We start from the raw sequence: 56,430 nt of genomic DNA on the forward strand, positions 1-56,430 counted from the left end.
TCCGGCACAGGCAGGAGACAGCCTGAACGATACCCTACCCCCTTCACAGGGATGCCACTCCAGGTTACTCCTTGAGGCTCACAGAGTCCTTGCCACAACAGACTCTTGGTAACTTAATTGGGAATAAACATCATGAAACTTTGTAATCTTAGCAAAATAAAGGACTGATTGTGCACATATAATCCTTTAGACATAAAACGCCTATCACATCTGGGACTAAGCCTGGATCCAGCCACACCTAAACTCCCCTCTGAGAAGGAGTTTAGAACACAAGTGGGACCTTTCTGAGCCACAAGACTCAACAGGAGTTGAATCTTGTTAAATGACCGTTACATTGACTATTAAACTTTGATGATTTGCAGTTTTCTATTACTAAATATATTGCTACTTAACTCTAACGAGTGAGCTGTATCCCATAATAATACCTTAAACACAGCTTTTTGGACTTCATTTATTGCTGTATTATCTTGGTTAGTAGTACACTCAAGAAAAAGAACAGGTAAATACAATTATTAAACTAACCTATCAGCTATCCAATTGCAAATAAACTCAAAGAGGATGAAACAAACAACCAGAAATTAAAGACCCCAGAAAGCACATTCACCTCAGCACAAACTGCTACAGATTTGTCAAGTTTGTCAACATCCCACAGAATTTTGATTCCAGTTACAACACTAAGGTGTGATTAGCTCTGTGGTTTTAAGCGGCTGCTCTGGTACAAAATCATACAATCGTTTAGCTTGGAAAGGCCTTTAAGATCCTCAAGTCCAGCTGTTAAAGCAACATGGCCAAGATCACCACTAAACCATGTCCATCAGCACCACATCTACACGTATTTCAAATACCCCCAAGGATGGCAACTCCACCACTTCCCTGGACAGCCTGTTCCAGTGCTTAATAAACCTTTCAGAGAATGATTATTCCCTAATATCCAATCTAAACCTCTCCTTTTCAGGCAGTTGTACAGAGAGATGGGTGTCAGAATGTATGGCAGAATTAACACAGTACTGTTATGCTAGTAGTATCTGAAGTCATTATTTCTAAGAAAAAAAGAGACATTTACTTAGCAAGTCAACAATACTTAGAATTACAGAATCATAGAATGGTTTGGGTTGGAAGGAACCTTAATGACCATCTAGTTCCAAAGCCCTACTTTGGACCGGGACACCTTCTACCAGGTTGCTCAAAGCTCCATCCAACCTGGTCTTGAACACTTTCAGGTAGGGGGCATCCACAACTTTTCTGGGTAGCCTGTTCCAGTGTCTCACCACCTTCACAGTAAAAAATTTCTTCCTAACATCTAACTCAAATCTACCCTCTTTCACTTTGAAAACATTACCCCTCATCCCATCCTACATTAATCAACATTTCCTACTAAATTTAGGTTAACTATATGTTAATCAAAGATCAAAACAACGTTTGAGGCTACCAGAAAGTTTTGCGGAAATTCCGTCTTGCACAAATATTTGCAAAGTCCTCTGTGAACTCACCTAGTTCAGTATCTTCAGCTTTCCAGTCCAGTGTTAGGGTACAGGCACTCGCCAAGCAATCAGCTCGACAGCCTTGCTTTCCAGAGCTCAGCTTCTCCACACTTCATTTCCACACTTCTCCACACTTCAGCATTTCCACTGACCCTCACTTGTCTTGGCTCAAATCGATCTTAAACTCTCTTCTCAAATCACTAATGATACCAACAAAGAGGAGGCAAAAAATAACGCAGTAGCAATAAGCCTTAACACAGCATTCGTGGTCTCAGTTAATATAGCATGTCTTTCATTCTAGACTGTTTGCAACATACACAATACTATCAGCTGGCAACCTCCTTGCCAGAAAATTATTAAGAGGTCATCCACATTTGAGACTGTGTTTCAATGCTGTATAGACATCAGTTAGTGAGGAGAAGCCATAGAAAAAGTTACAGGACGCAGAATGAAATAACAGGATTTTGCCGCACTTTAGTAATCATCCTAGCAGCTTCAGAAGGTAATGCTGGCAGCCTCTGAGGTAGTTAGAGCAGAAGCATCACCTACATAAATTTAGGGCTATATGAGCACGGATTTGCTCAGAAAAAAAAAAAAAAAATCCAAATAAAATTGGATTGTTGTTCTTGTAAGAAATATTACTACGTATAACATATCTTCACAAAGAAAAAAAAAAGCTATGGCCTGATTTTAGTTTAATAAATGTACATAACTGTTAATTTAATTAACATGTATTTTCTTCACGTCATTTTATGAATAGCTCTGGAAGGTGAAACAAGACTACTGAATCTTAATTAAAAATAAAAATAAAAATGAACTGCAGCAGCATAATCAGTACAAATTACATTATTTAAATTAGCAAAATTTAATTAAAGGGATTCACATTAAATTTAATCTCTTTGGATTCAAAGCTTTTCCAATTCAAACTGGTTTGTAACAGTTTTATAATCAGCACAGCACTCAGTCAATAAAATTTCATATCACTATAAATTAGCCATTATGTGCTAGACACATTATTTTTATAAAACAAAATACTGACTATGTCATATGTTGTAGTTTAGCAACAAAGCCAGAGGAAGAAAAATCCACTTCACTCTCCAGGCTGATTCTCTACAAATGCACTACACTATCACTCTCCATTTGATTAAGGTGACCCATGTTCCACAATGCAACTAATGGTTCTGCTGAAGTTATCACCTCCCTCCTCCTGCAAGACAAGCACTTGGTGAGCACTCAGCAGAAGAGCTGTCTTGCAGGAAACATGAATCTGCCTGCAAAAAAAATATATAGCATTTCTCATAAAAGTTGCAGAGCCAAAAATAGGCAGTAAAATCCTTTCTGAAATTAATTTTAAAATTGCATCATTTCTAGAGATGCTAGATTATGCTAGCTGTCAACAGAACCTGAATGTGCTCAGCACCTTCTAAAAATCAGAAATTAATGTTTACTTAGTTGTAGAAGCATGTGAAAATACAATTCTGCCAAAGAAATCCCCCCTCTCCACCCCAAAGGAAAAAAAAAAAAAAAAAAAAAAAAAAAAAAAAAAAAAAAAACCAAACTTCTTGCATTATAAAGTTAGTGTTCAATTTATCCAGGTCAAAAATTCTAAAAGACCACAAGATTTTCTCATATTTCTTTCCTTAATCTACCCTGCGCAAAGACATGAAATTCTAACACATGACATTTTTTTAAAATCTTCTTCATCTTAAAAAAAAACCTCTAAATAAATTCTAATTGTACCTCAAGTGAAAAAAAAAGACCTCATAATCCATCATTATCAGATTCAATAGCTTTAACACTTATAATATCAAGGGGCAGATTCTAAGACAGACTAGATCTGCAAGATCAAGCAACTAATAAAAACATTTGTCAACGCCGCAAAAGGAAAGAGGGACACGCCCTTCTGAAATAGTGCAAGGATATTTTGGGCATAACCACAACAGTACCACATAAGATTTTACTCTTTTCCAGGCAGAAGACCCTATGACAAGATACAAAAAGTGAAGATTTAAGAAGAGACTGAGACAATCTTAAGAGTGTCCATAATGTGATTCTATTATGGTAAGCAAAGATAAAATAATACACATCTCATAACTCTCCACTGCAATACATAGGAAATGCCCTCCCAGGTTCTAACATGTACCAACAGTTCAAAAAGAAATTAATTATAATGTCTAAATGTGTGCCTTTGGGCGTTTCTGCTATGTTACTAACCTTCAGAAACAAATATTGAAATTATTTTATTAATTAAAAAAAAAAAAGATATATACATACACGGATGCACTACACTGCCAACGGGGCTAACTTGTTAAAAGTTCACAGATCTGTTTTCCTCATGCAACACATGGTATAGTGCTGTATTTCAGAAGCAAAAATTCTACAATACATAGTGGTAAAGATTTGAAAACTTCACTCAGATTCCTCCATTCAGTGATCTGGCCATCAGAAACTGCTAAATACTAGTAATGAGCTTCCATCTTTTTATTCTTACAGATCCTGTTTTTGTTGGAATCACAACAAAGTGAGGGATAGTGCAGAAATACAGCAAATCAAACCATCTACCTGTTCTGCTGCTAACAGTGCACTTGGCATGAGCAAAGATGCTTCAGTGAAATCCTCTAAGTTACAGATTGTACATCACTTCTTTATTCAGATTTACTGATCAGTGCTGACTCTGCCTTATCACTGTGTAAGCATGGAGGGCAGGAGAAAGAAAAAAACGATAATTTCACAAAAAGACACTAGTACTCTATACACACTTTTACAAGATGCCCTCAACTATGTTTTTTTACAAGTTGTTCAGGAATTAGAGATCAGGAACAGAAAAACTATGAAACTGTCCTGTTTTCAAAACACTCACCACTCAGCTGAGTCATATATGAGGAGATGCTGACAACTGGCTATTCGAGATAACTGTGCATGAAATATTTTTACACTAACATGCTACATTTCATTATTTTAAAACGTATGATAGAGACTTTGAAAACAGTTATAAACAAACCAATGATTTTGAAAAGAAAACTAGTCGGAAAATAATTCAATTAGGAAGGTTTTGAAGCAGTTTATAGATTTCAAATAGTAGTAAGTAAACCACATAAAAATTTTAACAAATCTTGTAAAAAACATTATGGGAAGGAAAGCCCTGTGAGCATACCTGTGCTCAGAGTCCCTAAACCCCTAGGTACAAATATCAAACCTGCAGGATTTTATACAATTCCATCTGAAAACTAACTGGCTTGTCCAGAACTCACTGTTACCTGCATTGCCCACAGCAAGAGAAGAACTTCTACAGTGTCAAGAACATTTTATACAAGCAACAGTAACACAACTCTCTTCTTGTTTCCTAAAACTGGAGGATACTGTGGAAATAGCATTTTCAATTAGGGAAGGCAGCATGTGAAGGAGAAAGTAACAGCTCCAGAGCAACAAAAATCTTAAATAAACCAATTAAAAGATGTTTAAGTGGACTGGACTTTACAATTACAGTTTTGGTGTGATTGCACCAGCTCACCTGAAAGCCAACAGCGTCAGGGTGTGGCAATTACAGAATAGCTTCTGAAAAGTTACATATACAGAGATCAGCAAACAAATTAAAGATAATTTTATCTATTTCCAATTAGAGAGGCATACAAATTGCATATAAATAGCATACACTGCCAGCAGCACTTTTTTCTAAAAAACAGTAGAAATTTCCAAGTAATTAATTGACCAGAGCAGCTACTTCAGCCTAATCAAGGACAGTTAAGTGCAGAATCATGCGAATTCATCCAACAACCCATCTCCCCAAGATACAAACTTGATTTATCTTTTCAGCCAGCAGTACAAAAGCGTCAGGTCCTGAAGTCAAATTTGGAAACACTTTGATCAGTGGAGATAGCTGCATGCAGATTATAACAAGGAATAGAGGGTGTAGACCTGTGGGGACCACTTAGTCATGAATAGCAATAAAAGTATACAAGGACCTATATCCAACTACTGCTTCATTAAAGCGCCAGCAACTACATTTTATTTAATCATGCAGAATACAGAACTCTACTAACAACACTGGAGAACGTGATTGACAAATTAGTTCCTCTCTTCTTATCAAACTCAATGAAAACTTGATTTTAAACATATTTGCTACAGCCTTAGAGAAGGATCTGAAGAATTTTCCACTCCAGCTCTGGACAAAACCAACAGAGGTGCATTTTAAAGGTAGAATCACGCCAAATTATCACTGCACTTCTGCACTAAAAAGACATCAAAAAATCTGGTTATTGTACTGACGTCCATTCTAAAACCTAAAAACCTTGTTCTTTTACTGTATTTAAAAAAAAAAAAAAACTTCTAATTTTGTAACGACTAAAGTATTTAACTTCCATCAACCTACTTCTTTTTGTTTAGGGTATTAAACAACACTTGGGATCACTCCTCCGCAACCTATGTATGTATTTTCTTCACTGTTCTTTCTTTCTCCATTTCACAGGTCCTTATGCATCTTTTCCAGAAGTACTCTGCCTCTGTTTTGGGTAGAGGATTGTCTGAAACTGAGCTGAAGATACTTGCAATCTTATAGTTTTAGTCATACCAAGTAGCTTAACATTTTATCATTGTTAGCAGCTTCTCCATCTTAAGTGGAGGGTATATGTCCTACCTCAAAATCTGAAATTTTGCCAAAACAATTTAACTGAGTTAGAATAAAAGTCTAAAAAAAAAAAAATAAAAAAAATCCTGTGTCACTTTTTTCAGGAAACTATGTGAACATGCCAGCTGTCAGTTAAACCAGCATCACAGCAAAGTTTGCTCAGACTGTAAAGGCCTGTATGCCATCAGGTAAAATGAAAATGCTTTTGTTCTTACTCCCTGTACAGTCTAGCATGTGATGTTCTAGACTATGTGTGACAATGCCATAAAGCCAACTAAGGAAGACTGTTAAGTACGATTTTTCTTCACATTAGTCTGTGCTCTGCAGAAAAGCCTGAGAAGATTGTGGTTAAGCAGCACTTGCTGGGCTCCATGCACTCTACCTCAGTTACCCATTTATGTCATCCAGTCTTTTTCATATTATTTCTTTGCAGCTATATTCCATGAAGGGTGTTCCAATTTCAAGACTTCTATTTTTTTACTGTTCATTATTGTTTGTCATCTTGGTGTCACAACTGCTAAAAATGTAACCAACCATTTACTTTTAGAATCACACAAAGTTTTTTCCAGCCCAACATTTGTCATAATGTTGTTGCTATTTCTTTAACAGCTTCTTTCATGACAAATGCATTTTAATAATTCTATTTCCTCCAAGGAACTTGCTTTATAACCACAGATAAAATAGGTAGTTCTACAACACAGGCTTGAAGTCAGGTATCTCTGTTTGCATCAGTGTCTTTCTCAATGATTTTCTAGTAATGCTTATACTTTGCCTCACTGAAGTAAACAACAGTCTACTTCTATAAAATACAGTAAATCTGAGAGCCATCCCTTATTCTTTTGTCCGCTTTGAAAACACTCTTCCTCCTGCACCCAGCAAGCTCTAGCACATTACTTCTTTACCCTTCTCTTATCACCTCTTTGCCATTATACTCGCATCTTAGAAAGAAGTGGAGATGAATGGGATTTGCTCATCCCAACCTCATGAAGTTCAACAAGGCCAAGTGCAAGGTCCTGCACCTGGGTCAGGGCAACCACACACACAAATACAGGCTGGACTGAGGGCAGTCCTCAGGAGAAAGACTTAGGGCTGCTGAGTGATGAAAAGCTCAATGTGAGCCAACAATGTGTGAGTACAGCCCAGGAAGACAACCTTGTCCTGGGCTACACCAAAAGAAGCACGGCCGGCAGGTTGAGGGAGGTGATTCTCCGCCACTAGTGCACTCTCATGAGACCCACCTGGAGTACCGTGTCTAGCTCTGGAGCCCCCAGTACAAAAACACATGGAACTGTTGGAGCAGGTCCAGAGGAGGGCCACAAAGACGAACAGAGGACTGGAATACCTATCCTACAAAGACTGATGAGAGAGTGAAGGGTTGTTCAGCCTGGAGAGGAGAAGCCTCTGGGAAGACCTTATCCTGACCTTCCAGTTTCTGAAGGGGACCACAAGATATGTGGGGAGAGACTTTCTGCAATGGCTTTTAGTGGCAGGATGAGAAGTATGGGTTCAAACTGGAAGAGGGTAGATTTAGATTAGATGTAAGGAAGAAGTCCTTTGCTGTGAGGGTGGTGAGATACTGGAGCAGGTTGCTCATATATCCTCTACCTATATCACAGATTTATCCCCAAAGTTCTCATAATAATGCATCAAAATACTCAGACATCTCTTTCTTTCTTACATATTGTAATTGCTCTCAACACTTTTTGAAAAGGCTGCCAAAACTAGCATTTACTATCCTGTATTAAGGTATGCAGTAGAAGCAACTGAAATAATTGAATAGGTTGGAAAATCCAGACATAAGCACAATGACACCAAGATAAAACAAGTTATTAATTTTCATTCAGATATTTGCTAGGTAGTTCATATTAGACTTCTCTCTAGCAGCAGACACTTTTCTGGCCCCCCCAGAGCAGTGCATCTTTTTATATACGGATACATAGCTACATATTCACAACAGAAACTTCAGGTGAAAAATTCTCCCCACAGTCCCAAGCATGTGAGATGTTCCATGGCAAAGGTAAGATGAGGTGATTTTGTTGTTAAGATCTAAAACTTAATTGATCTGAAAAGACTGCTGAATATGACATCATACCACATACAGAAAACAGAGAGTATTAGCTGAAGTTATTTGGTTATGTTACATTGTGTATAAGCCTACAAAAAATGAAGTAACCTGACTCACTCCAAGAATGTATGCAAGATTTTGTAAAGAACCGTGCAGAAGTGTGCGTTATCTAAAACACTGATACATGTTCTTCTTCAGTGTTAATACTGTAACTGAGTTAAGAGATGACTATACACATCCTTGGAGAAAGACTACACTTTCAAGGTGATTGATTCTACCTATTCTCCCATCAACTTGGAAGAGCTCAGTGCTTCAGGCAGAAATACAAACCTTAAAAACTGAATATAGCCACCCTAGCACTGAGGTCTTAATTCAATATTTTTTACTATAAAATATTGCAATAAATTATTTGAAGTTATACTTCAAATACCTTCTTTTTGTAATGCATAGCAATATGTTCTGTTGTGGATTTTATCTAAAATCAAACAAGTACAAGTTATACAGTTAATTTAAGATCCTTTTCAAGTTTAAGCCTTAAGACTTTAACTAGTAGCATATAAACAAGTCCTAATCACTCAAGTAGCAAGCACAGTCAGGACACTAAACCTGCAGCTGAGGCATCTTCTCATGTTCAGCTCTTGTTCCACGTATCTGCTAGGCTACATAAGCTATTTGTGCTGTTAAGTAACACCTACACTTTATTTGCCCTGGTGTAGTTATCTCAGAATTCTTCTTCATTCATACAAGCCTTCTCTACTACTCAGACTAAGTCAAGGATTTTGAATTGTGTCTTTATATTTAGTGTTTTCTTTCAGATTAAGGAAGTAAGCAAGCCATGTGTGTTTCAAATCTATGACACTGCTATTCAACCCTCCTTCTTCATTTTTATATAATATCCCACAGGCTTTCAGAAAAAGAGAGAAAACTGCAAGTACATGCTTATCTCCACAGTATGTTTTGTCTGAGTACCAGCTGCAGGAATGATTCACCTCCAGTAGATGTGAATCCTATGGAAGATCCCAGTAGAAGACACATAGGTTAACTGAGTGAAAAATCACCTTCATACAAATCTTTAACTCTAAATATAGAAGACATGGAAAAAAAAAAAAGGTGAAAAAAAATCAAACCAAACCACACACACACACAAAAAAAAAATAAAATAAAAACACCTACCCAACAACAAACCCACAGCACATACAGGAGACCAGCAACAACCACATAGAAGAACACCAGCAAAATGGTTTCAAGTATCCTTTCAATTGCCTGGGCGTACACTGACACCTGAATCACTTTCTGGTATTTGTGACATCTGCCTGAGCTCTAAATATTACACTGGATTTGTGGAGATTGGTACTGTTCTGTCTAGACACAGCAAGGCAAAATTATCTTAAGCTATCTCAAACAGCACTGAATACCTGTGTTTTAACAGCCAATTCAAGCCCCAAAAGTCTATTTTGTGACTGTCAGACTTCCTAGTTCAAATTCTTCTTTCTTAAAAAAACTGGAATGAAAGCAATCTCTCTTCAGAGGCCCTGACACTAATACAGGGACAGAGTGACAACAGTTTTGCAACAGTAAATCAAGGACAATTATAATCTGCATTCTGATGAAAAGTAAGGAAAGTCAAACTATTGATTTATTCAACATTTCATATAAATTATATTCTGAAAAGGCAAGTTTACTGTAACTTATTGACTTTTTTCTATGGAAAAAATATCCATCTTGTTTGGTGAAAGCTACTATAAAACAAAAACTTCTAAACATCCACCAAGTATGCCAGCTCGGTACATTTATTTGGTAAACAGAACTTCATCACTCAGAAGAAAGAAAAATCAAAGGAAAATCAGATTCCATCATTTCTGCTCACTCAGAGTTGCCAGAATGTACTCCAAAATTTTAAATCTTACTTTATGGAATTATCCTCTGCTTATTCAAAACTGCATTTTAAAAAAAAAATAATCCAACAGTAGTGTTGGTTTGATATTTATTTAATAAAACAGTAGAGCTTGCGTGAGAGCACTGTGACAGAAATACAATGGCATAGCCCTAGTCACATGTACTGTAGCATCACACAAAAAAAAGTTAGGCTAGGTACAGAGGGAAAAGATTAAAGAGAATCCAAACTGAAATTCTGAATCACAGAATACACCAGTTGTAGTTAATGTAGTACTTGCACACAGCAAAGCACAGACTGTGAAAACAAACCCACAATTATATTAAGTTTCAGATTATGAATGTACAACCACTTGCTCTACCAAAATGGGAAAGTACAAAAAACAGTACAACATAATTCTCTACTGCATTCATGGGTAAAAATCCTGTGATGATGAGTATCCCTTTCTAATCCTAAAACCATTACAATTCTAAATTCAAGATGTCACAGTCCTAGCAATCTAGAAGTGTGCAAGAAACTGCCCACAGGGAGTCTGACAATCTCCCCATTAGAGCTATAGATTTTAGAGTGGGAAATTTTAATACCTGCTGTTCTCAGGAAACGTCGAATTTGTGATGCAAGAACCAAAGACAGGCAGCAGATAATGGCAGTAAGATGCGCAAAAATAAAAGGTAATGAACAGATTGAGGTAAAAGAAATAAACCAACAAACAAAAAAATCAAACAGATCATTCCATGACAACTATAAAGCGGTAACTGGCATTATGATTATCAAATGATATGTCAAACTGCAGAATGCACAGGATATGCTCTGTTTCAGGATCGGAAATGGAAAGCATGTCTGGTTCCTGAAACCATCTAAGATTTCATTAGCAGACAAGTCAACAATATAGAGTGGTTAATTATGATTTCCAGCAAGTGAAAACATTTATTCATACAACTTGAATGTCACTGATATCATTGCAGACTGCTATCAAAAGTACCCACATGAAGTGTTTAAAAGAAAAAGTTCTTTGACAGCAGTACCTAGTTCAAATTAATAAAATAAGCTGAAAGAAGAAACACTCATGAGCTGATCCACAGATATTTCATACATCAGTACTATAACACTGCTGTAGGGGTAGCAAGACACTTTCTAAGCCTAAACCTTTATATCGTTCACCTACACTATGAAACGTAATCATAAAAATACAACTGAGTAGAATTTTTATTTTTGTTTCAAAACAGACAACTAGTATTTTATTGTACAAAAGCAATCTGAATATAATCCACATTGAAAAAATTATTACCTCAATAAATTATGAGCAGTGGAAAAGTGGTTTTATGTGGTAAGTATAATTTTTTTCCCTGATAAAATTATCTAAGTCATACATATTGTCTCTCAATATATATTTTGTAATAAATGTATTGTTTGTATAGCATGAACTAGACATGGTTATCCTCAAGACAATGACTGTCTTTCACCCAAACAAATAAGGATACTAAATAACTTTTCTTCCCTTTGAAACAGTCATAACTGCTTGAGGCTGCTGCAGCACAAAAAAATCTTCACAAAGGTCTCAAAACAGTCAAGCTGAAAATCTAAGCCAAAGTTTCATTTAACAGCCTGTCAGTTTTTTGATGTGAAGCTAATGAATGCAGTGGCAAACAAATCCATCAAACCTAACATCAAAACAACTGCACTTCATCCCACCAAAGGAAAAAATACAACCTGCAGGCCAGCACTTTGATCTAACCTATCCTCAGAAAACATGTTGCTAAGCAGCTGCTGCTGAAGAATGCATGAGTAATTACTGACTTAATTTCACAAAAGAGAGTAATAATAGTTAAGTAGCCCAAGTAAAAGTAGAAAAGGTTGGTAGACTTCTCTACTCAGGTTCTACATATCAGCTAAACAACAGAAAGCTTTCCAGCACCAACATCTGAAAACAAATCACGTTTTTAAAAAGCTGCAATACAAAAGAATCATTATAATGACTATCAAAATCACCTAGTGTGACTCTACTCCTGATAGAAGGCAGTAAAATTTACATACAGTTGTACTGAGTGAAAGTCACCAAGTCGTGCCACAAAACAGACAGAGTGAGCAACGAGAGCAGTATTTGGAAATGCCAATGCCTTCTCTGAGAGCTTTTGAAAGTGTGGGTATCTTTTGAAAATGGTTACAGAGAGTTGAGAGACCCTGATACAAGGATTTAGAAAAACACCAGACAGGGAAATGTGAGAAGTTAAACAGGAACAAGGAAAACAGAAGGAAAGAACCTAACATAATCACTACTGCATAAAGAAAAACTACTGAACCCTGACCAAACCTGCTCACATCAACAACTTCCTGGACACTTCCCAGAGACGACCTGCATCCCAACCCAGTTCTCCTGTTCCGTGAACTGCCTTCTCCCAGGAAACTCAAGTGGGACCATGCAGTCCAGAAGCTCTACACAAGGACAAAGGATGTGCTTTTTACGTGGATTCCTTGTGATTAGGAACTGATTTGCCAACATCTAAGTTTTTCAAACATTTAGAATACAGCACCAAGGGGAAAAAGGCATTCCAAGAAAGCAAAAAAAAAAAAAAATTGCCTGCACAGAAAAGCACAGCACCTTACTCAAAATATTAGTTTCCAGTTCTCAGCATCAAATTGCAGCATAAAGTTTATTAATCCTATCCACCAGAGCTAAAATTTGGACAGATGAAAATCATGACTGAGAACCCCAGTTTTGTCACCTGCAAAGACATAAAAGAATAATGTGTAAATGTTTCTATTCACCACTCCAAATAACTAAATATCACCCTTTGTTCAGCACACAAGTGCTGTTCAGCACACACACTCAGCACAAATCAAAGTAGATACCTACAAAATACACAAGCTGTTATTGGTTCATCTGTTTTACCAATAGAACCAAAATGCACTGGAGTGAGGAAACTCAAAATGCACTTCATAAAGCTACACATTTCCATCCTGTTCAAATTAACATAGCTCTGTTAGGAAAGCAACAAATTCACAGCAGCTGGAAGAAATAGCCTATCTACCCCTATTTTTTACCATTCACTTTTGTCCTGGTTTGGGTTAGAATAGAACAAGTTCTGTCCAGTGATTTTACTTTTCAGCTAATGCTCCTCTATCTGCACTTGCTGAAGTCAGTGGCAGTCTGCTCCTAGCAGTGATAATGCTCCATGTTTAGAGTTACACCAAGGATTGGTGTGCACATCAAGGTCACAGCGAAATCCTGTGCTACACACTGGCGGGAAAAGAAAGTAAAAGGCCACACCTGCAGGGAGGAGCAGACAGGACAGGTGACCCTAAACTGACCAGTGGGGTGTTCCAGCCCATATCCCTCATATTCAGTATAAAGCTGAAGGATCACAAGGATCAGGCCTCTTTTCTCTTTTGCTGCTCCTGCAGTGGCCGGCATCCAAGGAGGACTTCATCCATTCTGCCTTTGATTCTGAGCCCTGTGTTCCTGAACTGAGTTCCAGAATCCATCCCCTGTACCCAGTTGCCCTCTGCTGCGGAGTCCAGCCTGGGAGTTTTTCCCAGGGCCTGCTCCACAGCCTCGGGGGTGACAGTGACATATTGCCATCAGGGGGGAGTTGAGTTCCACACTGGTTTTGTATATCTTTGCATATATTCCATTTCATTATCATTAGTAGTAGTAGTAGTATTTCCATTAAAGCTGTTTCACTTTTCTGATCAGCAAGTGTCTCTCCCTTATTCCCTTTCTCTTCCCCTTTGAGGCAGGGGGAGAGGGTTTAACAGAGAGCATCTGTTATAGGTCTGGGGGCCCTCACCCTAAACCATGCCAACTTTTTTTCAAAAATAAACAGTTTTCAACAAATTGAAGTTATAGGGTGATGACGAAGATTATCTAAAGCTTAGGGTGCCTCTCCTCCCCACAGAACAAAATAAACACAACTGAATTAACTGTAAGCTGAGCACAGGCTACCTTTGATTCTCTAAGTCTCACCATTACCGTGCATCCCCCAATGCCCCTCTGCACAGCAGCCTGTGCCAAGCACTTTCAGGACAGCACGGCTGCTTTGTTCCTTTCACCAGTGCTCCTATTTCTCTTCCCTTGTGTTCTCGTCAGTGGGAGAATATAGACAATACTACACTGCTTCTCTCCTGGAGTTGGGGGACTTTCAGTATATCTATTATTTCTCCATTTTGTGCCCTTTTTTTTTATATATATCTGCTTTTTATTTCTGCTTAATTCTGTCCAACTTCTTTCCAAAAGTGAGAACACAGCTCAAACTAGCAGCTGAGCTGTAGGAAACAACACACCAGAAGTGACACCTGGTATTATTTTTCATACATCATCCCTCGAATGTAAGTCTTACACAAAGTCTAGAAAACAAGCTGGAGGACAGAACCCTGCTCCCTACTACAGGTAGTTAGTGTACACATAGTGAAACCAAGAACACAAGTTTAGCATTTTTAAAGACAAAAAATAATTTTGGATTTTGCATCCAAAATCACTGCTTCAGCAAAGTTTCCAATACCAGGAATCTGAACACTCTCAGACCTAACACTTGTAATTGGTTTCACAGAATCTTTAACACCATCTCATTTCATGCATGAAAGCAGTATCGTCACATAGTCTAAATATTTACTACAACTCTAATGATAATCTTTGCCTGATTTTTTTTCCCCAAAATTAATGAGGAATGAATATTGACTGTATTTCAGGATTATTTTTTTTTCCAGAGACAGAAATCCAGATGTAAGCAATTAGAAACTCTTCTGCAAAAATAAAAGTTCTCCTGTAGGAAGACAAATAATCAGTCACCAGTAACATAGCCCACACTTTCAAAAAGGGAAAAAGGAAGACCCAGGAAACTACAGGCCAGTCAGGCTCAACTCTGTGCCCAGCAAGACCATGAAGCACATCCTCCTGAAAGCTCTGTTAAGGCTGGTGGAAAATGAAGAGGTAACTGGTGGCAACCAACCTGACTTCACCAAGGGAAATCGTGCCTGACAAATTTGGTGCCCTTTTACAATGGAGTTACAGCATTGGTGGGTAAGGGAAGGGCAACCAACATCATCTACCTGGACTTGTGCAAGATGTTCAACACTGTCCCACATGACATCCTCCTCTGTAAATTGGAGACACAAGGATCTGATGCACGGATCACTCGATGGATAAGGAATAGGCTGGATGGCCACACACTTAAAGAGTTGCAGTCAATGGCTAGATGTCCAAGTAAAGACCAGTGACAAGTGGTGCTCCTCAGGGATCAGTACTGGGACCGGTGTTGTTTAACATCTTTGTCAGTAGCACAAACAGTGGAATTGAGTGCACCCTCAGAAAGTTTGTGGACAACACCAAACTGCGTGGACTGGTTGAGACGCTGGAGGTAAGGGATGGAGGCCATGTGCAAGGTCCTGCACCTGGGTCAGGGCAACCCCAAGCACAAATACAGGCTGCACAGAGTATGGATTGAGGGCAGTCCTCAGGAGAAAGACTGGATGATGAAAAGCTCAATGTGAACCAACAATGTATGAGTGCAGACAAGAAAGACAACCTTGTCCTGGGCTGCATCAAAAGACATGTGACCAGCAGGTTGAGGAAGGTGATTCTGGCCCTCTACTCGTGACACCCGTGTCCAGTTCTGGACCCCTCCAACACAAGAGGCATATGGACCTGTTGGAGTGTCTCCAGAGCAGGGCCACAATGACTATCATATCCTACAAAGACTGCTATGAGAGTTGGGGTTGTTCAGACTGAAGAGGAGAAGGCTCTGGGGAGACCTTATTCTGACCTTCCACTATCTGAAAGCGACCTACAAAAAAGCTGGGGAGGGACTTTCTATGAGGGCTTGTAGTGATAGGATGAGAAGTAGGGGTTCAAACTGGAAGAGGGTAGAATTAGAATAGATGTAAAGAAGAAGTCCTATTCTGTGAGGGTGGTGAGACACTCGAACAGGGTGCCCAGGGAAGTTGTTGATGCTCCGTGACTGGAGCTGTTCAAGACCAGGTTGGATGGGACATTGAGCAACCTGGTGTAGTCAGAGGTGTCTCTGCCCATGGCAGGAGTCTTGTAGCTAGATGATCTTTAAGGTCTCCCCAGTGCCACATGATTCTATGACATTAAGTTAATGGTACAATAACTGAGAGGCACAATGGAGGCATAAAAAATTTAATAGTATGTACTGGGTCAGCTGCACATCAAATGGCAGACCTGTTCTTAAAACATAAGAAATATGAAGCCTGTATACTGAAAGATGTAGCTGCATGTACCACTACCTCAGCTTTGTTACATCCAAAGATAAAGTTTGCCATTCTTGAGGTTCAGATGAATCTGTTTTAGAGCTGCAGCATATTCCTATCTTTTAAAATCCAGCCTAGACTTACCTTCCACAAGTATACTCATACGTACCCATGCCCATAAGCATCTCAACTTTGTTTCACCATACTGTCTATAAAAATTCCAAGCTATCAAACACACACATTTGTTTTAAGTAACTTTACAGTCAACACCTTACCTGCTGGCTATTAAAAACAGAACTTTCCCATTAAAGGTAAACACTAGCCTGAACATGTTAGATACATACTGATGTTAACAATGCTTTCACTACTGTTAGTGTATGCATACACAGCACATGGAAACAAAAATAATCATAAACTTTTCCCCTCTGAAGCATATTCCACTTAATGAATAATCAATAGTGCCTAGAATCAAAAATTTCCACTATTTGAGAACTTTCTCATGACGGTCTTCCAATCCCAAGTATTTAATCGGAGTTCACTGTCATTATGAAAGTGTTAAACCTGCACATCTCGTTTTGCCCGTTGTTCTACATCATCTTATTACCTTATATATTAAGCAAATTATTTTATCAATAACCAAAAAGTAAATTCAGAAAATGCCTCGGACTTAAAGCCTTTTTGGGAGCTTACTAAACAAAGCCCCTATGACCTATAATTCTGAGAAAGAAATCACAGAATATTGAAAAACAAACTTTTGCTGAACAAACTGCACACTTTCTTGATTTTGTGTATTTACTCACAAGGAAAGAAGAAAATAAATATGCCACATAACAAAATTTCAGTCTAAATATTTCCAGTAAAACACATCTCATTTTAAAACATGAAAACACCTACTGGGAGTTAGCAGTTCGTTTATTACCTTCTTCTACAAGATATCTGATGTCATTAAAGATGGGAAAAGTTGAATTTGTTTCTTTAAACCTTGTTTAACTTTAATTATTTATGTTTGTTTCCAGATATCAAAATACCTACCTTAAATAAAGTGCTTTCACAAACAGCAGAGCTTAGAGGACATTTAAGAGCAGGTCAGTTGTCTTCACATATACTAACCTCAGTATATGCAGCTTAAACTTCAAAATATCCATAAACAGAACTAGTTTTGAAGAACAATGTCTGTTAAACTGCAAACAAAACTTTCTACTGAGAGGAATACACTTTGCTGGAAGTATAACAACCGTTACAAAAAGAACAACTTTAAATAAAATTTCAATGTACCACCTGATCTAATGGTTTTGCCTTTCTTATCAGCTTCCATAGATTCTCACAAAGAAATAACGACACAAAAGATTCCCTTACAAATCAATTTTGTGCAATATGACTTACCAACTTTGCTGCTTTTCCATAATCAATCCATCGGACGGTGGCAAAATTTGTTGACTCTGCACAGTTAAAACCATGGTTAAATCCTGCATGGTATCCATAAGGGAAAGTGATCATAAATTCTCCAGCCTCTTGTGTAACCTATAGTGTACAAACCAAAAAAAAAAAAAAAAAAAAAAAAAAAAAAAAAAAAAAAAAAAAAAAAAAATGGAAGTGAATCATCTGATAAAAGCAGTTCTGCTCCTGAAGCAGTTAAAACTATATTTGGCTTTGCAATTATCTAAAAAGAATTTATTTTCACACAGTTAGGATTTAATGCAAGCAGAAACAGTATACTTGAGACAATACTGTTTACTATAAAATACATAGATACTTGTATTACTTTCCAACTTCAGAAAGTAGTTTAAAAACAGCTCATCTTGGAACAGAGGTTCACTGGTAAGAATATTTGGAAGTGCATGGAGCTAGAAAAGACAGCGCAAAGAACATATCCACCTTCCTGACTGAGAGAAAGCAGAGAGAGGCTGGACAAAAATACATACAATTATTACCCCTAAATACCAGTACAAATTATTGGTTGAATAAATTATTCCATTCACCATCCTGAAGATGTTTCTCAAGAATGGCACCAGAACTTTTCTGGGAAAGACTGAAGGGAAATATTCTCACCCTTCTCTCCCATACACACACACTCCAAAAAACATGATTTCAAGACCTGTGACTGAGGGCCTGATTTGTCTTTCAGGTTATTACTATTGATAATCAAGAACAAAGTAGGAGAAACTCTAAGTTAAGAAGACTTAGCACTTAAAGAAAACAATGTTGTTCATCCCAAAGGAATACACTGGGGACATCTGGATCCCCTGAGGCAGTATCTTTAAATCACTTTGGATAGGAAAGGAGGAAAATTAATTAGTGGCATCTGCTCAGAACAAATTCTTTGCTCTCAGAGCTGTGGTGGTGTGCTAACCACACCCCCTGCTTAAGTCAGCCACCAGCGGTGGTCATGGTGGCTGCATCCAGCTCAAGTTGGACTTTTGGGAGACAGATGGCAACACAGTAACCAAGGGCTGTCTCATACAGTTACACAGATGTCCCACTGGTATGCCAATATCACTGTAAGTCAATCATCTTAAGCCATAAATAGTGGACAGCCTAGGGCCCAGTGAGCTCTCCTGCACAGGCAGGAGACAGCCCGAATGATACCCTACCCCCTTCACAGGGATACCACTCCAGGTTACTCCTCGAGGCTCACAGAGTCCTTGCCACAACAGATGCTTGGTAACTAAACTGGAAATAAACATCATAAAACTATGTAACCTTAGCAAAATAATATAAAGGACTGATTGTGCACATATAATCCTTTAGACATAAAATGTTGACCAAATCTGGGACTAAGCCCAGATCCAGCTGCAACTAAACTCCCCTCTGAGGAGGAGTTTAGAACACAAGTGGGACCTTTCTGAGCCTCATTACTCAACAGGAAGGTCTCTCTGATGGTTTTGTCTGACCCTGTCCTCTATGCAGTAAATAACCAAGTGTTCCTGGCCATTGAATCTTGTTAAACCACTGTTGCATGCACCACAGAGCTTTGTTAAATCACAGGTGTAGATCAATAAAGTATACTGCCGCTTCTCTCTTGCAAGTTAAGTACATCACCCTATTTCTGCCACAACAGCTACTAACACCACGGAGATTCTTGCACGGGAAATGCCATGCAGAGAACATCTCAAAGTCCTAAACACCTCTAAAACACCTCTTTAGACATGACATTAAAAGAAGTTTTCACCTGCCCCATCCTTCCCCTCTTTCTCTTTAAACACAATTTTAAGTGAGCAGAATGGACTCTGGTACTATTTATTCACAACAAGGATTCCAAATACATAATGGACAAGGCGATTCTCAAAGAGGAAAATGTTGACTATTAAGCTCTTACATTTCTCTAGAGAATAAGCAAGGCTAGTTCCAAAAAACTGGTCTTCTCTTTTTTAAGCACAGTGAAAAGCAATTAAGAGAAAAGTGCACTGTGGTGACTGACTCACCAAGAAATTGTGGCTAGCAGAATAGATAGATAGATAGGTTTGAAAGCAATAAACACAATCCACCACTGCCATAGCAGTTCTGTTCTGTATAGACAAATCCTAGAAGCCATAAAAAAGAGATAAGATATAAAAGGCTTCTAGAGTAAACCACAGAAATAAAGTGCAGTAAGGTAAACAAACTACTGGCCAGGATCCTCTTTCAAGAGAGAAATCTCGTCTAGCTATACTTGGATAGACTGCTGCCCTCCTCTGGGCATCGAGAAAAGGAGAGAGCACACTTCTTAACTCACTAATATTCTCTCCACTCAGAGATAGCTTTAATCTCCTGAAGTCAAACCACCAAAGACTGTAACAAGTCACGCTAGTCAGGGACTAGAAATAGCACACTGTCTTCCGAACTGATAAGAGTTAATCAATAAACTCGAAGATTCAAACTTAAACAGTTAAAAGACTTTCCCCATACTCTGATATGCTTTTTCACATGAAACACACATCAGATGACAGGCTCAATAAAAAGCAAGCAGATATATTTAAACGAAGCAAATAATCTGAGCAATGACTGATGACTGTTCAACAAGATGCATTTGATGATTACAGGAAAATAAGGAGAATTCTAGAGATTAAATAGGCTGTTTTCATTGTGCAGCAACGGTTTGCATAAGCAATACAGGAATGAAAATTGGAAAGACAAACATGACTCTTTTTATAGAAATACACTTATGATTTGAAATTTAAAAAAAGGAAGTTAGATTTTAAATGATCAACAAAATTAAAACTCGCATCCCCAAACATTTTTCTTATCAACATGTCATGTCTTAAATCCCAGCTTTTTGCTGGCATAGTTGTCTTGCATTAAGTTCCTGCTTTTAGAATCCTCCCTTTCTTATCCTTCAAAATCCTCATTGTATAGTTTCAAGACTTCTTTGTGTACCTTTTTTTTTCTCAATGCAAGAATAAATACACGAGAAGGGCAGTTTAAGATATATATTTCTGATTTCATTATGGGACGAAGAAAAGCGATGAAAACAAGAAAACTACTCCTAGCTAGCAAAACTAAAAAATAAAATTGGATCTTACATTTTGCATTTGCACTTTGCAAGGTTAATTTTTTGCGTTCATATTTAGTATCTACATGCAAATTCACAGAGGTGCATATATTGTAACTGCTACTGTAGCACTCCAACAATCACTGTGGGCATGTTTAAGAAAGATTATTCTCAATGCTAACAATTACAAAATTTATCTCAATACACCCTCCCACTGCTGACAGTTTAGCAGGTGTTCTATTGCAGCAAGCAGCAGTTCAGCTGCCACCTGGTAGGCGTAGGCTGACTTATCAGCATTCAGCACATTTCCACTTTTATCACTTTGAGCCATGAGACATCACAGCCTGGTTCTCTCTATTCACTTTCTCACTGAATCCCATTAATTACAATTACGCTTGGGTACAGTCTGCTTCCTCCCAAGACTAGGTGACAGAATAAAACTTAAATATTTAACTATTTCTAGCACCTTTTTAATAGCAGAATACAAGAATAATCAAGACATTGATATAAGGACATCAACTTCCCTACCCACCTCAAATGTGTGGTACCAAAACCAAATATGTTGACATTCTGCAATATGCCACTTTAAACACTAACCACTGAAAATTATGCTGCTCAGTGTAATATTCTGTAAATCCAAAACTATAAATCTATTTATAAAACCTTACAGTTTGGAAGGTTTCATCTGACACTTCATTATAAAGCATGAGGCTATGAAGGGAATCGGTACTCACCAATATATTACAAAAATTGAACTCAGAAACTACATTTCCATGTGATAATATATCACTCAGAAAACAAACTACCTTTTAGATGAGTAATTTATTCAAAAAAGGTTGCTTTCCAAGGCAGGAAGTATCATTATAAACACCTGCTTTTCTTCAATTTTTTACACAGGTTGATATATGCATGAAAAGTGAGGTCATATTCCGAAAGGCAAAGAACAAATCAGTGGCTTCACTCCACCCAGACTGCAAACAGTGTTGATAAGACAGGAATGTTTCAGTTACTGCTCAGCAGAGCTTTGCACAGCATCAAGGCATTTTCCATTTCTTACATCATCCTGATACCGAGCAGACTGGGGGTGCACAAAAAGTTGAGAGGGGACATGGCAGGGACAGCTGACCCCCACTGACCAAAGGGATATCCCAGACCACATGTCATGTTCAGCAATAAAACCTGGTGGAAGAAGGGGGGCTGACATTTGTCTTCCCAAGTCACCACTGCACGTGATGGAGCCCTGTGTTCCTGGAGATAGCTGAACACCTCCCTGACGACAGCAGGTAGTGAATTAATTCCTTGTTTTGCTTTGCTTGCATGCACAGCTGTTGCTTTACCTGCTAAACTGTCTTTATCTCAACCCACAGGTTTTCTCACTTTTACCTTTCCAATTCTCTCCCCATTCCACCAGGGTGAGTAAGCAATGAGCTGTTTGCTGCTTAGCTGCCTACTGGGGTTAAACCACGACAATACGATACACAAAAACATTCACTTAAATATTATTTCTATGGGCTACGTTTAATACTGTCACAGAAATATCAGCTAGAACAAACAGAAATCACTGAACTATTCTATATTCTAGGCCAAGGAACTTGATGAGCTATGTTTGCATACACAGGTCCACATTGTATCAATCAATAACCACCACATACACCAGAAGAGAAACCACAATAATAAACAAGGAGTGTGGGGAAGACAGTCTACAGGCTATATTGCAAAAAAAAGAGTGAGAAAAAGTATACATTGCCTGGTATTTCCAAACACCTTAAAATAGTTAGCAGTGGAAAATCAAGAATCACAACCCTTTACTGATCAAAAGGCTTTTGAAAACTCAGTATAACATAAACAGATGTTCAGGTAAGGGATCTTCTGAATTAGGCTCCACTGTTTTGAGTAGGCTTCCACAGCTCTTGAGTTTATAACTTTAGAATTCTGAAAATTCTAAAAGCAATGCAGTAGAAACATTTTTATTAGCTGGCACCTATAGGAAGTTCAGAGTGGAAAACAGTAAGGCAGAAAATCTTGTAGGGAATGAGAAGAAATTGAATACTTCAGATGTTTTTGAAAGTAGTTATGTATTAAATCCATCCAAAAAGACAGGCAGTTTTCTTCTCACTTTCTGTTTATATAATGTTCTTATCAAATGTCCAGTCTGCCACTACCTAGCAGCGTAAAATAATCATTCACTCTTTTTCTAGTATGTTGCAGTTCTTAAAACACATTTTAAATTAAGTAGCATTTTTTTGGTTCAATTACACTTGAAATTTTTAGATAAAACTTACAAAGTTAAATTTAATTGCATCAGAAAAACAATACACAGACAAAGAAATTACACATTTATTTTAAAATATTAGGTATGCAACTTTAATATAGGTAGCTAGGAAGTGTTTCAGTCAACAGATAATCACATGCAAGCTTGGAAGGAAATAAAATAGAAATTAAAAAATATTGCTAATGTCTTAAAAATCACGGAAACTTTTAGAATAAAGATTATGATGGCTACAAGTGTTTTCTGCTAGAAAATTCCAACCTAGTCCTAATATTACAAGCATTTGTTTTCATCTTTTCATGGTGTTTCTGCCTAAAAAAAAAAAATAAAACAATAATTTCGCCTCACCTTTACTATAAACAGTCCTTATAGTAAACACAAGTTAATTCAATGCATGAATGCTCAGATTAAAAATGTTTAATTTACCTTGTCGAAAGGAATTCCATACTTTTTCAGTATTGATGGAGAAATCAGAGTCATCTTGTGGCGAAGAAAAGCATCACATCCTTGAGAGCTACTTGGGAAGAACCCTAATAGGGCAAGATATGCAAAATTGGGTTATTTTTTGATTTTAACAAGTAGGAATTTTTTGCAGTATTTTACAATATATACTAGCACCTAAACTTGGTTTAGAATTTTTTATCCTGTCATTGCTATGTTCTGAGCTATTTGTATAAAAATAAAAGCACCTCCTAAGTTTTTCAAGTGATTTTCAGAGGGAGGATTTGCAGAGGTTTGGCACCAATTTCTTTATTGAAGAAGTAAACTTAACTTAGAATAAATGCAGACCTGTAAACTTAGGTGTACTTTCTTACACCTTCCAGAAATATTTCACTGGGTTTTTTTTTGTTTATGTTAACATTTGTTCTGCACAGATGCAAATCAGCTGTATTATATAAACTTAGAAAGATCCCACAAGGACTAGGTTTACCTAGCATTTCTAGGCCATCTATACAGTAAACACAACTTTCTATCTAGAAAAGACAAGAAAGTATGGTTACTTTCTCAGAACTATCTGTTACAACTAAAAACAGGTGGGTTTTTTTTTCCTCTTGTCTTGATTTCTATGAACATGCCTTCATATCTTTCAACATTCATGATTATTTATGCACCACTCCACACCCTGTGCCTACTTCCTTAATTACATAATCCAGTCTATAAGAACATGGATTTGAATGAATGAGAGGCAAAGTGAAAGATTAAAAACTATGTTTCAGTGTTATCAAACTCCAGGATCAGATGCTCTAACCAGGATGTGAACAGCACCTCAGCTGCAGTTCAAAAGAGCTACCCAATCCTTCCTTTGCTTACATGAAAACACCGTGTTCTTTTCCCTTCAGCCTCACTGCAGTGAGAAGCTACTATGCTAAAGGAAAAATGACAGAAGATGAGAAGGAGAAGGAGGTGGTAAATTTCCAGAACATTGCTAGTTCAGTCCTTCCTAATCTCCTTTCAGACTCTCTTCTAGAAAAAAAGTAACACTCTCAAGAACTGAAACACAATTCCTAGAAACAATAAAACAAAGGAAACAAAAGGCATAGTAATCAACAAAATCAAGAAGCTCCAGAAAATGTCAGATTGAAAACTAGAAGGAATGGAATGAAAGCTATCCAACTACCCACTACTTTCTCCAAATACTTGCTCTCAATTCCTTTTCCACTTGCATACAGACCTATTACTTGCTCTGAGATGAACACAAGTTTTGTTGGAGCCAAGTGGAAAAAAATTTTGACTGTTATAATGCAACATCACAGAAGTCTCACAAAGTTACAGCACTAACATCAACAGAACTAGGTTGACAAAGAGGAACAATTTAATTTACTAATTAATCAGCAAATATGAGATAATCTTTATTATTCTAAAAATAATAATTGTTATTTATCTTTACAGTCTCTTTAGTGTTTATACCAGAGCATTAGCAAGAATCACCATGAGATGTACTTTGAGTAACTGCAATCCATACATTTATCAGTCCTGGTTTATATGTACTATTACTGTATCAAGTATATAGCATTTGAAAGTAATCCCATTCTGTGAAGTTCAACTTTACTTATTTATTTTGCTTCCTTCTGCAGAGTATGTTTTTCAGCGTTACCGAGACTCCTTAACATCAACAGTTTGCTCCATTGCATGTCATTTAATGTCATATGATTTCAGAGATTCCACAAAGACTGCCAGGCTACTGCTAAAAAAATTTTATTAAAGACTAATTGTTTTCAAAATTTCTTCATTTTCAGAATACATAAATGGGATATAAAGGAATTCACTATCTCTAACAGTTCCATATGAAAAATACAGAGCAAATAAGAAATAAGAAATTAAGAAACAAGTGCCGGCTCCTTGACTTGAACTTTAAAAATAAGTTCTCACTGCTAAGTATATAGTTTCATCATAGCCCCTCTTCAGACATACAAGAGCAAAAGATGAATTCAGAGTTTTTGAACCAGTGCAGTGTGAGCTAGCCTGACCTTACTGTAAAAAAAAGAAAAAAAGTCTATGATAATGGCATTGGGTAGAAAAGGATCTCCAGAATTTCTTTCATTTGCATTATAAACCTAGGTAAAATTCATTTGACAAGAAAATCCAAATATAAAGCCATTTAAAAATTATGACTTTTTTTTCTGGGTACAAGGAAAACATACTCTGTTACACAGAACTACCAAAGAAACATGGGCAGAAATTAAACTGAAGCAAACAGTATTAAAACAAAACAAAAAAGTATATTTTACAAATTATCTTGCATAGCAACTTGATACTGGAAAAGATACAATGCCAGCTCTTCATGATGAAAAGGTCTCCTTAATGATGATATTAATAATGATTCAGGAAAAATACTTCTGATTCATTTGTGCATAAAATTATATTTTATGCCTGAATAACACAAAGGATCTTTCAGAGAGATACAGCTTGATAGATTACCTAGGACTATCCAAGGTGTAAATATTTATCCATAGTGAATATATTAACCAAGAACACCACTCATTTATTCTCCAAACTGAATTGCAAGTGTTTTGCTGGAAAAGCCTGGTAACTATAAGAAAGTAATAAGATGGAGTCACCCAGGAAAAAAACACAGGGGAAAAAAAAAAATGAAAACTACTACGCAAATGATATAAAAACAGTTTAGTGGACACAAAGTTAGCCACAGGACAGCTAAGTAGCAAAACAGCTTTCTGTCATCTCTTTACCATGTTTGCACAAGTTGTTGTATCCCTCTCATGTAAATGTTAGTTTGTGATTCAAAGGACTTTAATTCTTGAAGCAACATGTTTATTATTCAATTATATATCCTTTAAAAATCACTTTCAATCAATTAACCATCTAAATATTTTCCATTACTTGAGAAAAAAAATCACAGCTTTTGCCATAATATACAGCCTTCTCTGTTATGTCAGATTTAATTTCTTCTTGCTGGTGACTCTTCTATTCATGTCCATTAACCACACTACAATTCCAAAACAAATTTAAGTTAACCACATTATAATTTTTATAATCTTTGTATACTCTTTTCCAGTACACTCCCCAGTCTGGGAGAACAATTTTTTTTCTTACTTCTCAGATACAAGGTTCAGAAGCACTTAATCAGTGAAGGTGTAATGCACACTTGTGCTGATCAATGCAATAGATATGCTAAGATGCCCTGAGATCACATTTTATTCAGATTTGGAATTCTTTCTTTTTTCTCCTCATAAACAAGCACAGAATTCTGTACACTATTTTGGAATTGCAAATAATGTTATGTTTCAAAAAGTGGTACTTGGTAGGTAGCTTTACTATTCGCATTTGGCTTCATTGACTAAAAGATAGTGAAAAGAAACTAGCCCACAACTACTGGGCTCCAGAGGAAAAAAAAAAAAAAAATTTTGGCACAATTAATGCCTATAACATAACAGTAATATTTATAACTTGTAATCTACATCTTATGATTTTGAGGAAATCTCAGTCCTGAGCAGTATAATAATAGAAATATACTGGAATATAATGTGAAAAAAAGTTATTGAAAGTGATACTAGAGACTGAGGAAATAACAGGTATGAAAGCTAGAAAAACTCTTCATTTCTAAAACCAGGGAGAGCTCGACTGAGTTGTTTTCCCTGAGAAAACAAATTTTGTACCAGATTCTTCTACTATAACATTCTTAATTATCTCATTACATGATCATAAGAGGCAAACGATGGGCAGACATCAAAAACACCAAGCTCCAAGAGATCACAAATAGTTGTGACAACTCCCATCAGAAAGCAAGCTTGTTGCTGAATTCCAAGAGAGCCACAAACAACACAGAAGAGCAGAGCACAACCTCCTCAAGAGCCATTAAGAGAAATCTACAGAAGAACATTTGCTGTGGTTACAGAGCCCTCACAGTGAAATCAAATTGCTGTCTACACATTCTGTACTACTACAAAAATATCTTTTGACTGTGTCAAACTCTACTCTTGGACACACTTAAATCTTCCAGTCTCACTCATCTCATTTTCCCAAAAGCACTCCTCTCCAATGAACAAGGGAAGAAAGGAAGGTAACATTTCCTCATTACAAGACTCTGGTTATCAGAAGGTCTTTTGTTCTGCTCAGACTACAGGTGAATTCACACAAGCTTTTTGTTCAGTAAAGAAAATCCCTGTGAGAGAATTGGTTAGCAGATGTAAGAAGTATCTAATAGCACTATTGAATAGAATAGAGACCTGCATTTAGAAACGTCACAAGACCCTTACAAATATATTAAATGTGGGGAAATTCAAGGCACACCTGCAACATGTCAGAACCATTCTCAAATGCCAAACTGATGTTAAAATCACCAATTTACAGGATTATCAATCAATCCTGGATATTCAATGAAATCCCTCAACCAAAAGAAAAAATACCAAACTCTAAAATGTAACTTTCATTCAAGTTCTGTAGTATATTCATGCTTTTATGAGACAGATGAAATCTTAATTTAATCTGGTAACACTAATCCATTAATTCTAAATCAGTTCTGCAAAAGCAGGTATTTTGTGGGAATTTGCATGCAACTCTAGTTTCTTGGATGGTCTCTTGAGACACATCAGACTTCTTCCACGTCTCTTCTCACTATCTACATTTAGCCATCTGTATCCTGCTTATCATCTTGAAGATTATTACACAGAACACAAACTGACAATTCAAAACAATTACTTCAAAGGAGCCAATAAGCAATAATCAAAGATCAGGCTAAAACATAATTAGGTTGCTAATCTATTTACATCCATGAGAAAAAGACCATCCAGTTGAAAATTCTCCAGTCCATAATTTTAAAAAAAAAAAAAAATGGGACATTGCCAAGACTTAGAGCAGAATTAGAACAATCTACAAGGTATGTGGCTTAATACTTGGTAGTCAAAAGGCTGGGGTATGAGGATATAAACTGCAGGTCAGGTGCATTTATGCACCTAACTGGAAGTCCCACTCAGGCTTTTTAAAAACCCTACCCTACATCAAGTTTCATGAAGTTTTTACTTCTTATACTTCTTTTACGTAGCAGGCAATGACTTCTGCATGAAATAAACTATTTCTGCATTAAATAGTACATGCAGGTCTATTTCTGCATGAAATAAACTAATATCATACATCATAAAAAGCTTTTTAGATCAACCCTACAAACTTCAAATGTATTAAATTTTAGTTTCTTCTTTAACAGAATTGAGCATCACATACAGATGTTATCTCCACTCTAAATCAGATCTGCAATTAAATGATCTGTTAAAGTATCTTGAAAATCCTTTAAACTATAATTTCTGATTTGCCACTCTGCTTCTATTCTCTTTATTTTCTAACCCACTTTGTGAAACAAAAAATCATTAATAGTATGGTATTACAGATTAACATAAAAACAAGTATAAAACTGCAGTTAAAAGGTCACTTAATATTTTTATTACATTTATGTCTACATAAAATTGGAAAAAAAAACCTACATAAATGAGAAAGCAGCTGAAGGGCAAAATGAAACTGTTTTCTTTATTAGATGCAAGTCTAATGTCTTTCAGATAAAGTATCTGTAGGTGCCACAGTCAATCAAGATTTCAATGGAAAGCAAAAACGAAAGCATTCATGTACAAAAGGTATGTGTGGTAATTGTGATGTGCAGACAAGATAATGGAAAATATTCTAGCCTTCCTTTAATTTTATGTATCAACTGCTGCCTTGACTAAGGCAACCTGTCACATTAATGCATTATTTTATTATTTTAATTATTTAGGAGCATTTGACTAATTCAGTAAGCACCTGGTCATCAGAGATAACCTTCTGGAAAAAACTAATTTATTTTTTCCTTCAGATGTTACACTCATGAAAAAGCATAATTTAAAATATTTTCTTGCAGCCATTCAGCTAACTTTACACTTTCACCTTTTTAAGATACTTTACTGTAAAACAGACTGGCAGGCAGCAGTTGCAAAGTAAATCACAGATGTATTAACCTGCACAGCATGGAAACAATCAGAAATGGTAGTTAAAAAATAAAAAAAAAAAATAGCCATAAAGACCATCCTTTTCTCATCTACATTCCATTCTCAGCTATTAGCTGGACAGAAAGTACCATGAAAACAATCTATTCATGGAGAAACATCATAGAAGACATTAAAGTCTTTTTTCCTAAAAACTTAGCAAATGTCAGAGAGGGTTGTCTGTGAAACTAACTCATCTATCTTACATTGCTCCTACAATAAAAAAAAACTCTGTTCAAGTATATGGCTTTTCTATATATTTACTTTTGTCCAGTTTTGACTGAATATAATGGAATAAACAACTATTTGAAAGTCTGTCTTCACTGTTCAGTATCTGATTCTATGTTTTATTTGCCATTTACTATTAAAAACACCATTCTGAAATAAAAATAATTGTTTCAATCACACTAATAATTCATCAAGGAAAGTAGTTTTCCATTCACCACACAGATCTTTATCATCTGTACTAACGTATCGTTAGCAGAAGTACCAGACATCTTCCAGGGTGTCCCCCCTCAGCCTCCGTTTGTCCAGGTTAAACAACCCCAGCTGCCTCAGCTGCTCCTCATAAAACTTGTGCTCTAGAACCTTCACCACCTCTGGACATGCTCCAGCACCTCAAGGTCCTTCTTGTAGAGAGAGAGGCACAAAATTTAACCCAGCATTCCAGGTGATGAATCATCAGTGTCAAGTACAGGGGAGTGATCACTTCCCTAGTCTGGCTGGCCACACGATTTCTGATATGAGCCACAATGCTGCTGGCCACCTTGGCACACTGCTGGCACATATTCATCCGGATGTTGACCAACATGCCCAGGTCCATTTCAGCCAGGCAGCTTTCCAACCACGCTTCCCCAAGCCTGCAGTGCTGCATGGAACTGTTGTGACCCAAGTGCAGAACTTAGCACCCAGCTTTGTTGAATCTCTTCTCACTGGCCTTGGCCCATCCACCCAGTCTGCCCAAACTCCTCTGTAGAACCTCCCTACCTTCAAACAGATGAACAGACTCACCTAACCTGGTGTCACTCACTTAACCGCAGACTTACTGAGGGTGCCCTCAAACCCTCATCCAGAGCAAATGTGAAAAGTGGATATATAGGGAAGTGTTTAAATACAGCATGAAATCTTTGCATCCTCCAAGCCCATCTAGTACCAACAAGTTGCTGCTCCAAGACTTCCAATGCTAGATGCAGTTCCTATGCTATTCTTAGCAGATTTCTTTGCCAGGGTTGTCCATTCTCCCCTTAAATCCATGGAAAATTTTACAACCCACCACCATCAATGAGAAGTTCATACTGAGAAAGGAACCATCTTCTGTTTGTTTTGAACCAGATAACCTTCATTCAGAGTCCCTAGCTGCACTGGAAGATCCAGTGAAAATCACTCTCTAATTACCTTTTGCATGCCAGTCATCACAGGTCTTTATCATACCCCTTTACCTTATTTGACTTTCTTTCAGACTGAAAAGTGAGAACTTAGTAACAATTATTAAAATGAAAAGGCAAATTTGTCACCAGTCCTAGTGCACCTTTCTGAACCTTTTCCAGTTCTCTACTCCTTTTACTGCCTGCTCATTTCCTGTAAATCTTAGAACTAATAACTGAATGATCCCATCATAAGTCAGTGTCACTTGCCCAGTCTACAATATGCATCAATTTGTTTACCAGTGAAAACTCAAAGCGTCAAGGTATGCATATGAAGAGTTCCATACTTTACAAGTCGGAAAAATTAGCTGGAAAGCAAGAAATGGAGTGACAACTTTCTCAACTGAAATGTATAGCAAACTTTAGGAACAGTAAATGTAATCATCCAGGTTGAAATCTTTCTGAGAAGTGTTTTTAAGACTCCATGTTCACAGGTATTTACTTTCAAACCTCAGTGATCCACGCCATCTTACTGTTCTTTGCAATAGTTTAAAAATAGCTCAAAAACATAGTCATGTACCTACATGCACATAAAGTGCATATGAAAAGAAAACATACAAAAAAACTCAGAATCTGGTCCCAATACACAGTATCTAATTATTTCAGCAGCACTCCTCATATAACATGGTCAATGGCAGGCTATAAAATTTGAGCTGGCAGGCCAAGAAACGTGCCTAATTATCCCTGTGTTCATAAATTACACTCAATCTAGAAAAAAAAAAAAAAAAAGAGGAATTTTCCAATAGAATAGATATTTTTAGCTTTAGATCTCAACCTCACAACAGCATCTTCTATTCCTTTTTCAACAGATGTTCCTCTTACATCTGGAGGACAAAAGCCAGTACATGCTTTGGTTTAAGTGGATTTATGTGGCTGACCACTGGAGAGCAGGCTGCTCTGAAATAAGATTTAGCATTAGTTCATTTTGTTTGCTTCCCCCTTTCCAGAGGTACTAACCAGGTGTCCAGCCCCTACCCAGCCATTAACTTGCCAAAAAATTCTGGAGACTCTGCCATCCTCAGTATTTCTATTTTTGTATCAAATTTAGCTAAATTAAGATTCAAAAGTTACCGACGAAAAGAAGCTATGACAAGAAATTGCAAGGGCACAGAAGAGACAAAGATACTACCAATGAAAATCCAATGAACAACAAAATATTAAGCCTTATTTTCATGAACTTCACCACACTAAAAATGCCAGTAAAAAATAAAGTTCTAAGAGGAAAAAAAACAATAGATTACACTGTTACTTAAGAATTCACCAGAGTACCAGAAAATGTTCCTTGTTTGCAGTCCTATCTTAGACAGATAAAAGTCACACAACATTAAGTAATGAAACACAGTAGTTGAGTCAAGGATGTTTCTCACTTTGTTAGAGGTTTGTCCTTCAAACATCTTACATATGGAAATACTCAAAATATTACCTTGAGCTAGTCTTTCAAGTCGTTTCCCATGCTCCGGAGGAACAGCATACCTAAAGTTCACAGAAAGAAAAGAATGAAATGTTTGAAGTTGTAATTACTACAAAACCTACGATTCATGTATGACAAATACCTATAAAATACAGAAATTAAAAATATTAGACTGGAAAATTCTAGAAGAAAAATATTCCAACTTTTGAGGGAAAAAAAATACAGGTTTTTTTTCTGAGGAAAAAAACTCTAGCTTATTTCTGTTTAAACAAGAATTTTCTATTCACTATTTAAAATCATGCATACTGACACTATTTGATGTGATTACACCATTCCATTTTAAAAACAAACATACTTTCATTTTCCAAATGAAACAAAAACACATAAATTTAACTTACATTACAGCTTAATTTCTTTTAATTTTACCGTTCTTCACAAAACACAAGAGTTCAACAGAAAAACATAAGCATTAAACATTCATATTTTTTCCTATAGCCAACACTGTGGAATAAAAGGGTTACTTGTCTCCATAAAATCATTAAAATTAGAATTTTAAAATTCTTTAAGAAATACACTTTCTTTAAATGAAAGAATTGTACATATTTTAGAATCACCCTGTTCTCACAATAAAATATTTTTTAACTTCCATATACTATCTGCAACAAGTCAGTAACAATATAAAGGAACTAGAATTAGCCTTATGTTATTTTTCATGTTTATTACAGCCAAGAAAACTGAATACAATTGAAGATTACTAAAAAACTCTAACAGCACTCTGCTTTTCTGAACACTTCCTTGTTCACATATTTACTGCTCTTCATCAATATACTGTATGCATTCATTATTTTGCTTTATTATTCACTTTAACTGCTTCAATATGTGATATAGTAGGCTCTCATTTCAGTTTAATATTGCAACAGCATTGGGTTGATTCTTCTCTATAAAACATATGATTCAGAAAAGGAGAATATGCAGAGTCAGCTGTACCATGTAGTCCAAATCCACATTTTCAACGATAAGTAAACATATCACTTTTTTCTTCTACTACCTGTGAACACAATTTCACTCATCTGCCCCGACATCTCACTCAGAAAAACAAGTGAAGGACCCTAGGCCCCTCATTTGCTCATGAAATAAAAACACCTCTCTCTCAAGCTCTCATTTGCTGTACTACAAATGAAACTGCTGCATAGAAGGAAGACCCTTCCACAACACAAGTGAGTGTTCTAAACTGAACTGTAACAAAACCCACACCTACTGACAGCCAACTCCAAATGGTATTAAACAGAGACTTCCAGCATGATTCTGCTCAGTGTTCATAGCGTTAAGCAGAATTTCACAATCTTAGAAAAATTAATTTTGTTTCTCTCTATTTCTAGTTCCAAAGTATTTGTGCCTGTTCTCCACTCCATATTAAACATGCATCAGCATATACATAGTAAACTAAACTGTATGTTTGCATTCTTTCACACCCCAACAGAGACAAATGTCATGTATAGCATTATATACTGTACTGTATGCCATTAAACATACAACTCTATTAAGTAAAACATGAACAGATAGTGTTTGTGTCTAACAAGAAACTCAACCTACAGACTTTCCTTTGCTTTACCTTGCTCTAACTGGATTGGTGTTCCTCCTAAAAAGTCATTCTTCCAAAAGTATGTTACTACCTTGCCACAGTACTATGCAGCCACGTTTCCATTTGTGCATATAAACAAGTATGCCCTTCCCACTATTACAAAAATGCAAAACTGCACAACTAAGCTCTCAGTATGTGTCTTGCAAAAATAAGAAGGGGGGTAATTTAACTGGGCTATATCTATTTATTTAGTTAATCTAAAATTACCAATCCATAATTCATTCAATATAAGTTGGTGCTTTCATCATTGTGTTGATTTGGGGTCTCTGATAACATCTACTCCTCAATCCTTTATTTCTTCCCACTGTTGCCATTGCTCTTTCCTCCCAGTTAAGAAAAGGATCCATGAGAAGAGACCGTCTTTGCAGTATCAGACATTAGAAGCCCCAAAGTCACTGTCCAGGCACTTCAGGGTTGGTTCCTAGTACAACTCATTAGAAAACTGAGCTTTTCTTCACACATATGCACATATCTGGGATACCGGTAAAATTAACGCGATGTGAAACTTCTTGGACCTTTGGCATACTCCACAGAACATTGAACAAAAAACTCCCAAACTCAGATCACTAAGAAAAAAAAAGCATTCACTTTTAGTCTCAACAGTTAGCCCATATGAGAACTTCAGCAGTATTAACAACTTTTAGAGAAGTATTTTTCATCGTCTTCTGTGCAGCTTCCTTTTAGCTACACTAGCAAACAGCCACTAACGTTTGTTTGACTTCCCACATGCTAAGGCCAAATCCAGCCCTCTTTAAAAGTCAATGCAATGGACATTAACTGTGAAATCACTAAGAGGCAAAGAGAATGTTTCTTGGATAATAAGCAAGGAAGCAGATTAAAAGGGAAATGCTGATGCTAAATACATTTTAATTTTATTAGTTCAGGAAGATACACTTGTTAAAAATTGTAAGAAGAGAGATGAAACATGAAGAGTCGCTGCTGATTGCTAGAGTCATACTACTAGAGACAGAAAAATTACAGCGCATACCTTTCTTGAGTATTGTTCAAAAAGATCTTCCTAAACGTATATCACAGATTCATAGAACAATTTGGGTTGGAAAGGACCTTGAAGATCATCCAGTTCCAAGCCCCCTGCCATAAGCAGGGACACCCCCCACTAGATGAAGTTGCACATGGTCCCATCCAACCTGGATCCTGAACACTTCCAGCGATGGAGTGTCCAGAACTCCCCTGGGCAACCTGTTCTGGTATCTCACCACCTTCACAGTAAAATAATTCACTAGATCAATTCAGCAAATCAAGGGTACTAGCAACAAGATAACTACAAATAAATAATAAATATTTAATCTAAGCTATTTTTTCTGAAACATTTACATATATACTTTTTCAAATTAATTCTTCTACATGATTTCTCAATGTACTTTAAAAAAGTTACCAACTTCTCTGCCTTACATTTTTTTTTTAAATAGAATCTCAGTCTTAGGTAATAATATCCAGTGTTTATTCATTAACTAGCTGCAATGTAAGCTCTTTGTTCTGCCTACATTCTTCAAATCCCCAGCAGAGGCAACAACAGACAGTAGTCTAGTATCTGTCATCACTCAGTCCTATCCTTAGGTCAGAAAACATGGTTGGTGACAATTAAGGTAGCTGACTTTATGAAATCAAAAAACCATATTACAGTAATTTGGCTGAAAACTGCAATTCACGACCTGCTTGATTTTAGTAACTACTTTGGTTACTATTTATTTTATACTCAGATACAAAACCTGAATAATCTTTGAGTTACTGCTAACTTTAGAGTTTCTGTTCTACCAGAATGAATTTTTCAAAAACTGCTAGTCCATGACAATAAAATACAAGTATTCACCTTGTATGGCAAAGGAACAGAAACCAGCACATGTGGAAAAAAAAATATTTTACTCAAGCTTAGTTCTATTGGGAATGTTTGGATGTTGCCCAGGGCTGCACCCACTTAACAACACACCTACAAAAACACTTCCTCTCTTTTTATTTTCTATTTAAGCTGAAAATGGCATCTTTAGTACAACTCTCTCCTGTGAGTTTAATTACTGGAACTAAACAAATGCACTTGTATAGAACTAAAACGTTTTCACATTATCATGAATGTTGAATGACAATAACCTATTGAAAACCACTACTACTTTTCTAATGGATGATATTAACTGAATCCAAACGTCAACAGTTTACCGTTTAAGCTTTTCAAACTCTTTGTAACTTCAAGTTAAAAAAAACACTGCCTTGGTTTTGAGATACCGATGTAAAGAATATTTATCTAGAAATATTAAGTCCAGCATAACATTAAGTATTACAGCTATGATTTCTGAAAGCATCATACATAATACTACTAGAGACAGAAAAAATATTTCAGCTAAAAATACAGCAATGCTATTTTGCACGTGCATCTGAAGTAGTTATTTATCTTCTATCCACTGCATAAACCTGATGTGTACCTTTGATTATCTCTATTCTGGCTTTAATTTAACAAAGAAACATAGCTGTATGCTGGCCATCACAAAACCTTAGCCAACATTCTTATTAATGCAGTTTTAAGCCGCATTGCTTCAGAGTTTCAGAAGTTTTCAATATGACCTATATAAACAACTAAAATTAAAGTGTTCTTAAACCATCATCATCCATTCTAATTCTAGAAAATGTTTCTATCAACAAGCTTGTTCCAACATAAAAACCCTGCTTTTAGAAAAGATTCAAGATGGAAATTAAATCCAACACCTCACTTGGGGAAACTGTGTTAGAAAGAGGAAAAAAGGATAAGTTGTCTTTACTGGCTGCAAAGAATGCCAAAAATCATAAATACCTGCAACAAGCTCTGTGAATTGCAGTTGTCATTGTGTAACAACCAAGGATATCCCAAAAGAATGAGTCACGTGCTTTTATTTTAGTCTGTACGTTACCACAGAAAATGAATTTTACTTTAACGGCAAAAAAAGCAGTGGAGTTAAATGATAATAGATACATATGTATATAAAGAACTCAGAAACGTTTTTCGTTTTCCAAGGATGCTTTAATATCACTCCCAAGACAGAAAATGCAAGTTCTAACACCATCGCAGAGCAACGTCTATGGGATAGCAAGCCCCGAGTTTCCAAGGACAGAAAACAAAGCCTATGTTTGTAAAAAAAAAAAATTAAAAAGTAGTAGCAGGTTAGCTAGTAAAATAGACTTCCTATGAGTCAGTACAAAATTCTGTGGGTCAGCACAAAATTGTATGACCTGTTAGCCATATTCTTACTTTCACAGCTGACCTGCCTTGCATTCCTCAAATATCCAGGATGAAAAAAAAAAAAAAAATAAAAGGACATCAAATACCATTTGACTAGGCCACAACATAGATAAGTAAAGCAGCTCATGAAGTTAAACAGATGCTTTATTAGAGCTGCAAAGCATTTAAATTAATTAATAAATTTAATAAACTTTAAATCTTAATAAAATTAAAATAAATTCAAAGCTATGAATGAATGTAAACCCAGTCATTGAGCTTGTACACTAAAATGTATTAAAAGAACAAAAAAATACAGTTTTAAAACAACTTCACTAGAATAATCAAAAGGAGCATAAAAATTTAGTCAGACTTCTTAGATTTTTATAGTGATCCTTCTATCTATGCCTCAGGAAATAATTATACAAATCCGTGCCACATTAGTAACATTGTTCTAGACATCAGAGAACAGTTACATTTTGTACTACAGAATCATTACTGCAGTAGCTCTACTGAAACTACAAAGCTGAAATAGGAAGCAGTCCGCTCCTTCCATCACAAAAAAACATCAAAACCCACCAATGAGCAGACAAGTTCGTTCACGAGACTGCTTGTGAGCTTTTGAAAACTTTTTAACTTAGACATTGCAGAGTTACAAAATATATGATCACATATCTCATACACTTATAGCTTATACAAAAACTGGTAAGTTTATTTCAATACCTAAATGGCTTCTATCAACTGCAGCAGCACAAAACCTTGTGCAAAAGTAACAGCCCAAGAACTTCCAATCAAACAGAAAAACAGATTCTTCTTGATCTTCAAAGTGAGAGTTGAAAGTTATTTATCAGAGTATTGCTTTCTTTTTTGCTGCACCTATTTGGTTAATGGGGAGAGAGGTCCTCTTTTTCTCTAATCCTGTATTTCCAAAGGTTTTATATTTCTCAGAATGCAGAATAAGAAAAACATTGGCTAAAAACATGTAAGTAGGTAGAAACTAAGAAGAACTAGGAGCAAGCACAAATGGTTATAAACAAAATGCAAACAACTTTGCTCACAGGTTTGGAATTCTGCAGAAAAGTAAAGACTTGATTCAGAACTGGTATTCAAGTCACCCCCTACATTAGCAAAGTAACTCTGAGCACCATCTTCTTTCAAATTAGTATCACTGAAATGACAGAAAAGTTTAGGCTGAAAGGGACCTGAACGTCACCTAGTCTAATTTCCTAATCAACTTATGGCTAACTTCAAAGTTAGATCAGTTTGCACATGCAACACTCCATCATGATTTGAAAATTTCCAAAGATGAAGACTCAGCAGCCTCCCCCAGGCAGCCTGTAACAATGTCACTGTGCATTATTTCTACCAAACTGAAATGTCCCTTGTTTTAAGTTGTGATTATTGCTACCTCTCCTTTCTTATGTCAGTGCAACTCTGAGAAGAGTTTGGCTCCATCTTCTCTACAATCTTCTTGTACCACAGATTACAACCCTGGACCATGCATTAGAACATAAAACTCTTACTGAAAAATTTGCAATTCAACAACTATACACAACTAACAATCAGCTCATAAAATGTTTGTTTGCCCAAATAATTAATTATTTGCTCTTAAGGACCGCAAAAAACCTCTCCCCTTTCTGTCTACAGACATCCTACATTTTGCCTAAGAATCCTCTTATGCTAATCCATACTGCTAATTCTCATAAGAATAGAAAAGTCAGGTGCTCAGTTAAGTAGTATGTTTTACAAGCAGGGCAACTTTCCCAACAGTATTACTCAAAGTATGAACATAAAAACACATCAAAAACAAAGAATCATTGTTTTACTGTGCAAAATACCTAACCAAGCAAGATGGTCATCAGCCAAGCAGTTGCTTGTATTCAACCAATTATTCTAATCTCAGTCACAAGAAACAGAATATGAAACACTGAGCTTCATTCTTCCTAAACCAGGTACATGGCAATATAATGGATAACATCATCAGCTGCAAGCTAATTCAGTGTGATGCTAAATACTTCTTCCTATTCCTCTATCAGTTATGGCATGTAGTCCCTCCTTCTATTTCATGGGAATTGGTCAGAGGCTGATCTTCCTTTGCTAGAATTCAAACTAGAATTTGCTAGAATTCAAACTAATTCTCTGAAGCCCATGTTTTTGACAGGGGAACAACAGCTGATGATTTTTACTGCCAATAAGTATGTTAAAGATTGCAAAGATTGCAAACCTAGAATGTCGTTACTACTAAACTTAAAACATCATTTTTTTCAGAATGAACCTAATTCATTGGTTTTGAAGTTGATAATAGGCACTTTGCAAACTCTACATTATACCAAAATAATGCTGTCTACTCAATTCAACTCTGGGCTCAGAATCTCATGCCACTTTCTATAAGCAACACCAATCTGCTCTGTCTATTTAGGGGATTAATATTTATTGTATATAAACAAGATTAATAAACTTTTAACATATAAACATATTGAAATCTCTTAAATTAATTCAGGAAAGTAATATGTTTGCTGTCTCGAGTTGGGAAATTTCAAGGTCCATTACAACCTAAAAAATTTCCCTACTTAATCTTATTTCAAGGAACAAAATCCTCTTCCACAGGAAAAAAAATAAACGTCTGCTATTCTTCTAGTACTCAGCAATTTGTCCCACCTGATGGAGAACATTTTGGTTTCAAGCACAATGGTAACTCTTTCAGGCTGCTGACAAACAACTATACTCTTTGATTATAGCTAACTTTTTTACGGTCAGAATCCCTGCTCTGATTACAGTCACCTCTGCGACTCCTAATATTCTTATTTCTAACTTCCCTGATAATTTTCAGCAGAAGTGTGGCTAAGCCTCTGCTCTTCTAATTTGAGTGTAACTGTCTCCTCACCTCTCACTGAGTTTTTATATATTACTCCATTTTTCTGTATTAGAGTTTTCACTTCACTCATTTTCTGTATCTGTTATTATAATATTCTTCAAGAAGATTTACATTATCTTAACACTTTAAAAAATTTCTATCAAAACCACTTTTTTCATCAGTCAGTTAAACAGCTCAAAGAGTAGCCACTGTTTTCAGATACTTAATAAACTCAGAATTATTTACTGAAATGTAGATAACTTATTCAGATTTTTTTTATTTATAATGTGAATGGAAGCATTATCTATATTTTACTCACAGATCTAGTACACATACTAAGAATCTAACAATTGTACTATTAACAAAAATCTGATTTATGCTGGGCATTCATTTCCATGAGCAGTTCAATACTTCAAGAACATGACAATATTTTTTAAATTATTACACACACACAAAAAAAAAAAAAATTCTTTACTCAGGGCCTATACCCCTGAAATAATAATTACAACAGAAAAAAAACTTAAACTGTAGAGTGAAGAAATTTTTAACACTAATCAGCAATTCACAGATACCGTTACAAAACATATCAAGAACAAACTGAATTAATACATTGAATCATCAATCACACTAATGGTTCTTCTTGGTTAAAAGACGTCTTTTCTAAGAAACTGATGTAAAATTGGGTATCATCTTCAAGGTATCATCACCCTCAGAAAAAAATGTAAAGGAAAAATTGCAGTAAAAGTACTGCCTGATAGCAAGTAATTATAATAGACACTACTCCCCTTTCCAGCAAATCTTTCCTCACCATACCCCCCTCACTTCTCCTTTCATATTGTTCTGTTTAAGAGCTTTCAAGTTTTCTTATTCCTTCTCCTTCAAATTATTTCCTCTCTTTAGCACTTTGTTGCAAGCAAAAAATAATCCTTAAAGCAACGTATGTATTACAAATAAACAAACAGCTAGTCCCCGTTTTACAAGTGGTTATCAGACAATTTTCCCCTGTGTTCCATGTGAGCCAGTCAATGGGGGAATTAGTATATATAATATAAAACTATAAACTTGTTTTTGCATACCTGTTGGAAACAAAAATGCACAAAGTGTAAGAACTTAAACTATTCTTAAACACTGGGAAAAGCTTCAAATTCCATAAAAGACAGTCATAGCAGTGAGTTTCAGCTGATGCCTACAAGTTCCTATCACAGCTCCCAGGTGGGAGTGGCTGTCTTCCCACCATTTAGAGAAAATACACTGCCTATCATGCTACTTACTCAGTACAGTATTTTTCAGTTCTCCATAAGACCAATGTGGCTGTCTTGAAGAACTACTTGCAAACCCAGTAAATTCAAAAAACATGTATTACTACTGTACTTGCCAGGGTATCTGGTTTCACTATGGAAGCACTTGACAACTCAAATTTAAGAGCACACAAGAACTTTGCTACCTGTATCCTAGGATTCAAATCATCCTCCAGTTTTTTTTTAAGAAAATATTATACTAGTATCACATTAACCTAAGACATATATTACTAATACAGGAACAGCGTTAGGAAGTGTGGGTTAGATGAAGGGACTGTGGGAGAGATTGAGAACTTCCTAAACAACGGAGCTCGAGGGTTTGGATCAATGGAACAGAGTCCAAACGGAGGCCTATTGTCTTTTGTAGGCACATAAAAAGACCCACAGTGTTTTATGGAATTACTAGCCACTAAAAGTTTTCATCAAAGTTTGGATGACTAAAAACTGCCAGAACTAATCTAAGCATAAGGTATCTTCTCTATAAATTTCTCATTATTTTATGTTCTCTTCCAGGTATTTTGAAAACAAAAAATAAGATACTATGATCAAAAGGAAAGCATTTTCCCATATACTTTAAGATATACGTATGACACAATCAGTGTGCATAACATTAAACCTACTTTAAAGCTGCTCAAAATTCTAAAATTATGGATATTTAGGAACAACCTTTAACATTGAATCTTATCTTATATTTGGCCTACAGAACTAACAGTAGAGAGAATGTAACTCTGATTCAAAAAAGCAATTAAATGGACGTTTAATACGAAACACATTATTTAGTCCCAAAGGACAACTGAACTGAAATTAATTTCAAAGACGCCTTACAGGAGTCTTGGAGCTCAGATAGTCTTGGAGTTCACAACTTGTTAAATTTCTCATATGGAACCATTACAATCTTCTCCTGTTGACCTCAAATAATCCTTATGTACCTACTAGCCTTCTCCTTGAAAATTGAAGAATGCATTACTATGATGTGCTTTTTGTCGCAAATCTCACATATTTCACAGCATTTGCAGCTTAAAAAAAACAAAAATACCATCTCAGCTTTTCAGTAAAGTTTATCACTGTGAAGCAATCGTACCCCATCTGTTTCGCTTAGTCAGCTGAAACAAACAGTAAAAGAAAATCATCTTTGATAAAAATGTAAACTTGCCATGACTTGGGCTCCCCAAAATGGAGATAATTAATACTGTAGAGATCCATGTCTTCAGTGTGCCAAGCAAATGTTGTTTTCCACATGCCAAAATATAGATATGGTGTATTTACACCCTCAATAGAAATGCCACAGTCTTCTTCTACAACATCCAATATTGTATTAAGATGGGCAATATTCCACTCCTCAACACCCTGAAAAAAATAATGAATGTATTAATAAATTTCCAAAGTAATGCAATTTTATACAATAGCTTCACTCAAAAGACACACCTCATCTAGTCCTTCTGAAGACTCTATATTACTTAGTACAAATTTATAAGCACTTTAGAAGACAGTTAAAAGAATTCTCCTTTGGGTAATCTTAGTAAGATTTACATCACGTTCAGAGTGCAGAACATAAGGAAGTTTAGATCTCCTTAATACTTAATACATTGTGGATTACAACACTATACACAATAGAAATAATAGCTGCAGACAAAATCTTCGATGAGTTGACAGCTGGAAGCTAAACATGCCCTTAACCATGACCTGCTCTGTACCCCCTCTCAGCAGCCTCTGTACAGCTGTGGTAATCTTACTCAATCCTGGGGAATGAATTGACAGCAGACTCCAGTCCTGATGCAACTGATTAAGACAAAGAAAAGTGGTCAGACTGAGCAGTTGAAAAGGTGGTGAAGTAAGAATGTAGGTTAAAGCAAGAAGTAATGAACACTTAATACTCTCAGTTTTCACCCTCTTATGTTTTGATATTTTATGTCTGGCATGTTACATATTTAGCAACTAGAACTGATACACAAGATGCTAACCTCTACATGAAGTTCAGTTTTCTCATTGAAAAACTTCTGGCTGCCTGCTATGACTACTCTACACAGTAAGAAAACCTGTAACTTATCTGGGACTTCTACGAAGGAGTAAGTGACTTTTACGGAATGAGTTCATTTCAGGCAGCAACTTTTGTTCTTTTTTTTAAAATGGAAGCTTTGGCTTCGATGCATCTGTGTGACAAAGACACTTGAAATTTAAAAATTATAAATAAATAAATAGAATGACCAAAATAAAAAACTAAGCACCAATATAAACTAAAATGGTGATATTAAAATCTGCACCTTTCAAATCTAAAAATCATAATCATTAGCAAGGTAGTAGAGCTGTAAAATATAAAATTTGTTCCAAGAAACTATTTTGACTAATTATTCTTCCAATTAACTTAGAGATTTATTTTTTTTTAAATCACATCAGTTTATCTTTGTTCACAAATTGTGCAGTCCAGTTGGAGAAACAAACTAATACAGCAAAATAAGAGGAATGACTCAACCACATAGGCACAGACACACTTAGAGGGTTAGAAGACAACAATAAGCACACCATATAAAAATCAACTGTTAATCTAGGCACTATACTCTTTCTGGCAGTTGCCAAAAGCAGAAGAGAAACAGTCTAAGCAAAGCAATACTTCCCCAGAATACTCTACCAGCCTGTAGCAATTTGCAGATTGAAGGATTGTCCAGAAAGAGCTGCTGTCCTTCTACCTAACAGTGCGCCACGGGCTTTTTACCAGTTTGTTCAGCCAGTCACCTTCTTTAATCCATGTAAGTTTTTAGCAATCAGAACACTTTGAAATATTACTCTTTTCTTACTAAGAATTAAGTGATAGTTATGAAAATAAACTGGGTTTGGGGTTTTGGTGGGTTTGTTTTGGTTTGTTTGGGGATTTTTCTGGGTTTTTTTTGTGGTTGTTTTTTGTTGCATTTTGTTTTCGTTGTTTTTTTTTTTTTTTTTAACACCATATCTCATCTTTTCACCTTCTATTACATCAAGACACAACTAGTCACCAAGCAAATAGCTAGTCATTTGTCCATAAAACAAAAGCAAATCCTCCCATGGAGAACAATCCTAGCAGAAAAAGCTTGCTTCAAAATACCAAATACACAATCCACAACCTCTATACTTCAGATGCAAGAGCTGTTTCCATTTCTTACCGACTATTTTGTACAAGTAGTCTTTGCTCAAAAGGAAATGTTCACTGAAACTGACTAAAAGACTAAAATCACACTGATTAATTTTAGCTCTTCCTACATTCCAAAACACTAAGTAAAATGCTTACCTGAAATTTTAAGTAAAATATCTATTCTGTTTTGTCAATAGTTATATAAATGTTTTTAAACTTTACTATTGCAATGCACACCACAAACATCACAGAAGCTGTAAAAGAGCAGTTTCACAGGTCACTACATCACAATACTACTCCAAATTAAAGAATACCTTAGCAGGTTATGCTATATTTGATAACCGTCATTAGAACACAAGTACACATATTACTTGACCGTCAAATGTAGCTGACAGTTTCTTCCAAATACAAAAGAACCTTTTAGACATTATAATCTGTTTATGTCAGGAAAATATCAACCATTTATTCTGCTCAGGATACCACAACAATATCAGGATATTATAAAAATTTCCAGGGAATGTGTAAAGAAAGTATTCCCAACTAATCCTAATACATAGAGAATATATTTATCCTATAACCTATATAGGATGTATCTACATAGAACACATACAAAGTATGTACCTACATAGTATACATCCAGGATATACAAATAAATATCCTATTTATATATCCTATATCCTAATTTATCCAACTTACCTAGTTTACCATTCTTATGGCAAATTCTTTAAAGAATACCTGTCATCTTTGACAAATGTGTTACACAATCCGGATCAGGAAAATATTATTTTTCCTTCTTTACTATAACATAGAAATACAGGCTTGAAACATCTTACCATCTATAGTCATTGCTATGCACATTAGACTTACCTTGTATTCCTTCAAAAAAATACTGTAAGGTACATAGTAGCTTATATAGAAGATCACTATTCCAGTCTTCACTAAATTTATAGAAGAATCAAGCTTACTGTAAATTACTATCAAGAGTTCTTGACTAACAGCCTTTGAAACAACTTTTATTGCAATGTGGAGATGAAATGGGACAGTTGACAAGCAGATCTCAAATACCTAAACACCTTCACAGTTTAGAAGGAGCTGACCCATTCTTTCCTCAAAAACATATAGAAAAATGTAGTTTCCAGTATATTGGTAAAAAAATGAAGCTCAAGATTTTAAGCAGAGATCTCTTTGCAGATAAGAATAAAATAGGCTCCAAATGTTTTATTCATTTCCTTTTTTAGAGTACTTAAAGTGATATACTATTCTTTGCACTTTACTATGAAAATGTAATTTAATTTATTATCAATCAAATCAGAGTAGGATAATGAGAAAAAAACTAAATCTTAAAACACTTTCCCCCTGCCTCTCCATTCTTTGCAGGCTTAGCTTTACTCCCAAATTCTCTACCACCTTCCCCACAGCAGTCCAGGGGGACAGGGCATGGGTGTTGTGGTGAGTTCATCACACACTGTCTCTGCCAGTCCCTCCACCTCATGGGGAGGACTCTCCACACTCTCCTCCTGCTCCAGTATGGGCCTCCTCCCGCAGGAAAAAGGTCTTCACAAAGAGCTCCAAGTGTGTATCTCTTCCTCCAGGTCATAATTCCTGCCAGCAAACCTGCTCCAGCCTGGACTCCTCTCTCTCCACAGGTGCTGCTCCAGTCCAGGCTTCCCACAGGGTCACAGCCTTCATAGGCATCCAGCTGCTCCAGCACAGGGCTCTCCATGGGCTGCAGGTGGATTTCTGCTTCACGCTCCACAGGCTAGAGGGACAAATGGCTCACTGTGGTCTTCACCACAGGCTGCAGGGGAATCTCTGCTCCAGTGCCTGAAGCACTTCCTCCCCCTCCTTCTTTACTGACCTTGATATCTACAGAGCTGTCTCTCACACAGTCTCACTCCTCTCCCCAGCTGCAATTGCTGGTGTGTAGCAGGCGGTTTTTTCCCTTCCTAAACATGTTACCACAGAGGCACTACCAGCCACTGCCTAGGCCAGCAGCAGGTCTGTCTTGGAGCCGGTTGCCGTTAGCTCTGTTGGACCCAGGGGAAGCTTCAAACAGCTTCTCACAGAAGCCATCCCTGTAGCCCCCCACTACCAAAACCTTGCCACACAACCCAAATACAATACTGTAAAGGATGGCATACAAGATGCATACTTAAGGCAGTTTGCAAAAGACAATCTGCAGGACTACCTCAGCAGGGATGGAGAAATCCACAATCTCTCTAGGCCACTTGTACCCGAGCTCAATCACCCAGACACTCAAAAAATGTTTCCTCACATTCAAGAAGAACCTCCCATTTTTCAGTTTGTCCCCATTACCTCTGGTCCTGTCACTGAGCACTGCTGACAAAAGCCTGGCTCTGTCCCCTTTGCAACCTCCCTGCAGGTACTTATATCCATTGATAAGGTCCCTCTGAGCTTTCCCTTCCCTAAGATGAACCGTCCCAGTTCTCTCAGCTTTCCCTCAAATGAGAGATGCTCCAGTCCCTTCAACATCTTAGTAGCCCTTAGCTGGGCTCTCTCCAGTAGTCCTATCTCTGGGAAGGAAAAGGGAGCCCAAAACAGGGCACAGTAGTTCATGTGTATCCTCGGTAGTGCTTAAGATAAGGGAAGCATCACCTCCTTCAACCTGCTGGCAGCCTTCCTCCTAACAACGCACAGGACGTTGTTAGCCACCTTTGTTGCACTAGCATATTGCTAACTCGGGCTCAAGTTTGTGTCCCCCAGCACCCCCCAAGGACTTTTCTGGAAAGCAGCTTTCCAGCCTTCAGCATGCAGTAGGTACTACATGTACCTGGGGATTTTCCTCGCCGCGTTCAGGACCTTACACCTCCCCTTGTTGAGCTTCATTAAGTTCCTGTCAGCCTCTTTCTCCAGCCTGTCAAGGTCCCTCTGCATGGCAAGCATGACCTGCTGGTGTATCAACCAATCCTCCCAGCCCTGCATCATCTGCAAAGTCTGCCCCATCATCCCAATCATTAATGAAGATGTTAAAGCAGGACTGGACCCAGTACTGAACCCTGGGGTACACTTACAGAAATCTTTCTTATTGACTTCAGTATTTCTCAGGTTCAATTCCAGACAGGCTTTGACATTCTCAATTTCTGCAAATTTAGACAACATCTCTATATTCTTCACAGGTTGTACATCCCTACTTCTCACTCCCATGTATTTCCTGTTTATGCTTGAGTTTTGTCAGAAGCTCCTTGTTCATCCATGCAGACTCCTCGCACTTTTACCTAACTTCTTCCTCATTAGGACAGACCATACCAACCAGCTTTCTTGGGCCCTTCTTCCCTCCAGGGCCTTATCCCACAAGACTCTTCCAATTATATCACTGAAGAGGCCAAAGACCACTCTCCTGAAAGCCAGGGTTATGGTCCTGCTTTCTGTCTTGACAACTTCTCTCAAAATCCTGAACTCCACCATGTCATGGTCACTACAGCCAAAGCTCCCTTTGACTTTCACATCTGCAAGGAGTTCTTCCTTGCTTTTCAGTGCAAGTTTCAGTAGACGGCTTTGGCCAAAGCTGTCACTGTTGCTCTCCAGGGACTCTTGGATTGCTTATGCCTGATGATCTCCTGCAGCCTTAGGTTATGATACAACTCAGATGCCATCCCTAACTCATTTCATGATCAAACCAAACTCTGCATATAATTTCATGGTGCTGCTTTTAAACCATGTTAGGTGCTCTGTTCCTGTCAAGGAAGCTTGAGCACATCTATTGGTAGAATTAATATTACTTTAGACATGTACCTACAATTTAGTAAAAATAACCATTAGCCTACAAACTCCACCAAATCAATCACTCCTGTATTACTAATCACATACATTCCCCAGAGCATATACATGGAAGAACGTAGGCATTAGGAACTGTCTTATCAGAAAGAATAAGAGAAGGAGAAGGAAGTGCGGTATGCTTCTACCAAACCTTGGCTTTCCTCTAGTGAATTGCAAATGTAATTAACAGCACTTAAGTCTGATATGTTTTATGACCCGTTATAAACATCAAAGCAGTCACTTTTTTTTTGAACTTCTCCTGAAACCAGGAAGATCTTTTTTTCCTCCCCCTCTATCTGCTAGATCAGTCCATGTAGGGGTTTCATATGCCTTCCTCATCCGACCATACAAATAAGATGTCAAATTCATTAAGAGAAAAAAAAAAAAAACAGGAAACAGAAAAGCTAATTTGAGCTCCTTGTGTCTCATACAACAAGGAAACAATTTGTTGCTGGCTTGATTTAAAGAACAGTTGGGAATGACATGGAAGTGACAAGTCCTAGCAGTAGTTCACCTGAACAGACACTGTACAGAAAAAGTACATCAACCACACTCTTCAATTTACTCACATGTAGAACAGAAAGGATAATAAGAAGTTACAAAGTTATGATATTAGAAACAGAGTAGCTCCCTTCCTGACAGAACAGTCACTTTTTGCAACTGTTTCACAGTCTATAGTAGCTCAAGTTGACATTACATTCATGTTAACTCACAAGAGGACAGCTGTCTTAAAATAACACAATTTTTAAAAAAAAAAAAGTCACTTCTCAATTAAACTTCCTAAACAATTGTAACTCTTAGGCTTTCACAATCAATTCACAAAACAGTTTAACAACTGCAACTACTAAGACTGGTGCTTTACTGTTTCACTTTATAAAGTCTTTTCAGGAATACTAATTTTCACTCAAGTACAGATGACCTTTTAGCAACAAAAAAAGAGAACCTTGAGCACATATCTAATAATGTTTATAATCTTAACATAATAATGACTGTTACCATCTGTTCCTTCATGCAATGCTTTTTCTAGTCACATAGGCTGTTATTCTCCTACAAAGCACTATAACTAAACTCAGCAAAAATTAAAATGCACACCAACATTCCACTATCTTAAATGTATTTTCTCTAAAGCTCTATACAGTGTATAGAATATTTTTCTCATATATTGTTTCCTTATTCAGAAAGACTTCATCTGTGTTCAGAACTGTTAAATAACCCTAAATACATTATCAATACACAACAGAGATCCCAGAATAATCCAAGTATTACAAGGGTGAACTTCGAATCATTGATGGCAGCTGTCAAATTTCAAAACATGCATTCATAGATTTGTTTGTGTTCTTCTGGGGGATTTTTTTGCTGTTCCATATAACACACATTTTATAATTTCGCTCCATCTTCCAAACCCCTCAGGACCTGTCATCCTCTGATCTAAGAAAAGCAAACAATACTACAAGTGCTATGATCTGTCTGGCACAATGTCAGCAAAACACTGGATGCTACTAATAACAATACTGTTTCTTAAATAATCTAAATAGAAAAAAAATAAGGCTACATCATGCTTCAGATACTGATGTCTCAATGTAAAATTGAATGTCACCATGCAGAAAATAAAATGTAATTGGTAAACTTTTAAACTAAAGAATAAGGACTTGCAGCACAGCAGCTTTTCTCACTAACTATGATGGCCCAAGTACACACGCACACCACACTTTCACTAAGCCCCTGGTGTTTTCCTACCTGGACTTCTGTTCAGATATTTACCTTTCTGTATTAACTGCAATATCTATAACAAACCATTTCCTATAAAATGAATTTTGTAAAAAATTAGCATTTGGGCGTGTTTATTGCCAATAGGCTGTTAAAATAAATTAATCCCTTCATCCTCTTTCTGCAGTATGTTGCCCAAAACATCAGATACTTGTATTAATCCCCTTTCCTCGGATAATGACAACCTTGAAGTAAAGTGAACGAAGACATAAGAACAACCTCTAATTCCAAACAGAACCAAAAGGTTCCTGTCTTACCACTATCTTCAGCAGTAAGATACAAAAAAATACTAGTTGTGCAAGTACGCCATCTGCTGGCCACAAATTAACTTGGGCAAAAATATTCTAAGGAAAAACATATTCATCAATGGCATCCATAACTTCCTCACCAGCAGTTTGGTAACAGGGGTATTTCCATCTTTTTCTCTAACCCTCACTGGGCTGTACATCATGGCATGGCTGTCACATTAACTGCTTTGTCTGTTCACACTCCTTCTTCACTGACTATTTATTTCCACTAATTTATCCATTGTTATTTATTTTTAAATAATACCTATTTAATCATAGCCATTAAGACTTTTTTTTAATTCTACCTATTGCCATTTTCTTCTCCACTTCTTTATTTCCTATTCCCTGCAACTTTCAGTGCTTTCTTTGTCTCCTCTTGCTATGCACCTAGCATCTGAGTTAGAACTGCTGAATGCTGCTACTCTTCTCATGGCACCCTTGGTATTTTTGGGCTCACCTTCCTTAGCTTCCCAATCTAAAGAGAGTGCAACTCCATGAAAAGGAAATCTCTGACCTCTCTGGCCAGTCAGCAGTTCAAAATTGGATATTACTGCATTTTGTTTTCTTAGGAAATTTTGTTCATGCAATAGTAACCCTAAGATACTAAAGGCAAAAGAAAGCACAATTAAAACAAAGTATACATTTGTAAAAAGCTACACCAGAAGGATTTATGTGCCAACATTAAAAGAAAAAAGTATCAGAGAAAAAAATAAAAAGGCAAGCTTCTAGTTTTTGAAAGAAACATTGCTTTCCCACGCTCCATGTTGGTCTCCACAACATAGCAGACATCTAGCACGTCTCTTCATCAGAACTCACAAAATCAAAATCTTCAATTATCTTTGAAATCAATTTTATACAGCTATTTGAACACACTACAGAATTTGGACTTCGTTTTCTCTAAACAATACACCATTGGACATTTATAGCTATCTTTCAAAAATCACATAACCTAAAATTGAATTGCCTTAAGCCATCTCGGCTGACCATTTTTATCTTTGGACAGGGTCTTCAAGTAATTTGTCTTCTGCAAAGCAATATAAAACATTAGCAGAGCCACAAACCATCTGCCACAGGGAAATTCTACTTTTTTTTTTTTTTTTTTGAGTGATTGGAGAGGCAGTTACATGGAAGATGAAATAGCTCAAGGACTCCACACATAGGCGATTCTTTTGGAGAGAAGTATTTTTAAATCCTCAAATCTTTTTTTAAATGCTAAAATGAATTTTTATCATTTCCTCTGTTAAGCCTCATTACTTAATCCTTTCAAAATCTAGTCCCTATAGCTACTTACATAGCCTAAATGATACCAATGGATATTCTGTAATTCTTTGGAGATCTGTCTTAAGAGTCTCTTTCTATCCATGGAGATCTTGGCAAAACATCAGCAAAATTCATTTCCTTAGGAAGTTTCCACTTCATCTTTTTTAATTCTAGAGGTACACAGTAATTGTAAGCACATTTCCAGGAAACTGCAGGCATTCCAAGAATGTATAAAGTACAGCTATCAACTGTCCTCAGTGAAAAAGAGAGAAATAAAGGATTTAAACTTTTAATCTTAAAGTTATTTAATATAACATAAAAATTCCACAGAGGTGCAAGTATACTGAAATTTTAATAAACAAATAAACAGGAAGGAATCTTAAAGTTCTGGAAAGTTCAGAGTGAAGAGAGGAAAGATTCATGATGCGAAGAGTAGCAACAGCTTGCTGTCTAGGGAGAGAACTGTCTGATTCATACAGATGTAGCTAATTTCAACCTTGCTTGGAGTCTTTAAAGTGAGTAACACAAAGATTTCACAAGAAAGGTAGATTCTCAGTCACAAAGTAAGAATCGATCCTCTAACTATAGTACCCTTTAAATGAGGACTGAAAGAGATAAACATAAAAAGCTATGCATACTTCATCATAAATGCTCCCATTGATATCTGCTCCATAAATCGGTGCCACAAAAGTCAAGTTCTTCCAGTATTTACGCTCCAGATCTTCATAATCCACGTATCTTGGGGTGCAGTACCTGCAGAGGAAGAGGCAGGCAAAAGTTCAGCACAGTCTTTCAAACACCACATTCACAATGGACTGTGCTTTTGCTCCTCCATTCTGAATTCCAAGAAATCACTTCATTTCAAATTCACTGAAACAGAGGAATTATTAGTTGTTCTGAATTCTTAGTTTTGTGATTCATCATCCCAAGTAACCTCCTACCTGACAGCTACAGTAACTGAAGTCATACACCCACCCAAACAACATTTTCTTCAGTCTCCAGCAGCTAAATGGCACATCTACTGACTGTCCTCAGGCCGAGGCCCACCCTTTTGTTTCTCTTCCATAAAGGAGACACACGTGGGAAAACAACTTAATTGACAAATATTTGTCATTTGCCAGCTCTCCAAAGATGCAGAGGTAGGTCATGCACAAGCCTGTATCAAAATAACTCAAATGTACCAATATTGCCAAGTAGCAGCCCTCCCAGGCAAAATCAGCACTTCCTTCACTTCCTCCTTCCTCAGAAAAAAACTTTTGAGAAAAGGCATACTAAAAATTCTGCCATGCAGTGAAAAAAAAAATACTTAAGGGAATTTTTCTCTTTACTCTTCTAGCACAGCACAGGGCACTCTGCCCTTATACGCCCATAGATACACCTCTGTATATACAACAAAAAAAAAAAAGATGCAAGGCACAGACTGAGCACACACCATCCTTTTAAAGGCAACTCTGATTTGATTTAGACATTCATGGTCCTCTCTTTCCCAAAGGAAATAGGTAACATCACAATACTCAAGGAAAGAGTCTTTAACATAGAAGTCTTCTTCGTTAAGGAACAAAACTGGTTTTATGAGAGAATAGGGGCACTCAGCTGCTTAACAGTTTAAGACATACAGCTTGCATGAATAGTGTCATGGGAGGTTATATGACTTCTCTAGTCCTGCTTGCCACACTGTTTCTAATACAAGCAAGGACGCCATTGGCCCTCCTGGCCACCTGGGTACACTGCTCATTTGTATTCAGCCACTTGTCTATCAGCACCCCCAGGTTCCTTTCCTCCAAGTAGCTTTCCAGCCACTCCTCCCCAGGTCTGTATCACTGCTGGGGTTGCTGCAGCCCAAGGGCGGGACCCACATTTGGCCTTGCTGAAGCTCAACTGACCACGGCCCATCGACCCAGTCTGTCAGAGTTTCTCTGTAGAGCCTCCTTACCCTGTCACCCTCTGCCTAGCACAATTCAAAGAAACCACAGTAAAGGAACAAAAACACATGCCTTACTAAGCAAGACCCCTCATATACATACTTATCACTGTTGGCCAGCTCCTTGAACTCCTTCACTGTCATTGGCTTTTTCTGAATGTTGTACTGTGTGAAGAGCCCAGACTGACCAGTGACCATCTGCTGAATTGGGGCTGGAATCACCAAATCTTCAATATCATCATAATGTTTTCTTGGCTTCCACTCCTTTGGTGGGATAACCTTTAAATACAGAAATAAAAAAAAAAAAAAGGCGTCAAGAACTGCAATATCAATTCAAAACATTCAGGGAAAAAAAAATCAAAAGAACCAATCATATATGCCCACATGATCAAATGGAGATTCACCTACCAGCTGTTTAACAACAACTGGCCATATAAGTGCTCCTAGATAATGCAGAAACCAACTCAAAATGGGCATAGCATTACCTCAATTTGCAAGCAGCAACTCACTAATCAACAACAATTCAACCATGTGCAACTACACAAATATACACATGTATAATAACAGAACAACCATTCAATAATTGGAAAGCCTTATGATTCACAAACACTTTGTATTCCTTTACATGAAACTGTTATCCTCAATTTTTAAAATAAATAAATATTCATAAGAGTGATAGTCCAAATGTTATTTGCTGTAAACAGCATGAATAACTATTTCTTACTGAAAAAAAAAAAATGAAAAAAGTACAGCTACGTTATAGAGAATTAGATTTTAGAGTTACTAGGAATTTCAAAGAAGCCTGTAGTTGTACAAGTGTTCTTTAACAGGTTGTGTAGTTTTGAAAACTCCTTGCATGTACTATTTTATCTGAAAACAGAAAACCCTCTAGATTTGAAACCACAAGTTTTAAAACAACAGCAGACATTTTCAATATATACTTTTGGTTTGGTTTAGAACTTTTACTTGCCCAAAGGCTCAATTATATGTTCTTTCATCCACTCATTATATTCCTTCTTTCTGCAGTGCTCAAACCAAACTTTCACAGACATTGGCTTGGAAACTTTTGAAATAACATACAACAAACCAGGATGGCTTTCAAAAACATGCACCTACCACATACAATTTACATTACTTGTATAACTAATTCACATCTTAGAGGTAGCATTCACACTAGGCTAGCTATGCTGTTCCCTCTAACAAGTATTCCACATACTGTCTATTAGAGGTTTTCTATTACTTCACTACAATAAAGTAAAAAATTCAAAAAAAATAACACAGATCATGAGATCATTTGCTACCTTTGGAAAACAATCATAAATCAGCAAATTGTAACACTAATGTACTCAAATCATCCATCTCTCAAAGAAATCTGATCAAGACCATTGATGCTAGCAAGCACACGCCAAAACAGAAACATCAAGCTGAAGAAAAGCCATCAGATAGTAACATACTTCCATACCTAATGTTTTTATTTTAAACATAAACAGGCTTTTTTTTATCCACTTTTTACACAAATGCAACTCCCTCTTTTCCTTCTTTTCCTTCTCACCTTCCACAGGACTTCAGCTGCAGAGGGACTACTTAGTAAGTTTCAGTGTTGTTTGCTCTTAGAGAAAAAAAATAATCATATCATCTTGTGATTCCTACTTACTTCTCTCACACATTTTAAATTATATGCACATCAACAAAACACAAAATGTAGGTTTTGAAATAGAGAAGTCACGCATTAAGAATATATGCATAGAAATCAAATATGTGCACAGAGATTTCCATTTTCATGACTACTAAGCATGAACTTGTAGGTTTGGCTCAAATACATGAATACTGAAAAGGAAAATTTGCATTATCTTTTTTAATTCAAGGTCAGTGTGTTTTAAGCACTAAAAATATTTTTGCGAATACAATATAGGTTCAAAATATGCCCTTCCAGCTAACTGGGGCATGTTTATTATTGTTGTAGAACCCCGGTTAGAGAAATTCATGCCACGGGGACTTGTACAGAATCACAGAATTGTTCCAGTTGGAAAAGACCTTTAAGATCATCAGGTCAAATCATTAATCTAACACAGCCCAGTTCACCACTAAACAATGTCCGTAAGCACCACATCTACGCATCTTTTAAATACTTCCAGGGATGGTGATTCCATCACCTCCCTGGGCAGACTGCTCCAGTGCTTTACAAACCCTTCCAGGAAGAAGTTTTTCCTAATATGCAACCTAAACGCCCCACCAGCACAGCTTGATGCCATTTCCTCCTGTCCTATCACTTATCACTTGGGAGAAGAGTGCGACCCCAGCCTCCCTACAACCTCCCGCTAGGTAGCTGTAGAGAGCAATAAGATCTCCCCTCAGCCTCCGTTTCTCCAGGCTAAACTACCCCAGTTGCCTCGGCCACTGCTCATAAGACTTGTGCTGTAGACCGCTCATCAGCTTAGTAGCCCTTTGCTGGACACGCTTCAGCACCTCGGTGTCCTTCTTGAAGTGGTGGGCCCAAAACTGAACACAGTACTTAAGATGCAACCTCACCAGTGCCAAGTACACAGGCATAATCACTTCCCTAGTCCTGTTGGTGACACTATTTCTGATACACGCCAAGAAATATGCTAAAGCATCATATGCTAAGCATGTTTTTAAAAGAAAATAGAGACACTGCCCTCACAGATTAGCATTTTCAAACAAAGGGCTCATACTGAAGATAATAAAAAATCATGTCCAAAGCAACACACAGCCAGTCAGTATCAGAGTTGGAAATAACTACTAGGTCTCTGACTTTTTACCACTTATCTGTCCCACCGAAGCCTCTTCACATTCCCACTAGTAAAAGTAACCTCTTTAATAAAAAGTTAAAAAAAAAAAAGGACCTTTAATAAAAGTAACCTCTTCAAACTCAGGCAAGTTAGGTTTATCCCATGGAAGCAACCTAGATCGCATTCATCAGAAAAGCTGTTCAAAGGGGAAAACCTAAGGCAAGGCCTTCTTATTTACAGACTTTGATTGCTTCAGGGATCT

General features: G+C 36.8%; 1 protein-coding gene across 1 annotated transcript; it reads right to left on the bottom strand.

Annotated features, from left to right (window-relative positions):
* Positions 1 to 16,961: 16,961 nt before the first annotated feature.
* LOC103770490 (lysine-specific demethylase 4C-like) lies at positions 16,962 to 53,697 on the bottom strand (the record flags this gene model as incomplete). The annotated part of the gene is made up of 7 exons (XM_008937750.1): positions 16,962 to 17,048; positions 17,659 to 17,792; positions 23,435 to 23,538; positions 32,320 to 32,369; positions 42,457 to 42,650; positions 52,136 to 52,250; positions 53,522 to 53,697. Coding segments are annotated over 7 exons (860 nt in total), but the record flags the coding sequence as incomplete, so codon positions are not given.
* Between the last annotated feature and the right edge of the window lie 2,733 nt (positions 53,698 to 56,430).

This window comes from Merops nubicus, unplaced genomic scaffold (genome assembly GCF_000691845.1).
Source record: "Merops nubicus isolate BGI_N331 unplaced genomic scaffold, ASM69184v1 scaffold1473, whole genome shotgun sequence".
NCBI lineage: Eukaryota > Metazoa > Chordata > Aves > Coraciiformes > Meropidae > Merops > Merops nubicus.